At 40.7% G+C, this 72,089-nt stretch overlaps 1 protein-coding gene across 2 annotated transcripts; it reads right to left on the bottom strand.

Annotated features, from left to right (window-relative positions):
- Window positions 1–20,181: 20,181 nt before the first annotated feature.
- Window positions 20,182–37,732, bottom strand: LOC134841324 (ataxin-2-like). 2 transcript variants are annotated; one of them, XM_063857229.1, is made up of 18 exons: window positions 37,643–37,732; window positions 37,479–37,563; window positions 37,318–37,392; window positions 36,992–37,238; window positions 36,519–36,709; window positions 35,824–35,915; window positions 35,435–35,710; window positions 32,108–32,328; window positions 31,130–31,822; window positions 30,861–30,938; window positions 30,155–30,378; window positions 28,701–29,190; window positions 27,228–27,757; window positions 26,673–26,733; window positions 23,149–23,372; window positions 22,011–22,505; window positions 21,162–21,558; window positions 20,182–20,717 (listed from the first exon to the last, which is right to left on the bottom strand). In XM_063857229.1, exons 1-18 carry the CDS (start codon window positions 37,678–37,680, stop codon window positions 20,701–20,703), a joined length of 4,434 nt encoding a protein of 1,477 aa, XP_063713299.1. In that variant the 5' UTR covers window positions 37,681–37,732; the 3' UTR covers window positions 20,182–20,700. The 2 variants fall into 2 exon arrangements, with proteins under 2 accessions (XP_063713299.1, XP_063713300.1); XM_063857230.1 differs by lacking the exon at window positions 22,011–22,505.
- Window positions 37,733–72,089: the final 34,357 nt, after the last annotated feature.

Genomic DNA, 72,089 nt, shown 5'->3' with positions numbered 1-72,089 from the left:
GCGTTACTCAGAAAGATAGATATATAGCGACCTTGCGCGGCAGAATATTTCTGTGCCACAGCGCGATCAAGAAATCTCTTCGCAAGTTTGTGCAACTGTGGTACCTAGATGGAACTAGAATCAAAGAATAAAACCAAGAGTCTAATTCATCTTGCAATGTAAATAAATAAGAATGATATAGATGAATAATAATGTCATGACAATAAACAAAGAGATATCAATTTAGATCCTACATGAATTGGCTGAGAGTGAGTATGTAAATTAGCACCAACGATAGCAGATGATAGACAGGTCGTCAAAGACCTTGGAAGCCAAAATAAACACTCAGTTGACGTTTAGTTTAGAGATATAACATAAATACCAAGTGAGCACACTGCGTTGCACCACATTTTCCCTCTATAAAGTTTTCGGGAATGACAATTTATCTGAATTTAAGGCACAAAATTTACTCGAAACGAAAATTGAAGAAAATGTACTCAAGAGATTGAAATAAAGAAAATGTACTCAAATTGTATGATGCGGTAAGAGTATACCGACCCAGACTGGGAAATGATTTCTTGTATGGTGCAACAATTGGCTTTTTCAGGATGCCCAAACTGAGCACTTCTTTTCTCTGACGACAATCTGATTCAACCAGAATTCTTGTTCGTGGTCGGCGTGATCAAAAATTTGCAACAGTCGGGCATTCCTTCACTGCATTCTTTCTGCAGATGTCCTATGACTGGGAAGAGCTGCCCCTGATCTGGTCAATTGACGCGACCTGTTCCTCCCGAACAAGGGCCTAGCCAAAAGCACGAACTGGATAAGCAGCGTTTCAAAGCTGTCGTCACGGGAAGTACACTTATCCATGAACTCAACCAAAATGAATAACCTACAGCGTCCAACGATTAAACCAAAAATGATATACTCAATATCAAGCCACCGGAGTAGAAAAAATGAGAAAAGATGCGAAAAATGCGAAAATGCGAAAAGTTTTTCAGAAGAGCAAATAGATTTTGGAAACATACTCAGAAAGTGGCAAAATTGCAAAAACTAGTAACGCTGCATTCTGATTGGCTGATATCTTGCGCATAAATCAGATCGCCCTGGCTTTTTGACTTGAAATTTGCTGCAATTTGATTGATCGACTAGGACACCACGCGTTTCGTAGCCTTTTTGCGTCTGGATGTAAATCGGCGCTAAAATTTGATTGATCAGGAGTGTTGACACGAAATTCGTCGCCTCTAGTGACAGAATAACATATTTGCTCGTCTCTCGTTGGTCAATGGTAAAAGCACGGAACTTGGCGCTTTCTTGTGGCTTAATTTCTTTTCCGGGTAAAATTACATTTGGAAATTTATAAGCTGATAATAATGCACCGTGTTGTGGTTGAGAGCCAGAATTCCTATTGAATATTGATCAGAATTCGGTACACAGGAGTTAGTTTCTCCACATAGCTATGAAAAATAATTAAAGTTGCAAATGTCGGAAGAATCGACCGAGATACGGCTAGAACTAAAAAAAATTCTTGACTGGGATGTATGAATTGATTAGTCAACGGATAAATGATTGCCAATTGCTGGAACTATAACCCAAGTGTCCAGGAAAAAGCACGCGTCAAATTTTTTTTACTACAGTTGAGTAAATATTGTTCGTCGATTTTGCACGACTTTGGAGCTTCAAAAATAGGAAAACGGTACAGATATTCGATAATTCCCAATTGGCTATCCGATAAGGCACAACATTAAAATTGAACGGTAACAGCCGGTCTTCCCAACATGTCAGACGGGACGAGTGGGTCTTGTTCCCCCGGTTTGTTTGAAGTGCTGAAATTTTTGCTTTGGGGTTAGTTCGTACTTCAAAACAATTTCCAAAGAAAAAATTGCCAAAATAAGAACATAGAGACCAGTTTTGAACCTATATGTTCCAATGTAATCACAAATATGATGTTGAATTGGTAATGGCTACTAACTTGTTCACTCAACTCGATCAAGCTAATTGCGTACTTAAGATCTAATGAAATGAACCTCGCCTCTTTCATGTTTTCGAAGTGATGATGCGGGCCGCTGACTCCAATAGTTATTAAAGGTATGGCAGCTGATACTTGTTTTTGTGAATTTGATAATTCATGGGCTGAGAGTCCATAGCCAATCTTCCAGCAACAATAATGTAAGCAGTGATAATAATAGGTGCGACTAAGTGTTCACTCGCACGCTTGTTCAACTTCAGAACATGATCTTCTCCAATTTCTTCTTCCACTTAATCTTGTATATGCACCGGGACGCACCGTTTTTTCCTGAAATTAACGGGGATTTGAAGATGGAGATTTTTTGGTGGTTCTTTGCCCTGCCCAGCCTCATGAAAACGAATCCAAATTTCTCTTTGTAGCGTTTCTCCACATAGCTATGAAAAGGATTTCAAGTTGCAAATGTTGGAAGAATCGACCGAGATATAGCTAGAACTAGAAAAAGTTCTTTACTGGGATGTATGAATTGATAAGTCAACGGATAAATGATTGCCAAACGCTGGAACTTTAACCCAATCGTCCAGGAAATCGCACGCGTCAATTTTTTTTTTACTACAGTTGAGTGAATATTGTTCGTCGATTTTGCACGACTTTGGAGCTTCAAAAGTAGGAAAACGGGACAGATATTCGATAATTCCCAATTTGCTATCAGATAATGCACAACTATAAAATTGAACGGTAACAGCCGGTCTTCCCAACATGTCAGACGGGACGAGTGGGTCTTGTTCCTCCGGTTTGTTGTTTTAAATGCTGAAATTATTGCCTTGAAGTTAGTTTGTACTTCAAAACAACTTCAAAAGAAATAATTGCCAAAACATGCGCTTGAACAAACAATGACGAGTAGTTCGAGTTAATTGCTGCTATATTTTTGTTCTTGTTTATTCAAAAAACGAGAAGCGAAATCAATTGGTGCTCAGACCTCTCTTTGAATTTTTTGTTCCAGGTCGCGCCCAGACCGCTGTGACTCTCATCGTGTTTCAGCTTCGTAGAGCGAATTAGGTTATAATGATACATCTTCATAATTTCTCCAAGAAGACGCAGGATGTCTCTTAACGGCACTTGTTGGACTTTGCCCACTCGAATTTATTTTCCTGTTGCTGATTTTAAGAGGCGTGCGAAGCTGGCCGGAGTGGACGTGAAAGTTAGACATCTTTGGAGATCGTTGAGAATTCCCATGAACAACGTAAGTTATTCAGGGGTTCTGAAAGTTTCAAGTGCAAGCACTGCGTCAAATTTGATCTTTTTGGTTGTTATTTATCTGAATCAATTTCAAATCCCAGCCACAAAAATTGATTAAGAAAAAAGTCGCATTTTCACAACTTGAGGGCAAAAATCTCCTCCAATAATTTATAGAATTTTATTTTTCTGCTACCTGGTTTTGATCGGTTACTGAGCCTTTAGTAACAAAACGAATCTCTTCCAGAAAACAAAACACCTCGACAAACCTTGAAAATTGTTGGCTATTGCAATTTTGGGCATGTCTGGAGAACATAGAGACCAGTTTTGAACCTATATGTTCCAATTTACTCACAAACATGATGTTGAATTCGTAATGGCTACTAACTTGTTCACTCAACTTGATCAAGCTAATTGCGTACTTAAGATCTAATGAAAATAACCTCATCTCTTTCATGTTTTCGAAGTGATGATGTGGGCCGCTGACTCTAATAGTTATAAAAGGTATGGCAGCTGATACTTGTTTTAGTGAATTGGTTAATTCATGGGCTGAGAGTCAATAGCCAACCTTCCAGCACCAATAATGTAAGCAGTGATAATAATAGGTGCGACTAAGTGTTCACTCGCACGCTTGTTCAACTTCAGAATATGATTTTCTCCAATTTCTTCTTCCACTCATTCTTGTATATGCACCGGAATGCACCGTTGTTTCCTGAAATCAGCGGGGATTTGAACATGAGAAGTATTGGTGGTTCGTTGCCCTGCCCAGCCTCATGAAAACAAATCCAAAGTTCTCCTTGTAGTGTTCTTGCCATTGTTCTCAAACCACATTATAGACGACTTAGGCGATCACACTCGGGCCAGAATTTGGCCCGATATGTGTTGTGCAAAGACCTAGCTTGGCTGTAAACAATCCGTACGGTTCTACGAAATCAGGAACGGAGCGGACGTTAGATTCCAGCCTAGTAACGAAATATCTACGACTAACGAACCGACTATTTTCAATTTGCTCCTGTTAGAGTCCTTATAGACTGTATCTATTGGGCATTCGTAACCAGACAATATCTTAGCTGACGGTACAGACTTCACGAGCAGATCCAATGTGCGTCTGTTGACAAAGGCCTCTGGGCTGCGCGAGTCCCTCGTTGTATTGAAAAAAGTGTTGGAACATCGTAGTGCGCGTCGGGTACTTCGTACCCTGCCAGTTGCTGCATTCACCACTTCTATTTTCTTAACCGAATCTTCGGTTGATATTGTAGAGTTAGTTTTTTCTCTCGGTGTTACAATTCGACTACTTGATAGCACAGCAAACTCTGAGTCACTATCGGAAGTGATCAAAACTGCAACCTTCTTTGGTTGTCTTGTCGATACAGCGTCGACATTTGATACCAGAGTTACAATAGTTTGCAAAGTCTCAAGTTTGCAACAATTTTGGCATATTACAACCCGATCTGTGCAGTAATGTTTTTGATTTGGCGAGAATTTATTACCACAAAAATTACCACACGTATTCGAATCTCTGAAATTTCTCCGTATGGCCCCAGTTGAATTGCTTGTGCTCGGTTAAATTGTGCTGATAGTTTCCTGTTTTGTACAGAAAACGTTGGTTCCTACTTGATCAGGAAGTTTTGTGATAAGTTGAATCGGATTGCCTGAATAACCTGAATGGGTAAGATTGCCCGAATATGACAAAGAACTTAGTTGTTTCTGTGAACTAGTCGCCGATTGTGCTCCTGTTTGTTGTAACAGGGCCGATTTTATAGTGTCCTCTGGAGTTCAACCCGGACGAAAACACAAGTATTTCTGAATGTCCTTGAAACGCATCGTAGCAAGAAAGATGTACCTGACTATTTCTTTTTTTGTGCATCTGTCCAGCCGCTGAGGGCTGCTTGACCCGACAGACAAAAAAAAATGATTCTAGTCTTTATCGATTAGAGTTGTTTGCATTATAGACTTGCAGTAGGTCGATTTTAAAAAATCTTGAATAACAGTTCACAGATTTTGACAAATTTTTTTCAAAGAAATTGCCCTGACGTCGGTGTGCGGATGAAACTATAAGAATTGTTTTCTACTCCCGGCAGCTAGGGAAAAAACACTCCAGATTGAATTGTTTGGTCTGCTTCAAAAACGTGTATTGCAGGGGCTACCCTAGGGCCTTAAGTTCTCTTTTCGTCTTAACTTCTTGCGTTTAACGAACAGCAGCAGAATCACGAGCTAAACGTTTGCATTTTCAGCTGGTCTTACTGCCTCTGGTTTGGGGAGGGTCGTCATGAACCAACCCAAGAGTTTTTAACAAATTTCTCGGATCCCATCTCTCCAGCAGAGTAAATTTTAACTTTACCAGATACTAGGTCGATCCGACTTAGATTTAGGCCAAACAAAAGAGACTACCAAGGAGTCTGTTCGGCCATCCACGACCGGAACTGCTGGCTGCGCCATGTGGTCTCGATGGATTTAGAGTCAAAGACTAAAATGAAGACTCTAAATCATTTTGCATTGTAAATAAATAAGTGTGATAAACATGAATAATAATGTCATGACAAAAAAGAAGTAAAGATGTAAACTTAGGTCTTACATAAAATGAGAGAGTGAGTGTTTAAATTGGCACCAACATTAGCAGCGGATGGAAAGGTCGTCAACGATCTTGAAAACCAAGTTGAACGCGCACTTGGTCTTTAGTATAGAGATAGAACACAAATACTAAGTTTACAGACTGCGCTGCACCACATCAACAAAGAAGCTCTCCGCAAGCTTGCTTAAATGGTTGTCTAGGAACTTCTTTTTGTGGTAACGATTGTGTTGTTGCTCCAAAAATATGTGCTCATTTTTTTCATTTGGGACTTTCTTCTCGTGGCTGCCCTATATTTTCGCATAATACGTTTGAACCATTGAAGTACAAAAAAAAGTTGTTTTAAAAATACCAAAAAAATTATTTTGGGTCGTATAACGAGGGCGTTAAACAGTCGCAGAGCGCAAGTGTGCCGGCATAATTGTGTCAAAAGTGCCGAAAGGGACGCTTTACGTTTTAATTTATTTTTTGTTCTTGCTTCGAATAGTTTTTCCTCAATTTTGCTGACGACTTAGACAGTTGTTTTGAGTCAGTTTTAATAATTTTATTAATTATTGTTCAAATGAAATGTTTTGCCAGCTTTTCAGAACGCGATGTGAGTGCATCAGTTATTGTTGTTTTTTTTTCTAGTAAAAACACGCAAAATTATATCGGTTCAATACTGCCGTGGCTTCCTTTTTAAATGAGAGACCGATTGATGGAAAAAATTTCAGCCAATCACAATTAAATATTTGAAACTCTAAGTATTCGAAATTCAATTAAGTGTTCGAAATCTCAAAAATCTCAAACTATATAAATTTATAAAATCATTGATAGTAAAAATGGTGGTAAGTTGTAAAATAAGCAGACAAACAAATTTTCGAAATTGGTCAGATCTAAGGCGCATTAAAAAAAATTTACATTTTGAGTATAAAAATTATTCGATATCATCACGAACTGTCAAGCAAAAGTTAATTGTACTGCTAATTTTTATTTTTCTACTTTTGTGCAAAAAAAAAACTTTTTCGAATAGGAATGTCTAACTATTCTAATTGGTGGAAACTTTTCTATCATTCAGACCCACTTCTTGAGACCACTCCTTCCCTTTCTCCAATTGATTCTTTTTCTCGCCGGAAACTGAGTGTATATTGTTCTTCCGAAGTTCGAAGGAAATGAGGAATATTTTTGCTTAGGCAGAGCCTTTTAAAAATTAATTGGGAATATATCATCCAAATATTTTAAAGAAAAATTACTGCATTTAACTAATTTAATGAAAACTATAACTGAAATAAGAAGAAAAGTTGGTAATTGATTAAAACGTGCATTTAATTGCAATTAATTGCTGCTTTAACTTTTGAAAGACTGTGCTTGGGTGGTATTGTTTTGACGAATTTATGAAAGAAAGTTTTCGTGTGGGTATCGATCCTGGAATCTACGTGTTCTCAAGCCGATGCCTGCGTAGAAACTGGTCTTTTAAAACTTTGAAGACTATGATGCTACTAAAATTAAAATCCCGCTCATGAAATTGTTCTGAATTGAATTCCCGCAAGCTAATTGGTCATATTGTTGTAGTTTATCAAAAAAAAAATTCAAACAGCAGTGGAAAACAAAACAAGGGCAGTCAGAGACTGCAGAGCTTTTCCCTGATATATACGAGCAGTCTTGGTCGCTTTTTGTTTGTAAAAGACCTAGTAAAAATCAGTTTCTAAGTAACTTTTGGAAAAGTTTTTTTTTAAATTTTCAACACTGAACTGAAAATTTTGTACTGAACCTTTAAAACAGAAAGTTTAACCTTTTTTATCCACTGTACCTAAAGTAATTAAACCAACCAAATAGTTCTAGTGCCAAAATTCTTCGCAGATGACCAAACGAGTAGCTTTCACTCTGGTTACTTATAAAATAAGGAAAAGAAAAAGGGGGATCACTTTGTTGCAATACTTCTGGATGTCAGTTTCGGGCCCCAAGTGGTACTGGACTTGATCGATGACTGAGAAAACCCAAAATGAGCCCAACACTATCCAGAAGATGGTGAATATGTCCAGAAATGTGCCGAGAGAACTCGCACAATCGAAAGAGCAACCAAGATTTAATCTTTCAAAAACATGAATTACAGGAAAAAAAATTATTCTCATCCAAAAATATATACTTTACAGGAAAAAAATCATTCATCTCATTCAAAATCACATGAACTATAGGAAAATTAACCTCATTCAAAAACATGAACCTAAGGAAAAAATTAATTTCATTCAAAAACACCTAGTTTACAGGAAAAAAAAGCCTCAAGGGCATCGCGCGAGCGCAGGTTTTTTAAAATCATAATATTTGTATACCTTTTTTGACCGACTAAGATGATTTTCCGAGCTCTTACAAGTACCATTAATAAGCCACTATTTAATAGGCTAAATTTTTTTCTGCTTCCCAGGCAATTAGACCAAAAACATGCTAAAGTTGAAGATTTAGGCTTGCGCCCTATAATTCAGTCAACATTAGAGTGGAAGACGCCTTTGGAAATTTTTGGGTCAGTTGATCGAAAATGCAAAAATGGGTTTCTTAAAATAGGACCAAAGCATCCCCCCTTACACAAACTGAAAGACACACAAACTAAAAGTGTCGATAAAAATGAACACATAAAAAATAAATCAATTGCAAAATAAAATAATTCTTACCTGTAGAAAACTCTCTGCGTACTTGCAATTTTTTCTCTGAGATACGGATTCAAAACTATTACGTTTTTTTGATAAATTTTAATTAAAATTTTGCCGAAAATATTCGACGTTGGATGCTTTTGAATAGCGGAGCCTACCATTGTTTCTGGTGGACGAAACCATGTAAATAATGCCTCTCAGAATCAGAATACACCCTGCAATCATCAAGAACACGGGAATATTTCGCTCGATAGGGCACGAATCAACGAATACAGTGCCGATCAGTAGAGAAGCCACGGGGACGATAATCCAACATATAACCACAGCAATGCATGACATACCCTCGAACCAAGGCGGTCACGTAATTCATATTATAATAAGATTTCGCATCCAGAAAAAAAAACTTATAAAGGATAATCAATAAGCCAGTAATTGACAAGCGTTCATTACTCTTAATAACTGTCATTCAACAAATTGGCGCTTTTTCAATTGATTTTTTTTTGAAAATCGTTAAAAGCTTATCCCTTTGAAAGAAAAAAATGAAATTTTATGTTTTTTTTTGTAAATTCTTTTTTTTTGCTGATGTATTTTTGTTTTTACGTTTTCTGGTTTAAAAACTATTTCAAAAAACCATGACTGATATAAAAGCAAAAATTGGCATTCAAATTCGAAACTAAAACAATAACCTTCCGCCGGTCGTGAAAAAACCGCTAAATCTATTTCGTGGCCGCCTCGCCTTAAACAAAGAATTGCTGGCTGGCGATTCAGTCTGGCTCTGTTCGCCCTGGATAGGGTACGAGGGTCTGGGTCCGAGGGTGGGCGGGTAGTTGGGGTTGGACTGTCCTGTGGGAAAATACATTGGGATACCGTTGTAGTAGGTTAGCATCGCCGCGCCAGTCGGATCAAGGTCTGTCAAGACACAGGCGATCACAGAGGCACTTCTTAACTTGACTCATAAAGCAAATTTTTGTAGGTTTTCATATAACTTTAGTTTTGTGAAAAATCAACTGCTAAAATATATATAATAAAATTATTGATCAAAAACAAGCCAAGGTTAAGAAGTACCTCTGCTTCGTGCGTATGGTGGGGGCACCGGTGAGTTCGATGACCTGTTCGAGTGGCGTGTGATTAGATTCCGCTGCTGATTGATGAACCCATAGCAAAATGGGGGGCCACTCAAGTCAGCATAGGCGGGGGGCAAGTCAGCGTAAGGGTGGTAGCTGGGGGGACTCGAGGTGTCGTCGTTGGTCCGTCCGATAAAGGAGTCGTCGCCCGAATCAGACGAATCCGAGTTGGAGTCTACGTCGTCGGGGTTCATGAGAACACGAACAGTTGACGACTTTTGAAATGTATCCATTCAGTTTTCAGAAAATTAAATAAAATTAAACCTAATCGATGTTATCGGAACAAAATTCAGCACTGTCGTAAGCATCGAATTTCTGTATATTTTTATATCAAAAAGGCACTAAGCATAGGATAGAGAACCATAAAAAATATCATTCAAAAACATTAGCTTCCAACATCGAGCCATGACCAAAATTTTTCTTGGATTTTATACAGGGGCGGATCTAGGATTTTCTCGAGGAGGGGGGGGGGGGGCGGATTTTCAAAAAATTTTCAAAATTTTTTTGGCGACCTTTTTTTTAGGTCGATCAAATTGATTTTCCGAGCTCTCCCAAATCATTAAAACGACCCTGTTTTGGCCAAATTTTCTGCGCCGCAGGCAAAATTTTGTGAAAAAACAGACCTAAAAAGGCATTTTTAGGCACTTTTTGGAAAATGTTGACCAAAAAATAGCTTTTTTTTTCGGCGCGCGCCCTCACTCCTCAAAAATACCCCCCTAAATCCGCCCCTGATTTTGTTTCTAAAATTGGTACGTTTCAAAAATTTTGCCTGATCTTGGAAAGATTTTTCAAGTTCGAAATGCTATGAAATTGTGCAAAGAAAAATTTATTATCTTGAATAAAAAAAATTGAACCACGAATCTCTGGATTCAAGAAATGCTTCATGAATGGACAAATTGTTTGTACACTGAAGTTGTTTTCGTCCACCGTTTGGGTGGTGGTATCCGGACGGACGTCCTGGAACTGAACTGTCCTCCTTTGCTCCTGATGATTCATCGGAGACACAGACCTCACACTCTATAAAATTGGGTAGGGCGACAATTCGTAACCAACAACAATTCGTAACAATAAGGCATTGGCAAATAGAATACGCTTGCTCCGCTGCGCTTACATCCGGCACGAGAAGAAAACTGCTCGTGAATCAATGTTTTTTGCTTAATTTGCACCACAAATTATCGCTCGTTACGAGTTTTCGTCGGTTAGAAATTGTCGCCTGTTACAAATTGTTGCCTGTTACGAATTATCGCCTCAACAAAAGGTTGATTTTATTTCGAAAAATGGTCGGCGATAGAATCAAATCAAAAAGCCGGCTCTTTTCAATTCCCCTACCTTGCGCAAAAAAGAGCCAAAATAACGATTAAGCCAGTTTTTTATTTAATCCCACATACAATTTTCCATACCTCCAATCTCAGGATTTTCAGACTTAATTTCATATTAAAATCATAAGTTTAAAACACGATGAAACCCCTCACCCTAAGTAAACTGCCAGAAAAATGGTTAGCGATTTGCTTGAATGAATTCTTTGTATCTGTTCACTTGCTCATCACACTGGCACATTTGAGGATGATTTGAAAGCAAAATCAAAGTAAATTGTCTTTAAAAAACCCAATTTAGAGAAAAACAATGGAGGCTGGAATTGAGTCAATTTTGGATTACGATTTTGACCGAAACCACTTTAAAAAAGTACCTCAATATTGTTTTCCAGTGCGTTAGTACCACCCAAATTGTTTTCCAGACTTTCGTTCTCGTACTCGTGTCGTCTGATCGATTCCTCTTTCGGACTGTTCATTTGGCCGAAAACTTCAATTGGATCCAAAATTCTGGATCGGTGGTAGTCTTGGTTGACCTTTGAGATTGTAAATTTGGTTAGTTTCAGTTGGTTTCAAAAAGAGACTTTTGATCTTCAGGAAGTCAAAACTGATTGAGATTTATTTTCTAGACATAGAAGAGGGCTTTGCTGATTTTACGTTTTCTTTGGAAAGTTTGTTCAGTCGAACTAAAGCAATAATTTCAGACACAAAAGCAAAACATTTTCTCTTTGTATTATGTAACGACCATACACTTTGAATAGTACCAACCTAAAATAAACAAGAATTCAAAATAAACTTCAAAAAATTGTGAAACAGAAAATTTCCGAAGTCGGAAGAAACAGTTGTTAAATTTAAATGATAACGTAGGATTTAAGACAGGCTGTGATAAGGTTTTAAGCAAAAGAAGCGTCCAACCAAGACTGCTAGTATATCAGGGCAAAGCCCTGAATGTTCCGACTATCCCTTAATTCATCTCGAATAATTTTTGGGAAACAAAAATACTGAAAACCTTCATATTTTGAAAACTTTTGAAATGTTGAGTCGTACGAAATAAAAACGATCCGATTAGCTAGCCTCAATTCAATTTGGAACGATTTTGTTGTGCGGGACAATTCACCACGCATAAATAAATCGCGTCACGCCATCAGCAATATGAAGAAATTCTTCAAAGCGCGCATAATTTAGTCCAGAACATGGCCAATTTGGCTATTTTCAAATCCCCAGAACCGCCCAAAAAACAATCGGAGGTAAAATATTTTTTTTTACATTTGAACTCAGGAAATCGATATCTTCATTGGAGTATAAAAACTTTGTCGAAAACTATTATATCGATTGGCGAAAATGGACCGAGTAAAAAAAACCACACCGAGCATAAGTATTCCGTTTTTTTTTTTTCGAAAGTTGGAACAACAAGACTGCTCGTATATCAGGGCAAAACCCTGAACGTTTCGACTGTCCCTTTATTTATATCAAATAGTTTTTGGCAAAAAAAAATATTGAAAACCTATACATTTTGGACAATATCAAACTGTAAAATTTTGAGTCTTACAAAACTAAAACGACCAATTACCTAGCCTCAATTCATTTTGGAAAGATTTTGTTGTGCGGGAATAATTCGCGTTATGCTCTCAGCATTATAAATTAACTCTTCAAAGCGCGCATAATTTAGTCCAGAACATGACCAATTTGGCAATTTTCAAACCCCCAGAGTTTGGAGGTAAAATAATTGGAGGTAAAATATCTTTTTACATTTGAACTCAGGAAGTTGATATCTTCAATGGGGTATAAAAAACGTTTGTTGAAAAATCATTATTTAGATCGGTGAAAGTTGCCTAATTAATAAAAAAGCCACACCGAGCATAAATATTCCGTTTTCTTCGAAAGTCGGAACAACAAGACTGCTGGTATCAGTGCAAAGCCTTCAATGTTGTTCCATTTCCCATTTTAGCCGTACAACGTATTTTCTGAATTTCTGATCGAATAATTTTTCAAAACTAGATGTTGCGGCTAGTTACGCTTGATTTGGGCCAATCGTTTTCGTCCACGCAACCTGGACTGAATTCGAAGCCGAATTACTTGCTACTGAAAAATTCGGCATAATTCGGCATATATCAGGGCAAAACCCTGAACGTTTCGACTGTCCCTTTATTTATATCAAATAGTTTTTGGCAAAAAAAAATATTGAAAACCTATACATTTTGGACAATATCAAACTGTAAAATTTTGAGTCTTACAAAACTAAAACGACCAATTACCTAGCCTCAATTCATTTTGGAAAGATTTTGTTGTGCGGGAATAATTCGCGTTATGCTCTCAGCATTATAAATTAACTCTTCAAAGCGCGCATAATTGGATCATTTGAAATTACTTGCTTAAAATTAAGTTTTAGGCTGTTAAATTAGGCATAATCCAGCTGTTGTAAGCCTGCTCGCCCGCTTTTTGCTCAAATTAAGATTAAAAATCAAAAAGTTAATTTTAAACCGGACACTGGGAAGCTTTTGTGGAATTTTTTTTATTGTGGTTCAAATCTTTTGTGGAATTTTTTTTATTGTGGTTCAAAAATGGCTCAAAAGCGCGCGTTAAACGAGTGTAAATAAACAAGCCGAAATATAAGCCACTCGAAAATGCGCGAGTATATAATATACCAAACTTTAATAGATTACTAGCAAAGAACCAACCCCAAGCAACAGTTTCCTGCAAAAAACTTCAAATAGTGCAGGAAAAAATGCGAAACGAAAATTCAACAGTGTTTACCTGTTTTTGTTGAGCAATTAATCACTTAGGCGTTTCAATTAAATAAATATAGCTAAAATGGGCAAAAAATTGCTTCATTATTTACGGAAACAATTGAATAAAAGAAAACGAAAGTAAATCCTTAAAAGCTAACACCTGACACAGAACTTGCGTTTTTTACTTTATCAACTGTTTATAATTATGAACAAGGATGGCTGGTTACTGTGCAAGTAGCACAGTATGTTCCGACCATGGTCTTTAAAAACTACGGTTTAGAAAGTTTTTTCTCTAAATTAGTGTAGTTTTTCCTGATTGGCGAATAAACGGATCTGACGTACAGATATAATTTAGGCAAAATAGACTGTCTTTGTACTAAAGGCAAACTGGTCACAAATTTTCTTAGATAAATGTCAAGAAAAAAATTTTTTTCTCAAAATTTTGAATATTTTGAAGCTTTTGGTTCCAAAAAAGAAGCTAAAAAAACACCAAAATTAATTTTACTTGCTTAAAATTAAGTTTTAGGCTGTTAAATTAGGCATAATCCAGCTGTTGTAAGCCTGCTCGCCCGCTTTTTGCTCAAATTAAGATTAAAAATCAAAAAGTTAATTTTAAACCGGACACTGGGAAGCTTTTGTGGAATTTTTTTTATTGTGGTTCAAATCACGACTGAAAGGGCTTTAATATGATATATTACCCTAACCAGTCCGATGATTGTTTATGGTACCTAATCTTGCATGGAAAACACAAAGAAAAAAACGAAAACACAGCCGAATATAATGTTCCTCCCCAATTTTAAAACAAACTGGTCGGAAAAATTATGCAACAATCTAGTCACGCAGTTCAACTGAGCGCTTAACAGTTTAAAGACGCTGGACAACAAACAGCAACAAACCAATTGGCGATAGTTGAGAAACATAATGAAAAATCAAAAAGTTAATTTCAAACCGGACACTGGGAAGCTTTTATTGAGTTTCTTTTAATGTGGTTCAAATCACGACTGAAAGGACTTTAATATAATATATTACCCTACCCAGTCCGATGATTGTTTATGGTACCTAATCTTGAGAGTATTCATCCTTATATTAGAGAAGAAACGCACTTTTCCCCATCAGACACTCAGCTTAACAGTGAACTAGAGAAAAAAACTAAGACTGACCATTTTAAGGTTAAAATTAAAGCCTGAAAATTAGTGGGAAAAAAAAACATTTTTCTCAGCTAAGCAAACAAGAAAGCAAAAAAACATTTACGCTTGATTTTTAGCTCAAAAGAGATAAAATGAAACTTACAGACTGGTTTGCAAGTTACAGACTGGTTTGATGTAATTTGTAATGCAAGACAAAAAAAACGCAATTAACTACGCGAAAAAAAAGTTCCAAAAAAAACTTTTAGACTTTATATCGACAAGGTAATAATTTAATCAAAGAGTAGAAAATGAAATCAATCATCTCAATTGAAAACGAGACCTCAGTTTTTGGTTTGTGATTTCAATTTCTCTTCTCTGAGTATACTTTCACCCTCTCTATATAAATTCAAATAGCTTCTGTTAGAGTGTCAAATTGAGTCTCTTTCGTTTTGCATCGCAAATCGCATCGTTTATTGCTCTTTTTAAGTTGTGTTGATACATTTAAAAGAGCTAAAAATTTTACTAGAGCTGTATTTTACTTCTTCTCTCGCATCTACTCAGTTAGGGGCAAATCACTAGAAAAAACCAAGACTGAACTTTCATGATCAACTTAACACTCTTGGTTTCTATGCTGAGAAGAATCGTTTTTTTTTTAAATTTCAGTGTTAATTTTGATCTTAAAAATTAAGTCTTGCTTTTTTAGTGATTCGCCGCTAAACTGAGTAGATGAGAGAGAAGGGGTCCACAACTCTAATGAAAGTTTTAACGTTCTTAAATGTATCAACACAAATTTAACACAGCTCTAACGACCAGCCTTCTGCTTCTATAAATCTGAAAAAAAACTGAACGATGCGAGTGTTGCGGTGCAAGGTGAAATAAACGCAATTTGCGACGCAAAAAAATTCCAACGAAAAATTTTTGAGCTCAAAATATCCCCGGAGAGCAAAAAATGAATTCAATCACCTCAATTTCAGTTTGAAACGAGACTTCAATTTGAGATTTAGGTTTCTACTCTTCGTGCGTTTTTCGTTCGGTCTATAAAAATTCAAAAAGCTTTTCTGTGTGATATTTTTTTAAAATTAGTTCGCCAGTTGACTGCTGAAACAGATTCCATTAAGTTTGCTATAATTTCTACTTAAAAACGGTAGAAAAATCATTGCAAAAAAAGAGTAAATTAAATTGTTGTATTTAAGTTTTAATTAAATTGATTATAATTTTCGTTCTCTCTAGTAATTGTATATAATTAATAACGAAAAAAAAAGAAAAATCATTTTTTTTTTTCAATTCAACAGCCACTCCTCACAACATGTTGTTTTTTCGAAAAACTCTCATTCATGAAAATTTTTACAAAACAACAAAAGAAGTCAGTTCTTGTACAAAAACAGAGAACATGTCACCACATGAAACTTTTTAACAAAATTAATCAGAAACAAGAAAACATCGGAGTTTTTCAAAAAAAATTTTGATTTTGTTGTTAAACATGTTTCGCCAGCGAACGAACTGATGAATGATTAATAAGACTAAACAATAATGAGTAAAACTATTAAAAAGATTCCAAATGGATTAGGTTGGAATTTAAATCTGGAATGCTTTGTCTGAGAAATCATTCAGACCAGTTTTTCTCGACACAAACTAATTTTATCGATTTCTGTTGAAATCTGAATCATGGCCAAAAAAGCGTTAAAATGATAACATTTTTCAACATTTGACTTTCTACGGGCTTCCTTTGTGCTAGACAAAATTATGAAAAAAAAAACAATACAGAGCACTGAGTTCTTCTCCAAATTGTGACCGGAACACAAACTAGTGCCAGGAACAAAAACTGTTTGATAATGCAGGTTTCATCGTTTAAAGATAATAATAATTTAATGTGATGCAGCTGAGACAAACCGACACGCTTTAAAGAGACACAACTTTCGAAAAATTTAATTTGCTCCAAAAAGAGTCAGTCATTTTATGATACATTAAATAATAAATTTCATCAAAAAAAAGAATCCTGGATTGAAAGAGTTGACAACCAATGAAATCATAAAGAAAAAATCAAAAGTTCAATTGTGATCGACCTTCATAGAATTGTCAAAATGGTTTTATGTGTGTCATGGGTATTTCAAAAAAAAGTTTGCGCAAGATCGTGCTTTTTTATCGTCTTTTGGTGCTTGAAAAATCTATATTCGTTTTTCACAACAATTACAAATTCCTATTGTACAAATCATATAAAATCATAAAAACTATAATATTAAAAGTATTGTTGTAATGCCAATGGTAATTAACTTCCTCTTAAGAAATTTTTCGCAATTAATCTCCAGGTTACTATCAAGTACGAAGAATAATGTCAAATAGTGCAGATAAAACTGCTTAAAACAATATTACCAATTACCAAAAATAGCTGAGCAATTAAAACATTTACCTCATAATTTATCAAAACAAGTGGAATAAAAAAAGTACAGTCAATCTTCAACAGCTAATACAAAATCAGCGTTTTTTAATGCATCAACCATTTAAAGCGAATTAATTATTCAAAATGTTTGTGTCAGGATACGCAGTTCAACTAAGCATTTAACAGTTTAAAGACGTTGGACAAAAACAACAACAAGGAAATTAGCGAGATATGAGAAAGATCCTCAATTGACACTATTTCTCAAAATTTAAAAATGAAATGTGAAGCCAAACTTCAATTGAATTTTCAATCATTATTGCTTCGCAAATCATGTAAAAAGAAATGAATTAATTTATTACTTTAAGCAACGCTAATCATTATAGTACAAAAATAACCCACTTCTTCTCTCATACACTCAGTTTAGCAGTGAATTAGAGAAAAAAAACACTAGTCTTAAGATTAAAATTAACACTGAAAACTAAGAAAAAAAATGTTTTCAGCAAAGCTACCAAGAGAGCAAAAATCTTTTTAAGCTTGATTTTTAACTCAAAAGAGACTAATTGTAACTTTTAAACTGAATTTTCCAAGACATGAACGAAAAATTTGTGTAGTCAAACCTTTTTCAAATCTGAATATTTCATAAGCTAACGGAACTTTTGCGCAAATTAATGAGCTCAAATTTGCAATGTAAAAAGTTTTTTAAATTCAAATCTCATTTTCTAATTAAAGTTGAAAGTGAATTTCTTGGTTTTCATTTCAATAATGAAATAACTAACAAAAGTAAAAAATAATTTTTACCCCAAAAAATATCAAAGGTGAATGTGATGCCGGGACTAACCGTTATGCTAAATCAAGAGGTTGAAATGCTTGCACGTTTCAACACTCATAGAGCAATTAGTATTTATGATACTTAATACACTGATTCAGATACACACTTTTTTCCTACTGGAACAAACTATGCTCCTATCTGACAGCGATTACAAATCGATTACCTACAAATCTATAAAAATACTAAAATCATTTATAATATAACTAGTTCTGTTGCAAAGTCAATGATATTAAACTTCAGCTTAAGAGTTTTTTCCAATTACCATCTTAATAGCAAATTTTAAGACATCACTATCCGGGAACCAACTTCAGTCAACGTTTTGCTACAAGAAAAAGTAGCTAAATTAAAATTTCAAAGGATTCGACCTATTTTTGCAGAGCATTTAATCACGTACGCGTTTCCCTTAGACAAATTTAACTTAAAAAAGGTATGTAAATGTCTCATTTTTTACCGAAACAATTGAATCAAATAAAAATAAAAGTCAATCATAAAATCCTTAACCCTGACACAAAATCAGCGTTTTTTCTTTCATCAACTATTTATAAATATTTATTATGCAATAATCTTGTCGTTAATAACGCTTTTCAACTGACCGTTTAACAGTCTGAGAACCTTAAAGATACCTAATGAAAATAAATCCTTAAGAATAACTTTGAAATTAGAAGCTAAAATTAATAATTTTAGCAGCGAATCAATTATTCAATTATCTCGTGCCAAACTTTCCAATGATATGCTTAACGAAATCTTTAAATGTTTAAAAGCATTGAAAAAGGTAACAAAACAATTGACAAGAGATGAAAATGATCCTCAATTGAATCTGTCTTTAAAATTGAAAATGAAATTAGGAGCTGAAATTAATTTGAAACTTCAGTCATTTTTCTTGAGCGAATACAGTGGAAAAAAAATACCAAAGAAGCTGATATAAGTAAGAACGTTTATCATGATATTAATTTTAAAGCCCACTTCCTCCCTCTCATCAACTCAGCTTAGCGGCAAATTAGTAAGAAAAAAACGGAAACATCCTTTTAAGATTGAAAATAAGACTGAAAAATAAAACTTTTTTTTCTCAGAAAAGCAACCAAGAGAGCAAAAAACTTTTCCTACTCAAAATTTAACTTGAAAAAGACCAATTGAAACTAAAACGAGATGTTTTTAAATGACGCAAATATTGGAAAACCTGGAGACAAAACTATCACTAATCTGAATGAGTTTCTCAGTTGCTTCAAAAACTGCCCATGAAATTAATTCGCGTCTTTTTAAAACACGATTCTATCGACCAGCTTTCTGCTTTTAAAAAACTTGAAAATAAGGAACTGAACAATGCATTTTGCAATGTAAGGCAAGAAAACGCAAGTTGCTATGCGAAAAAAAGTTTGAACAATAACTTTTTGACTTTATATAGACTGGGTAATAAGTTACCCAGAGAGTAGAAATTGAATTCTATCATCTCAATTTGAATTGAAACCTCAATTTGTGATTTCCATTTTTACTCTCTGAGTATACTTTCACCTTGTCTATACAAAAACAAAAAGCTTTTGTTGTATCTTTTTTACGTCGCAATTGCGTCTTTTGCGTTTTGCATCGCAAGTCGTATCGTTCATTGACTTGCTTGAAAAAATCCCAACTTTCGAATTTCAGAGAAAAAAAAATAAAAGAGCCCCTTTAAGCGCTCTTTGAATTTCTTGAACAATTTAAATTTTTTGATATTATGACCCTATCTAGAGAAAACTGGATTAAAAGGTTAGGTTTTTATTCCGCTGGAAATCTAACAATTAAATTCCACTTTCAAAACTAGAAATCGTTCAAGTTTTTCCGCACAATTTTCACGTTCGTATTTAGAGAGTGCTATTTACGTGCTTTTCAGCAGATGAAATTGAATTTAACTCAAAAAGAGCATATATTTATCTATGTGCATTCATAAATGCATCAATATCATAATGCACATCTGTAGTTATTGAGACTTTTATACCTTTTCCTGAAAAAAAACAAGCAAAAAAAATCAGCAAGACCTATAAAAGAGTCTTCACTACAATCATACTCCTAACTAGGTGCTCAACTAAAGCTGGATGTACACATTTGATTTTTTGAACTTTTTAAATGGGTGCTAATGCAGGATGTCAGATATCGCAAACCAATACTGATCTAAATTTGAGAAACTTTGGCCCTTGTGAACAATTTCTAACATCAAGACCCGACCACTGTTGACCAAGTTAACTCTCCCCCGAGCCATGTATTAATTTTGAAAATTACTACTTGCACAGTAACCGGCTATCCTTGTAATTATTAACATCAGTGGAGAAGTAAGTAAAAGTGTGGTTTGAGAAAATTAAATTGAAGGAAGTAGATGATCAACGTGAGCAAGATAAATAATAGCATGGTAGTATTTTAGTGTTTGCACTGATTGGTGTTAGTTACATCAAGCATCGAGATTACAGCCTTTTTACAAAATGATAAGCCAGCCAACGGTCAGTCGTAACAACACAACGTCTACTTTTCCACAAAACAGATTTCAACTTTTTAAGTACAACCAGAAATCTATTCCAATCCCGATCCATTTAAACTTCAATATATCATTAAGCATTAATCATTGGAAAATAGAATTCTGGTGCAAAAAAAACTGATGATATATGATAAATTGAACAAAAATCGAAGAGAATGAAATTGAAATTAAAAGATCAACACGAAGGAATAGAATATTTTTATTGGTGTTTTTAATTTGTAATAATTTTTAAACGTATTATCTTCCTTCTCTGCTCCCTTGGCGCTGTGCTGCAGCTTCGATCTCCTGCCTTGGTTCGGATTTGAAATCAATTTCGTCAACTCAAATATACTACTTGTTTGCATGGCCTGAAACATCCGGAGCAGTTAGCTATCACATACAAGGCCCAAAAAAATTATATGAGCAAAATTTCCAAAAAATTAGTGGATGAAGTTGACCCTTGAGACAGTTAGAAGTCATAATTAACAAGGGAGCAGTCATGTTTGAATGTCCATTATTACTGATGTAATTGATCTTAAATGCGTTAAAAAGATCACCAGATCGCAACTTTAAAAACTATCTGTTCATCCTAATAACTAAGAGCACCGATTAACGGGATCACAAATGGAACATCATAGTAACACAAAAAAATCGCATTAATTTTGCACGTTTTTTTTAAAAACTCGGTGAAATGAAATTCATCAGAGGCGAAGCGGAGCTTCACATCACTTGGAGTAAGAAACAAATTGAGATTCTTTTCGTCAATAACATCAGCAAGGGGTTTCCTCGACTAAACTAGTACTCTTTCTTACCTGCTGTAACATCTTGTGAATTGCTCCTGTTGTATTCGTGGCCCTGCGGGGGTCCTGATGAGATGGAATTGCGATGTTGCTGCTGCTGGTGTTGTTGTTGTTGCTGATGCATATGCTGTTGAAGAACCCCGAAATGAGCCTGCTGTTGGGCAACCACCGCGGCCTGCTGCACGGCCATGTTAGGTTGCAAGTTAACTAAATACATCGGCTGCTGTTGACCAGGCGCATGCAGTCCGGGTCTGGGCAACTGGGGCTGCTGGACCAGGTGTTGATTAGGGGTACCTGTTACCGACATCACAGCAGCAAGCGCCTGCTGCTGTTGTTGTTGCTGACTTTGCTGTTGATTCTGCTGGGAGCTGTTCATATTTGGGTGACCCGGGTGATTAACTCCGGAGAGCTGAAACAATTAAGACATCCATCGATTGGTTTAATACTCTTAATAAAAGTGATTACGCGGATGGTTAAAGCACAGTGGTCAATGATTCTCAGTCTATTTTGGTTAGCTGGCGATTTTGATAACAAATTTATATGCCAATTCAGGCTATTTGTTAGAAACAGTTCAATTGTTTGTAGTTCCGCTAGCTTTCTCAGCTAGATGAGTAGCTGACGTTTTTAGAACCAAAGAAAATCAGCCTGTGAAAAAAAAATCAACGCAGTCTTGGTTACAACCAACTAATTAAACAGACATGATTAGGTGAAAATTGAAGACAGGAGTTGAATCGAGAAAGCTAATCACGTGATCACAATCCAGGAGATCAGCTGATGTCAAGAAAGTTCAAAGACAGACATGTAATCAGCACTCGTGAGGCCTCTTTGAGAGGTCAATTGTTATCTCCATTTACACTTTACCTCTTCCTCCTTCAACCCCGACATCATATTGACATCTCTCAGTTCGGACCCCGCAATCGAGTAGCCCAGTCGTTGATCTTGTTGTTCTTTGCTTACGTTCTGATTTTGGACGACAGAGTTCTGGTGCAAGTGCTGGTCGTTGTTGTTGGGTCTATCGCGGCCGTAACTTTCGTTTAAAGATTCATTTTCAACTTCGAGTTGGTGGTGCACGCCTGGAATGACTTGCGCGTCGCCCATGCTATGGCGATGCTGTTGGTGGTGATGTTGCAAGGCTGGGAAGTCATTATGTGAGTTCATTTGTATTCCCGGTTCCATCGAAACCTGGGCGTAATATGGCCCCGAAGGGTATTGGGAGGGAGTACCTTGATGGTTTGCAATCATTTCATTCATTTCGACGTTACTTCCAGTATCCGTCTGATTAATTTCACGCGAGCTGCTTTCACTACCATTATTCAACGAAGGCAGCGGCGGATACGAACTTGCGTAGTCTTGTAGCTAAAAATCAGTTTCTAGAACTTTAAACTTGACAAATGCATGCGAACTTCAACTAAATCATCCATTTAGACTTATCACAAAAACGAATCATGCAACCGTGCTTTTAATTTACATCATAGGCAATATCCATTCGAGATAAAAACTTAGAAGATCATGTTTACAGAAAAGAAATTAAACGCATTTAATTTTGATTTAATGAGTATTGTAATTATTGAGTAGAATGGTCTTCAATGTTTAGCAGTGCAACAAGCTTATCAAACCATTTCTTCAACATGAAATATATTTGGTGCATTAATTCAGTTCCTAATAATTATTTAGTAATGATTACATAACAAGATCTATTATCATGAGGCAGGAATAAACAAGAATAGGAGACTTGGAGACTATGCTATATGACTAACTTAACCATTATCAATCAAAATTCCTGCACCTATTCGGGTGTCTACACGAGTTATCAACGAACCGATATCTCGCAAAAACTATTGCGTATGCAAATTCAAAATAAAACTACCTTCAATTTAAAAAAAACATTCTCCTCAACTTAAAAATGGAGGCTGTGTAAAATCATGAGACTCCAAAAATGAAGGCTTTATAAAAGGATGAGAGTCGGACTTGTAGTCTATGCAATCAGAGAGATACATACCTGATTCTGCTGCTGAAAAGATGCGGCTGCATTGTTGTGGTTCGACTGTTGGTTCCCCCCATTCGCTCCTCCCCCTCCCGCCTGGGCCACTAGTCCCGGTTGCATGGTGCCCTGCATGTTGACATGGTGCTGGGTGTGGTGTGGGTGTCCCTGAGACTGGAACACTGCCCCCTGAGTTGTCATGCCTGGTCCTCCAGGTACTGTTGTGGCCAATGCGTGGCCGACTAAAACAGTTCAATTTCGAATATATCACGAAAAATTTAGACTAAGTTAAGCTTTTGTCAAAGATACCTGCTCTTACTCGGGTAAACATAGCCCATATTACAATGGTCAAAAAATAATGGCTGCAAGGAAACAAATTTTGAGCTCACTTTGATGAAATTATACCCCACCATTGATTATAATGGTAAATTTGATATGAGAGTAGCCGGTTGTTGTGTAAGTAGCAAAGTTCTGACCACATTCATGAAATTTGATCCACTTTTTGCGCATAGTGTGAAAGCACAGAAAAAACTTAGAATTATTGTAATTAATTATAATCGACTACAGTTTCTTCAAAGAGCAAATCTTCAAAGAGCACGTCTTTAAAAAAATATTTTCCTATTACAACACCTACTTGCTCGAAACTAGGCTAAAGCAAAAATTTCAAAACCGTTTTTCTCCAAACTGACTTAGAAGGCGTTCATATGATATGTCTCTCGAAGCATTTCGATGATTATTTGTCGTCCCTGAATTTTAAGTGGAAAAATGTAGAAGAAAAACTAAAACACCCAAAGACAAAATTCCTCCCCACTTTCAGTGGTCGGAATGAAAACTAGTCAGGGCGCAAGGTTTTGTCAGGGTTCTTTGCTTTTTGTACCAAGTGTTTACTCTCAATTTTATCTGCCTAATGTCAAACCTTTATACACAATTTAAGCATGGATTAGAACCGTTACCTGTTGTTGAACAGTCACTCGTGTAATCATCTGTGCCAAACACGCTTACAATGAATTAAAATGCATAACTAATGTTCCAAAGGACAGGAACGGTTGTTAATAGTATAATAAGTAAAAGGTTATTTGCAGGACTGCTTTAATTGAGCCTCAACGGGGAGGCGAAACAACCTGATACGATTATTTGAATTTGAAAGACATTACAGGCAAGTTTTTCAGATTAATTGTTTTTCGAAGCGATTCAAGTACAAAACGAGTGAAAAAAAATTCGAACTGTCTTATCTCAAGACTCGAAGAGACTCTTGTAATTTCTTGGTCGATTGCACCATCGCACTACCTTTTGCTGGTATAGACACAATTAATGGCAATGAAGAGAAGACAAAAGTGAACTTGTCACGATATGAAGTCATCCAAATGATGAATTGGACAAGCGAGCAAAAACGGAACTTCTTCAGATCATACTGACCTTCAGCATAGAAATGCGCGACAGATTCACAACACTAGATACCTTTCTGGTTACAGAAAATGGAAAACTTTGAAACATTTCATTTCTACGATATACGCGATCTGTGAGAATCAAATGTGTTTTCTGTCTCCGATTGGGAGTTAATTGTGGTACTCCAGCTTGCGGGACCAAAACAAATACGTTATGGTATTCGAAATCAAACAATCGAAAATTTTCAAAAAATTCTCTGCTCTCTTATTCCTCGCTTTTCCCGGGAAAAATTTAATTTTTTCCAGGTAATCCAGTGAAGAATGAACTTCCAATTTTGTCTAGTCTTTAGCTAGGAAAACTAGTCACAATGAAGAAAACACAAGTAGAATCTAATGTCGTTTTTGCCATTTTCCGGGCAAAATATATTACGAGAAAAGCTCTGTTGCTAGTTAATCGTACACTGAACTCGCGCGCTTGTCTGAATGAGTGGCAAAAAACCGTTTTAAAAACGCCAAGCAAAACGCCAATTTTTGAGTGCGGGATGAATTAGTGCTTCTTTTCATTACTCGGCGATCTAGAAAGTTTAAATCATGAAGCACAAAAATCCTCAGATTTAAAAAAAAAAGAAGACACATCAAGGATGACAGAGGCAAAGCTGCACTTCGCAAACAAAACTTCAAAATCAACTTAAAACCAGATACTACGGAATTCTAAATTGTTTAAATTCATTTAGATTCAAAAAAAAAAGATTTTTAGATCCATTTAAAATAATAACCTTGATTTAATGCTTTCTTATAAAACAAAAACCAAGCCAACTTTTGAATTTCGAAGAAAAAAAAGATGGCCTTAAAGCTCTTTGAATTTGTAGAACAATTTATGATGGACAGTTTTTTTGTTAAAATTAACCCAATTTGAGAAAACTGGATCAATAGGCAAAACTTTTACTTCCATTTTCGAAAATAGAAGTCGATCACGTTTTTCGAGACCTTTACACACGTTTGCTGTTTGCTAGTGGAGTTTGCCTTCCTTTTAACAATGGAAATGCACTGATCTTGAAACTTAATATCACAAGTCAAACCGCGAAAAATCAAAATTGAGCGTGAACAAATTTCCTGAAAAAAAAAACTCACTACATTCATTACTCTTAATAGAAAAGTAACTTGAAATTATTTGAGAAAACATTTTGCTTAAAACTTCGAATAACCAAATTTTTAGCGAACTAGATGAAAAATATTAACCTAAAACACTGAAAATCCTCTTTCGAGATATCGGGGAACTCCATTAGTCGAATCTAATAACAAAAAAGGAAACTGTCAAAACAAAAAAAAAATCGTTCAAAAAGTTTCCAAAATAACAAACTGCCAAGAAATTATTAATTTCAATTAACAGCGCTTTTTTCAACAAAAGGTCCTCTATATCATAAGCTTCCAATCATTTTTTTATTATCACTAAGGTAAAATCGTATTAACATCAACAGAGTAAATTTAAAAATTACAATAAAACGGTCTCAAACTCCAAAAAAATGAAATCAGCCCAATTATCAATCTCTCAATATATCTGATAATTATAAACAAAATGAAGAAAAACAACAAAAGCTCATCGATATAGGCGAACAATGCAATGCGAGTATGAATGGACTTCTTTTACAATTAGAGCACTTTTAAGACTTTTCAAAGGAACAAAAAATTATAAGGACCTATATACGAGTCTGAACTACGTTCATCGACTCTTAAGCACGGGTCCTAATGATGGGTCTTCACTTCGTGGATTGACATATAACACTATGAAAATAAGTTTCAAAAAAGCTACCGATTATGAGTCAATCGCTTTCTCTTATATCGATTTCGCCTTGCTATCGTTAGAATTGTACACCACTTGAAATAGCGAAAACCAGGCAAATATCAAGCGGGTAAAACACCACATTGAACTAAATGGCCAGCCAAATAGTGTTCGAACAAAATGAGCACACTGAAACTGAATACAAAGAGAGAACTAGTTGGCAAAGTAGTAAGCTAATAGTATAACACGTTTATAGGGTTTACTTGTTTTTATTATTATACTCAGCTTCAGAATCTCCAAAACTTAACAACTGCCTCGTAATAATGTTGCTAGGTGACATAACAATGAACTCCTTTATTATAGTAATTTCAACTCACCGAAGGGAATATTTCCGTTGCCGTTTCCATCAATCATCCCACCTGGCATAGGCATTCGCATCTGCAAACAAAACAAAATAATCAAAATAAAATTTAGCCAACAGAAAAAGGATAAATGTCAATGAACTCCAGGAAACCGAAAAAAATGATCGAATTTTATTGAAAATTTTTCAGCTTTCGAAAAATTTATAACTCAAAAACGTTAAATTCATAACGTTTAACTTCATTGTATTTTATAATTGGCAATTTCTCATAAAACTACACCGATTAGAGAAAACTTGGTCAATCGAGAAATTTCGTATTCAGCTGGCAAATCCTTTTTCGAAAATAAAAATCATTCACATTTTTTCACGCCATTTGCACTTTCTTAATTGAAGAGCATAAGTTGCCTGTCTTTTAAAAACGAATTTGAATCGCTTTGAGAAAGAAAATATAAGTGAAACCGCTAAAAATTAACATGTAGCGAGATCAAATTTCGGTGAAAAAAAAAACAAAACCCACGATCCATTGAGACTTCATAAGTGTGGAATTAGAAAAAGTAATTAAAATACAAACGTGAGCTTGATAGAGTGACGGAGGGTACATAGCACCAGCTGCGTTGGGATGAAAATAGGCAGTGTTGCCTCCAGCAGCAACTCCCATTTGGTGACTGGGTCCGTGCATATGGGCCTGATTCGGGCCACTACCAGGCCCCCCTACTGTGCCCTGAGACGTGAACGACAACAAACTTCCAGGCGGAGGACCGTTAGGTCCACCACCACCCCCTCCGACACCTTGCCCTGCTGCTCCATAAAGTCCCTGAGGAGGCCCCGCCAATAATCCTTGCTGCGGTTGGTACGGGAAAGAAGGATTGCCGACGTTCTGGATTAGTCCTGAATTTGCGTTGTTGCCATGCCCATTGCTTCCGTTAGATACCGCGCCTCCCATGACACCGTGCTGGTAATTCATCTGAGCGGGGTTGGGTCCTGAAACGGAGACCACTGGCTGCCCTTGTTGGTTTACACTCATGGATGCCGTTGCTGCCACGTTCGGAAGGGAAGTGCTCGGAAAGTACTGTGCGTTGGGATGCGGAGGTCGGAAAGGAGCTGGAACAAAAGTAACACATTTTGAAAAACAATAAATATTTTCTCTATCAGCAGCACTTTTAGAGCAAATTGAATAAGTTTCGAGGCTCTCGTTGTGTTCAAAACGAACTGAGATATGCGAAAGAATGGCTTCAACTTAATTTCGAGCAAACACATAACTAAAGAATTCTTGAAAAATCAAAACCTGTCATTCTTGTTAAAAGCGTGAAAATTTGTATACAATTAATAACGTATAATTTTCTGCCGTTTCCGCCCCCACTAGATAAACATCATTTTTAACTTCGTTGATTTTACGAAGTTGTATTATATGAGGGCCAATTTGTCTGTTGTCAGGCAATTAAGCCAAACCAATTTCCAATACTTGAATATTTTGACTGCTTGAAAGAAAAATAGCTTGAATAAAAATCAGATTAAATAAAATAGCCAACTGAAAGTTGAAAAAAGTACTAGTAATGAATGCAAGAAAACCGAAAAACTGACCTGTTTTTTTTTGTAAAAACTTCATCTTTCGAAGCTTAAAAAATATTTGCCCTTGAAGCTCATTGAATTTCAAAAGCAATTTATGATTGGTGCTTTTATGACAAAGTTAACCCAATTTAATAAAACAGGATCAATAAGTAAACTTTTTAATTCTGGGAAATTTGAACATAAACCTCTTTCGAAACTACAAGTCGATCACGTTATTCGTGACCTTTACATTTTTGATGTTCGATAGTGGAGTTTGCCTTCCTTTTAATAATGGAAATGCACTGAACTTGAAAAAAAATCACAAGTCAAATCGCGAAAAATCAAACTTCAGCGTGAAGAAATTTTAAAGAGTTTTTCCCGAAAAAAAGCACGAAAAATCACCCAGACCTACATCAAAGTCCTCACTACGTCCATTACTCTTAAAATCAGAGGCAAAGGCGAACAGTAGAGGAGCCGTAAAAATAGCAATACTAGCCTCTTGGTCTATTTCCTTTAGCAGCTTGATAGGTTGGTGACGACGTCCCGTTATATGGACTCGATTGAACGGGACTGTTTTGCGAGAACATATTCGCAGCTGAGAACTGAGCTGCCATGTTCTGTGCTGAGCCATGCAACAGTGGTGGTCGCTGGGCTGCAAATGCTGGTACTCCAGCTGAGAGATGCGGTGGACCGCCTCCGGAGACGACTGGCAATGACTGGATCGGAACCTGGATCTGCTGGGGCATCGGCTGATGAAACATTCCCGCGGCTCCATTTGGGAAATTCGCATGATGGAAGTAATGAGGTGGTAAAGTCATGAAGCTTGCAGGAGGAGCTGCTATGCCCTGGGGGAACTGGGCAGCTGCTGCCGCTGCCATCGAGTGATCCTCAGAGAGTGACATATGAGGCACCTGGGCAGCTATATTGTCCAGAGGATTTGGACCCGGCCCAGAATAATAGACATTAGACTGGTCTTCGGCCTGCTCCTAAATCATTCATACGTTCACGATAAACATTACCAACAGACAGTTGGAAAAGACTCAAGGCCGCAGAGCTTTTCGAATTTCAAAAACAAGTTATGATTGAAATTTTTGGAACAAAAGTAATATTTTTATTCTGCTGGGATATCTCAAAATTAAAATCCATTTTCGAAACTAGCAAACGATCACTGCTGGGATATCTGAAAATTAAAATCCATTTTCGAAACTAGAAAACGATCACGTTTTTCGTGAACTTTACATTTTTGCTGTTCGATAGTAAATTTAACTTCCTTTTAACTAAGGAAATGAACTAACTTGAAAAGAAATCAAAAATAAATCCGCGAAAATTAAATTTGAGCATAACCAATGTTTAAGATTTTTTATAAGAGTCTGAACTACACGTTCATCGGCTCTTAAAAGATGAAAAATTAATCCTGAAAAACAATCTTGAAAAAACACAACTTTGCTAAGTGTCGGAAACGAAATCCGACCAAGAGATTAAGAGTCTCACGTCCACGCATCTGCGCCATGTGCTCTTGAATTTCCAAAAAAACACGCGCCATAAAAAAGGCTGATGAACACATGCTACTAAATTGTCAATGCTATACAACAAAAAAACACTAAATGAACACTTTTATTTGCGAGTTGGGTTAGATAAAATCGATGTGTCATGTAGCCGTACGCACGCTAACTCGTTTGTGTAAACAAAAGTACACAATGTCAAATTTTCGATCATGAAAAACATCTTTTGTGTTCAACTAAATAATGATAGGCTTATAAAACAACTTCAGCAACGAAAAGTATAAATTGCCTCGCTTCAAAATTTGCAAGTATAAAGATCTTCATTATTCATATTTTCTCAACATGGCATTTCATGACTCGTCTTACTAAACCATGACATCGCGAAAACTCTGTTAAAATACCCATCCATCAATTTACTGTCTGTTAATTAACTCTAGTAGGTAGCTACCTGAGCAGGGGCAAATGATGGCTTGAACTCCATTGCGTTGACATTCAACTTCGAGTTCTTGACAATGTCAGCCGGATCAGTCTTCGTTTCTGCTTCTCCTTTCTTCTCGCCACCTTCAGCTCCCTTCTCATTCGTCGTCACAGCTTCCTTCCCTGGTTCTGTAGTATTGCTCACGGACTGTGATGGTTCATTTGTAGTTGTACTCATGTCTGATTCTTTCTTGTCTGTAACACAAAGACCGTTTTCAAATTCCATGTCAAGCTGAAAATCTAAACATTTGAATGTTCAAAAACTGCATGTAGCTTTTGAGCAGGCGTATAACAGTGGGCGGTTGAACAGCTACCATGTCGCTCCTTTTCATCATAGATGGATGGTCATAAAAAAGATATAATAAACATTTTTCTGATTATGTACCGACATCACCTATAAGCGCTGTGTTATCATGTTGAAGCTATGAACCTGTCACAGCCATTCAAGACGTGCCACGAGGACGGTTCAATCAAAAATATGATACTATATATATTTTTTTAAACTATCACAGGCTCTATTAACCAGAGCACTACTAACCTTATCTCTATTAATCGATAACCGAATTTTCAACTTAATCAATTAATATTTTTGGCTTATCTGAAGTTTTCATCCTGGTCGTCTCTTTATAATACACAAAAGGAGAAAATTTGGCACATTGCACATATTTTCCACTTACCAGCTGTTGTGCTCTCTGATTTGACTGGAGATGAAGATATATTCGGCGATTGGTGGGCAGCCTGTACTGATTTTTGACCTTAAATGAGCTGAAATTAGCGACCTTAAAATTTATGGACCTTCTACAAGATTGAATCAACGCCTAATAAACATTTATCTGATTCGGTTCTCTTCTCAAAAAATGATGCTAATTGTATAACTCAACTATATTGCCCGAAATGTTCTTTTAGAAAATCAACGAGTTGCTGACTGTATCAATAATAAACCAACTTTGTGGAGCAGCGTTCTGTACTTGGGTCGCCATTGGAACAACCGCCTCCTCCAACTTGCCTCCGATGCTTATTACCGGTGGTCTCTCCCATGCATTACCCTTAGTGGGTGTCGGGCTCTGTGAAGACTTGGCACTATGCGATCCACTTGTAGCACCTAGCGCAACACCAGAAGCACCTTGGGGACCTCCCGAGCTTGGGGGCATATGTTTCGGAGATGCTTTGTCATTCGATGCTGGCACTTGTGGAACTGATCCAAACTTGACGTTAGTTGAAAACATTTTGAGCTTTTGCTCTTTGATCTCCCGGGAAGACTGAGCAGTTGCCATCGCAACACTTGGTTGACCTCCCATATTGCCCCTGCTGATTGCATTGCTGTACGACGGAACGTGTCCATTTTGATGGCTAGTGTAATTCGTGCCTCCCGTCGGTTGCTGTTCCTGGACATTCCCTGCTGGATTTGGATTTTGATCATTTTGGCCAGCCAGTGGTGACGTCACCGGCGTCTGATTGGTTGATATGTTACTACTACTGCTTTGGTTGAACTGTTGTTGTTGATTAGGTGCTGTTGTTGCAGCCCCTCCTCCATAAGAAGTATTCTGTGTGTCGAAATTCGAAGTGGCTCTTTGACGACTGCTGCTTATAAATTGACGGGCACCTTGTGGCGGACCAGCTGAAAACTTTGCTTGTGGACCTGAAAAAAATCAACTTAACACTACGTTTACACAAAAAATTATTCAAATTATCGGACATTTACCATGAAATGTATTACATAAACTTAGTTACTCATAAAATTTCATGACTTTTATCTTCACCTCAGACTACTTTGTGCAATAAATAACTTCAAAAAATTCAATTTCCCATACCCCTGATTCCGAAATAGAACTTTTTCACATGGAATTTGACATTATTTATTGGAAGCAAACTCGATACTTAGAACAGTGACAAACATGCCAACAATTTGTGGCTTAAATTTTACCGGTTGGATATTTCTGTTGTGGTCGGAACGGTGCTCCGCCTCTAGGTGCAGACGCATTTTGACCCGCTCCTTGCTGCTGCTGCTGATTGTATGAATATCCGTTGTTGGGAGTTGAACTGAAGCCCGGATTCGGCTGATAAGGAGAAACATTGTTCGCAGCAGCCCCTCGTCCTCCAGCTCCTCTATTTCCGACCCTCTTTGAGTACACAGGAGTGAAATCACTAAAATTAGAGCTAAATGTGAACCAGGTTCTCACTGTTTCAAAATTGCAAATTTTATACACATAGCGATACAAAACCAGAAAGCCGCTTAGTAAAAACAAAACTAAATTTATCAAAATGAGAAAGGCTACTTTTGAAAAAAAAACATGGTTCGACAATAGAATGTGAAATTAGTATCGGAAGAAAATTCAAAAACCGAAACTACCTTTAAGCAAAAAAAAACTGCATAGGATTAAGACTTATAAACAGTTATTAAGTCCACCTCGCCCTCTAATCACACACTCACAGAAACTTTTTCTTCGCTCGACGAACGACGCAATATGATGCGATGCCACTACGTCGATATATTACGGCCGAAAACTATCAAGTCGAAAAAAAAGAAAAAACGAAAGAATGAAATTTTAACAAATCGATTTAACACACACGCAAAAGCTTTATTCGCCTATCAAATGAAACAAAATGAGGCCGCTGAGCCGATATAACACAGGCAAAAAAAGAGAAAAAAACAAAGTTGATCATCAAATTCGAAAAAAAATTTAAAGTTAATTTTGAGTACCCCTTACCCTCAAAACACACACGCAAAAAAAAATTTTCACCCGTCGAACGACGCAACATGAGGCCACTAAGCGGCTATGATATAGGCCGGAACCTATCAAGCCGAAAAAAAAATACAAACATGAAACTTAAAACAGAGGCGATGCCGTGCTTCACACCACTTGCGATACAACACGAAATGAAAGTCGAAAAAAAAATGAAATATGTTGAAAAAAATAGGTGAACCAAAAGGTTTGTATGTCTCGATAAAAGTAATTAGACGCCCAGCTACAGCTGGAGGTAGCTGTTTGATATTTTTGGAACTTGTTATAATGATGCGGGATGGAATAGGTAATTTCAAAATTGGATTTTGCCCAAAACCTTAATTGTTTCTCTACTAAAATAAGTGAAACGAGTGAGAAAAAACTAGGTGACCCTAAATGTTCGTATGTCTCGACAAAAGAAAACTATGGGGCCCAGCTAAAGCTCGAGGTAGCAAACCGATATTTTTGTAAATTGTTATACTGATCCGGATGAAATGGGTAATTTCAAAAATTGGACTTTGGTCAAAACCGTTGTTGTTTACTAATAAAAACTAGTGCCAGATAACATGAATGATAATCTAAAAATTGAAAAGAACCAACGGAAACAAGGCCGAAAATCACGAATCCGAAAAAATCAACATTGGGCAATCGCAAGGGTAAAAAAAGAAAACATACGAAGTCATACGAGTAAATGGAAACATAAAAAGCAATAACAATGAAATTCTCATACAGCAAAACATTTCAAGATGTGGCAACTAAGCCGACAAAACATAAGCAGACAAATAATAAGCCGACAATTTTTCTTGAAACGAAGTATTTCCCGTTTGAAAAAAAAAACAGGTCCTGATCAGATTCGAACCCAGGACCTTTGCCGTCCCAGGAGTAATCGCTGCCTCTTAACTAAGCGTACCGGAGAAGCTTAGAAATTTGAATTCATTATGAACCAAGTGATTCTGTTTACAAAGTTATAAACCAGAAAAAAAGTCTATAATCCCGTTTGATAACGCTTGCTAATCGCAAGTGTAAACATATCAATTTTGAAAAAGTACAACTAATATAAAAAGCAAATTTTCCAATAGGACAGAATTTCAAAAAGCTAACAAGCACGAAAATATTTGCAGCGTTAAATTTATAAAACAGTGGCGAAGCTGTGCTTCGCAAACACTAGTGAGAACAAGACAAAAAAAAAACACTTTATAAATTGAAACAAGAAAAGATAGAATTAAGCCTCGAATTAGTAAACTTCGCAAAAAATGGTCTTTGAACCAGCGACCTCGAGAATTGGAGTCTCACGTCCTGACGCTTTAGAACCAGCACACGCTATTCAAAAATATAGCAGCTAAATATGCTAACAAATTGCCAATGCCATGCAGAAAAAGAGGCACCAAATACAAATAGACTGAGTTTTACAAGTATTAGTTTCAAATGTGACAAACTGAAGGCAACCACACTAACTTTGCATGGAACATGGAATAAAAGTGAAATAAAAAAATAAAAAAGTCTCGAATTAGTAAAACATTGACAAAGCTCAAACACTAGTCACACATAAAGCAGCTAGATATGCTAATAAATTGCCAATGTCATGCGGCAAAAGTGGCACCAAACACAAATAGACACAATGTTTCAATTAATAACTTGAAATATATCAAACTGAAGGGATCCACACTACTTTGTATGTAATAACTTGGATAGCATAAAGCTACATCATGTATAAATTGAAAAAAAAATTGCGAGATAAATTGAGTAAAAAAATGTTGGAAATCGAGGTTTTACTACTGTTTTTATTTTTTTTTCGGTTCAATGAATTTAAAATGAATCAACTGTTTACTTATTATTATTTGAATGTCAAAGCACATGCTATCAAATAGTCGTAATGGTGCCACCAAAAGTGGCACCAATGTTTGCGACTCAAGTTAGAAAGCATCAAGAAAAGTCGTATTGTTACACTACGCTCACTAAAGATCGCAAGTATAAACAGATGTAAATAGAAACTTCCAAGAAATGAGTCCAGATGAGTCCCATGAACAAATACAAAAAGACACAATTTTGCATCTAATAAATTGGAAAGCATAATGCCAAATTTTGATTAAATTATGCATTTCAAAAAAAAAATTGCGAGATACATTGAGTTGGAAAATTTCTGAAATCGAGCTTTCTATCATAGTACTCCTGTTGGAAACAAATAACTTTTCCGTTTCATTTGATGAATTAAAAATGCATCAACTCTGTTAACTTTTTACTAATCAAATGTTAAAGTAAATATGACATTATACTGGTACAGCAGCCAATCGTTCAAAATGCCACCAAAAGAAGCACTTTTATTTGCGACTTAGGTTGGAAACAAGAATGTTCGTACTAATACACTCGCTTCGCAAGTGTAAATTCACTTGTCAGAGTGAATATTCAACACTGATCGACAAAAAATTTAAAAAATAGATACTCCGCCCTTTCGAGCAGGGAGATCGTTCTTGCGTTAATTGAGTCCAATAAATCTGTATACTCTAGAGAATAATAGATTGAAAGTTTACCGTGAGTTTCCTGGACTGGAGCTTAAGGGCGCCTGTTGGTATCCCGCAGCCGCGTCGTTGGGGGGAGGGGTAGATGTTAGTGTACTGGTGTTCGAAGATGAGTTGTGATGGGTTCTTCTAACAGAGGAGAATTTGGCTTCCTCGTCCTCCTCACCCGTATTCGTCTCCATGTTCGATCGCTCATCATGATCTTGGCCTCCTTCAATCTGTCTCGCCATAGAATCCGCCCACATAAATTTTTGCTTGTAATCTTCTGTCGTTTTGTCTAGAGAGGTTCTAGAAAACATAACATATTTATATCCATTAAATCCTAACCATAGAAAAAGTATTCCATCTAAAATAATGCGATGCTTATTTAAAGTCGAGGCAAAGAAAACATTCGTTCTTACGTGTAGAGGTTCTCGTCAAACGTACAAATCTGTACTCCGCAGTGCTCTCTGTTCGTCTTCAGCATGTCTTCGGCACTCCAGCCATTGCATCCCTAAATAGCATTCGCATGTCTACTTCTACTGTAGCTTTCCGCATCCACTTTAATGCTTTCGATTTACATTATTGTGGATATCATTTTGCTAACACATTTTTTCAAAAACAGGTGATATATTACAATTGGTGGTAGGTTCAGTTTGAATAGCTCGATCGCTTTTTGTTACACTTCGCACACTATTTATAATTTATTTCGAAAGCCAAATTTTTTTGGCAAAGTGTAAAATTGAAATTTTTGAATAGTATTTCATCTGGCAGAGTAAAATATTTACAAAAATTATCTTGGTAGTAGTACAAATGAAAATGAAGTGACTATATTATGCGTTATAGTTCTCAAATTTAACACATGCACTATACTCAAAACTACCACCGATTGTAACATATCACCCAAAAATCGCTCCGCACTAGTAAATCGAAACATCAGCCACGCTTTTTCTTCTTGACATCAACTGAGGAACCCTGATTTAGCTTCATCGAAGAAAATAAAAGGGAACTTTAGCATCACTGAGATAATAGTTAGGCTGGTGCCGTATTAATTCACGATTTTGAGGATCTTCCATTCGAAAAATAAAAAATTATAAGAGATCAGCTTTCAACGCACATCGGATCCATCGAGTGTCTCATACTCGTTGTTGTTCTCTTCGGGAAACCAAGGGGTCAGCTCTCTCTCCATCGTCCCATTGATTCCTCCACCTCCGTTGGTCAGATCCTCTCGGGACAGACCCAACTGCACTGCACCCAACTCACTATCGGTTATGAAAGATGTGCTGCGGCTGCTACTGTTCCCATTCACTAAAAAGAGTATGTGATTTATCATCTCTTCGGACAGTTGAACAGAAAGTGATACGTGACCTTCAGGAACCTTCATGGTTTTTTTTTCACAAAATCTAAACCTTTTTCTATGAATAACCATGAATGTCGACTCTCATTGAAATACGACCACGCATAATGTTAAAAATTGCATAACAATAAAGCTCTTTGCATGTTTCAAATTACTTTTTCTTTTATTAATTCAGATTAAGGCTTTGAATTTGGATCTTTTCGTGTCTTAAAAAATTCTTCGCTTTATTTTACCTGCACTCTGTTGATCTTCCTCCAAATCTACACACTTTGAAATCATTTCAACAATATCGTCCGACTGGAAGGCTAAAAACTCTTCTAAATTGTCCTTGGAGGGATTTAATATTTCCTTCGACTCATCCTCTTCTGGTCCACGAATGCGATGCACACACTGCAGTAGTATGTCTCCACGATGCGATAGCGAATAGAGGATTCCGTGATAGATAGCTCCGTTTTTAACTGTTATCTCAACATCTCGTCCCTAGTAGTAATTGTTTTCCACAGTTAAGAACAAAATCATAGCTAATTGCATTGATTTTTATAAACTAAAGCCAACTCACGTAAATTTTGAAGAAAGCCCTAATAAAGCAGGCATTTCTGTATGTCCCATTCAGCAAGTCCGCGGAAGATACATCCTAAAAAGAAAGACTTCAATTTAGCAAACGCAACAGGGTAGCTTCTATTTATTTCATTCTATCTGCCGCCAAATATTTTAACTAACCGATTGTGACTTCGGTAAAACCCCATCCATGAGGTTTGGAGGTTCTGGGCCTTTGACTGGTCTTCTCATCATAGCTGTATCGGACCTTTAATAAAAATATGTCATGAACTCCAGTGATTGAAATTTCATTGTCTGTCGCCATGTAAATCGCAACAATAACTTACTTGTTCTTTTTGGACGACTTCGCATTTTTGTTATTCATTTTTAATTGAAATTGAATAGATCAATTGCCTTTGTTGAACTCAAGAAACCTGAAAAGATAAGTCGATAAACATTATTCCATTACCTAACTTCACTAAGATTGAACAGATACAATAAATTATAGTACGATATTCGGCAAGTTGAGAACTTTCGCTAAACACAAATTACCGACTGTAACTGTACCTTTACCATGTGGACCAAGCTGGATTTTTAATATCGATTGGAAAAAAAAGTATTTCCTTTAACAGTTTTGAACAAATTAATGGCAGTTTTCAACAGAAGTAACGAACAAACGATTTAAAAATTTTCATCAAATCTTTTCTTCGCGTGATGAAAGCCGCAACTAAGCAAAGCTAACTGGTTTTTTCATCTTATAACATTAAAAAAGCATCGCCACACATCTGCCTACATGCATAGCTGCTGAACTAAATAAGTCATGCGCTAATTGATGTAAGCTATTATTATTTTTTATTTATTAGGTAAATCAGGTCATAAGTTATCATGTTACCCAACCGAAAAACCATTGGAAAATCATAAAGTAGGGAGATTTAAGTATAAAGCTGGGAATGACGTCTGAATCTGAACGGACTTGGTGATCACACAAACAAAAAAGCATCATCAACAAAGTTGAAGAATGCAAGCCCTGTTCCACGATTGGTACGACTCTTAAAACATTAATTACCAAAGTCGATTGGAAGCCTCGAAAAAATCTAAGTCAACCAAACGAAGAAATCCAACTGGATTTTAACGGCCCTCTATATAATGAAAATGCAAAAAAATTTTCATCTTGCTAACAAGATATAGGTTCTTGAAATTTTCGGTTGCAAAAACATTTAATTTAGCCTAATTGCTGTGATAAACTTATTAAATAGTTTCATGTTATATGATACGCTCATAATGGTACGCTTGTAAGAAGAAGGCCCGATACGGGATTTAGGATTTAAGAGACAAGCTCGTCAAGCCGCGATACTCCCCCTCTACCCTGACATCCCCGTCGGAACCTCCACCCGTGAAAAACCAGGTTGTAATCGCTTTCATTTCTTTTTTGTTATTTGTTTTTAAAATCCATTTCTCTACAATCCATTTTACAATCTATTCTTTCTCTTGTTTTGCCTCTTTTTTACCCTGCTTAGTGAATGTCCGTGCCGAAGTACAGGCCGAAGAGGCTACCCAACTAGAGCAGGAAACTGGTAACAGGAACCTCAAGGACCAAGTAATGCAGCCCCAAAAATGTCGGAGCCACCGTTCACTCGTACTGAGGTGCAAAGCTAGCCGACCTTGCTGCTACTGTCTCGCGCTACCCCTCGCAGAAACTGAACTGTGTTACTATAGTAGCCGGATTAAATGATAACTCATCTACGGTTTCAGACTTTGCTAATGATTGGAGATTTTTAATCAATTTGATAACTCATAAGCTTAACCCAAATGAGCTAATTATCCTCAAAATCATCCTCTCTGCAAAAAATCACTTCATAAACAGAAAACTTGGTGCTCTAAATAACTCTTTGTTTCGCCTTATTAATACATTTTACCACTCAAGAATCCAAATTATTTCCACCAATCTAAACGTTAATTTTAGTGCTAATATGTTTGTAAAGATGGCATCATTTTTCTTTTTATGGTAGTGAAACTTTCAGTTTATTGCTCGCTCAGATAACTTGTATATATTCACCATAAACTTACTTTCCTCGCTGCTAAATTATGGCCGATCAAACGGACTGCCATATTTGCAAACGCCACCTCCAAAAAGGAGGCTTATGGTGTGTCATTTGCAAAGCTTACATCCATGTCTCATGTAGCGGGCTACAGAGCAGCAAATTTTAGTACGATGGGTTCTCCTGCTTACAATGCACCCCCCGAGATATTTGCAAAAGGGCCCAACTCTACCAACAAGCACAGCCCACATCACAACTCAAAAAGAAACATCACCGGCAACACCTGAAAAAAACGTACTGCCCAACGCAACACAATCTTATCCATCGCCCCCAGCAATCACTACAACCCCCTTTCTGGAAACTTATCGACCAAGAACTTGAAATTAAAATAAACGCCAAATTAAAAATGTCGTTAACTGGAAACCGCGCTTCTAGTTCTAAGCAAGAACAAGCCCGGTTTCCAATTCATAAATTACTGAACCAGCAGCTGTTGTCATTACTAGAAACACCAAAATCTAACGTCGCAATGAAAGCAGCAATGATTCTCCCACATCTGCTGCTCCCCAAAACTAAATCAGAAACAAACGGATCAGATTCCAAAACATTAGCCACCGCATAATTTAATGGAAGCAAGGCCGATTAGACGGATTTTTCACTGGAGCGAATGCTCTTTAAATTAGAAAACCAACACAGACGAAGCCCGAAGTAAACGAGGAAGTTATGCAACTCGATAAACTATTGAGAACAGGCAAAATATCTGCCGCCATTGGCTGCCTTTCAAACAAGAAAATAAAAGTATTACTGGTATAAACCATATAACCGATGAAGATCGCAACCTTTTTGCACTGTCACTAGGATTGGGAGGATTAGACAGCGATCCAGAAATAGCTGAAACCGAACAAACTCTGATAAATAGAAACATCAAAACTGAGAGACCGAACATCACACTCTCAAAAAAGGCTGAAATTATGGAAAATTGCTCATCAGAAAAAAACTGACAACAAATCTAGCGTCACAGAAAGGAGCATCGAATTGGCTAAGCGTGCTACCCTTGTAAAATACAATTTATCCCTCAACAGATCAGAGTTTAAAGATGGATTAAATCTGAGATATGGATGGGAACCACCAAACACCCCACATACATGCCCATGTGGACAACCGTTCACACTGACCCACTCTCCTCACTGTCGCAAAGGTGGATACACTCACCTAAGACATAATGAAAATCGTGATACCTTTGCGACACTCCTGGACGAAGTATGCCATGATGTTGAAATAGAGCCGAAACTTCAATCGTTGGAAGGAGAGAGCTTTCACAACAAAACAACCACTACTGAAGATGACGCTCGACTTGACATCAAGGCAAATGGATTCTGGGGAGGCCGATTCAGTCGAACCTTTTTCGATGTAAAAATCTTCAACCCCCATGTTAAATCCTGTCCTAAAACTATATCTGACGCCTACAAATATCATGAGAGTGTCAGAACATTAAAATACCAACAAAGAATTCTGGATGAGGAGCACAGCAGCTTTGTTCCACTAATTTTTGCGGAGGAGCAGCACCAGGCTCTATAAAAACCATCCAGAAACTAGCAGATAAACTAAGCGAAAAACGGAACGAATAATACTCGGACATAATAAACTTCATAAGAACAAAAATAAGTTTTGCACTTCTGAGGAGTGCAATCCTCTACCTTAGGGGATGCGAAAATCTTTAAAATACATCCAACATAGACAATTCTATGTGTGCTATAATCGAGGAGGGTAGATTTTAATTGACAATTCTCTTGATGCATTAATATCGACTTGATTTATTCATAAAATTTTGCCGATTTATTTATATAGCGTTGGTACGGCCTATCCAACCTGTGCACGTACCGTCGCATGACGGAAGGGCCCATTTTAATTGACCTTTTTTAAATCAAGTCAACACCAAAAACGAGATAAAATTTTTTTCGATAATATTGAGAGTTACTCAGAACTCAATGCGTTATCCGAATACATCTCTAATAAGCAAAGCGCTTACGGAAAATTGCAAGAATAATAACATCAACTTAATTGTAGATGCGGCGAACGGTCACCGTAGTATAGGATTGGTGGAAATATTGATTACAACCGTTTAAAGCATATTTGGATGTATGAAGAAAGACAGAAGAGAAAGCCTCCACATTCAATCATTCATTTTATGAATTGTTAGCAGCACTGAGGACAACGGTTCAAAAGACTATTGCGTTGAATCAATGCAAAGCCCACTCGGGACGCAAACCAAACTCTTCGCTTTCGAATATAAGTACCAAACCGACTTGGGATAATTCAAATTGGGATAAAAATCCTAAGCCCTGTTTAGACAAAAACATTGGGACAAGCGATGATATCGTAAAACAGCGCCGAGATACTGAAACGCAGAGACATAAGGCTCCAGGAAGGAAAAAAATTGCGAAACGATCAGACGAGAAAAAGAGGAGATCAACTGCCATTTATAGTGCTCACAAGGGAGATTAACGAGCCACCCGATACTTCGAATGGCAGAATCCGCGCATACCACCTGAATCTGGCAAGAAGAACAAAGCGGGATCGGAACAAGAAACATCTCGAAGGAGATTGGAGCTGCACCAGCGGGTGCAACATCTCAACAAGCGACTGGCGATTCTAAAAAGTCCGGTAAAAAAGCAGGTGGTGGTCCGAAATTCGTACTTTGCGCCAATAATTGAACGTATCCAATTACTGAAAATGGCGGCATGGAAAGTGGCACGATGAATAACATGGCACAACCAATGATCCAAATGAGCCAAGCAACTCGAAACAAGGCACGATCGATTATGAAGAGACCTCGAAACCGCATTTTGAGGAAGATTACGTGAACAACAAAAGTCCGTCACAGAACAGAGGAAGATAAATTGCGCAAAAAGCGAATGGCCACAATCGACACTCCGTCAGGATCGAAGAGAAAACGTCTTTAAAAATACAAGAACCGACGTCATCCAAAAAGTTCGCGGCTGCCCACACAACGAATATTGTGGACCAAACAACTGAAACCGTTTCTTCACCATCCCCACATAAGGATGCAGGTTTCGCAAAAATGAGCGACGCCTTCGACACGGGAAGCTAAGACGACTTTACTGAGCTATCCCGATTTGGATCACAGAAATTGCGATTACGCAAAGAAAAAACAGAGGCACAAACAACACTTCGGTCAGGACGCATAACGAAGATCCCTTATAGGTTCATTGCAGGAAACATCAAACGAGAAGATATGGTCAACCTGATTGTCATGGGAACTGTACAATCCTAAGACAAAAAGCCGGCGTTATCGTCCAAGGAAAAGAATTAAGACATGCAATAGGACTACATGCGACACGAACAAGCTATTCGAATATTCGCCGACGAGGAACGATTAATGGATGCTCGTTCCACGTTCAACTATGACACGGCTCAAAAGGATGTCGAAGAAACCCATACCGATTATTCGAGAGTAGAGAAGGGAGCTCCTGAACGATTAGCCAACCAAGCGGAGAGCGGGCAGCTGAACCGCGTAAAAGAGAAAAAATAACCTAAATATTGTTAACAATTAAACCGTTTAAAAAATTTTTCGAAGTAGGGGGCATTGAGTACCTTACTAGCTGGATAAGGCAGCATGTTTTTTTGTTAAATTAGTCAAACCATCTGGATTGTTGGTGAAACCTGTATCAATATTACTTCACTTAAACGTTTTCGTCCCAAGACATCAGAAACCTAGAAAAAATCAGTTTGATGACAATGCAAACATAAGCGCAACATAAAGGAAGAGAATAAAATTTCCCTGGCTGCAGTCTAAATTCATTAAATTAGTTAATCGAATCTAAAGTGTCAAGGTCAAAGTAACTGGTTCTGATAAAATTGTTTTTTAACTTCGAAAGTGTTTTTTTTTGTCGTTAGAACTAGGTTGTGAATTAGATAATAAACTGTACATTTATGAATCCAAACCGCTACTTTGAATTCAATTTTGATTACTGGATCTAAATAAATTATCTCGCCAGCGAGATACTTCTAGGGATAACAACCTTAGATCCTCTAATTCCGGTATTTACGATTACCTCCTTCAATACCTAACCACAAACGTATCAAAGACGCAGTTCTGTGTCATCCAGAGTACGTGTACATAAAAAACGTAGTTCATGCCATCAAAATCAGCTGTAAGCAGTTTTTTCAAACAATATCCGAAAAACTGACCGTCTTGTGTTGGGCCCCCAAACAATTGACAAATTTTGAAATTGTTTTGAACTATATCAAACTGACTATAAAGGGCATATAGAAGGGACAACTTTTATAGAAAGGAGGCAAACTATTATACAAGCTGTATGAACAAACAAAACATGCTTTTTCATAGTCATGCAGCAACAGTCAGACGTTTGCAAACAAGGTGCGTAATCTCATGAGAGCGCAGATAGTGTACATGAAAATTATTAATACACTTTTTTTTTTACTGTTTTCGATACCCAGACAGTTCGGAAGCTTTATCTTCTTGCTAAGTGAATCAAACTTCTAACGTTGAGACTTGTTACATTGATTTCAGGATTGACTAGTCACGCCAATTCACATTTTGAAATGTCCGCTCATGTTTTGTAAATTAATAAAAAACATGCTCTCCAAAAATCTACGTTTACAAAAAAGGCTAACTAACCGATTGTTTTATTAGCGGCCATTGATTCATTGTGTCGCTAATCACTGGAGCAAAAGTAATTTCTTATTCTTTTTCTTTTTCTTTTTGAAAGGTAATCAGAAGGTCAAAAGTATCATAGTAACCGAGGTTACAGTCAAGAGTCCCTTCATCACGTATTCCAGTCAAAATCCTTAGAATTTTTTGGATATGGAAGTGATAATGATAAAAGAAGATGACAAGTTCTGATGTCCTTTTCAAAAAAATTTCTGTGCTGGGGCCGGCCGCGACTTGAATCTCAAAAGCAGGCGATTGAAAAAGATATCCATCATCTATAAGATCTTTATACTTGTCATTTTTTCGCTTTTCCGTTTCAGCGGCAGCCGTACCAGGGTTTAATCCTTCAAGGCAATAGACCCGGCATTAATCCTTCAAGGAGCTAAGGAGTATACTACCGTTACATCCCACAAGAACTGCTTACCAACAGCCCATGGAACGCGCGTCAAACCGTCTGGTCGCTTCTGATCGGTCCTGTAGAGATGTCGTGGTTCTTAAAAAGACGGAATGTAAGAAGAAGATAAACTCTGCTCTATTGTAACATTCGCCCAAATATCACACAGCGACGGAGCGTAGAAAAAGTACCTATTGACGACTGGCAGGCGTCAGTTACCTTAATTCCACTCGTTTTTCACCGTCTCGACCTTGCCAGTTGATTTTCTGGTCTGTCTAGGGCAAAGTAAAAAGTTACTATTTTTAGGCCATCAGTCAAACGACTTTTGATCAGCTTTCGTTTGCATGCGAACACAACCACATAGCTGAGTCTCGGATCCTCAGACTACGTGATTGTCATTAAAAACACGGCTCGAACCACCTATTTCTATATGTTTTTGTGTGACAGTTTTATATTAAATCCATTGGAGATGGATTGACCTTTTCCTTTCTCTATCTACTCATACTCTGAAATATCAAATAATATCGGTGTTTAATTAATATCTAGGACATTCCAGCAACTGTTATAGCTAGTTTACACAGTCCCTTCACATATAACAGTCTCTGGGGGACCAAGCCTCCGCTCCCGTGATTTTCTTGAGATAACACTCTTATCTCCTATATTTCGTGTCCCGGGAGGGTTCCGTGGTATTTCTCTTCCCCCCACTGAAGCCTCCGTCTCCACAAATATCCGTCACTAAGGTCCTTATCGTGTGTTATTGCCACGATAAGAGGCTCCGTAATTTTCTCGTCTCGGATACAACCGTTCGTCACAAAATATGGCGTCGTTCTGATTTTTCTTTATTTTATTCAAAATGGCCGTCTTTTTTCTATTTCTCAGAAATGTTCTCCTTCAAATCGAAATTTTAAAATTAAAAATTCCAGAACATTCTGACCCTCCGTCGCAACACTTTTTTGTTCGTAAGGCCTTTAGTCACTTTTATTTCCGTCGCGGGAAGGTTATGCTGTGTCATCTGGCGGAATGGCACATACTCCCCGGACAAGTCTCCATCAATGTCCCTATTGATCGCACAACACCGGGTTATCGTCAAGTAGGTATCCAGTTTTCTGTAACCAATCTTACAAATCGCATAAGAGAATGAAATTTATCTACTCCACCTCAACTCACTACGTGTTCACAAATGGCATCGTACTACACCTCACTGCCTTTCAACATTTTCACAAAATTTGCACCATGAGGAGTGTCCTAGATAAAATTTCTTTTCTGACTACTTACGTCATCTTGCCATAAAACTTCTTTTCGCTTCTGATTAAAAAGTGGGACGTGGCACGGCCACGCACCCGTTAAAATTAACTTAACTTCACTCACCAAGTATAATTAGTCATTTATGCGGTCCTTTCAATATTAAAACTAAGAAACTCTGTGGCTAGGAAAGTTCTTGAGTTACCCACCCTTCTCGAGCGAATTTACTCAAACTTACCATGTCGCCACACAGTGAATTTGTGTCTTACACAGGTTAAAAACTTCAGTCGGGAATAAATAGGTAAATATACTCACCTATGCTCCTTATATACATACATAGATAGTAGTAACTAAAATCAACAAAATCAACAATTTTAACAATTGCAACAATTTTCAAAGTTTGGTCTGACCAAACTAAATCAAAACAAAAAGTTTCACCAGTTCAATAATCAAAACTTGGTTGATTGGTTTAAGTTTTAGCACACAAATACAATCAAGTTTTTCTCTCCTTCTCTTCTCTTCTTTGGTCATCTTCACTCCATCATTTCTCCATCCTGATGTTCAGCGTCACTGTCTTCCAGAACTTTCTCTAACATGTCCAGAGAGTTGCGGGCCGTGCCCCAACCCTCCTGCTCCAACAGCCTCGGCTTGCAACAAGGTAGTAAGTCCACATTCACCTTCTGCTCCCGGTTCCTGCAAAAGCTGTTGTGAAGACACAGGCTCACGTTTCGTTCTAGGTCAGCTCTTAAGACCTCTTTCTTTTCATCTTCAGTAACACAAGGCGCTCCAGCTACTCGCTTCACCGCAGTGGTGACCGCGTTTCTATGCGTCAGGAAAGCTCTCTTATAGGCTCCTGGTCCTATGTCTAGCTGGAAAGATTGATAGGCTTCCGTGTTCCTTGACATGTGACGCTTCGCGCGTTCATACATCCAAGATGTCATCACTGCACGGAACCAAGGCATCAATCTTTGCCTTGACCATATTCTTTCAATGGCTTTAGGTATTCTCAGAACCTTGCAGGTGGTTCTGAAAAGATCCAATTCACTACTCATTTTCACGTTGCTCAGCTGTTCAGGAGTCGGCACGGCCGTCTCCTGCTCATCTGTGTCCGCATAAGCCTCCAACCATCTCACTGCTAGCATGGCGCTAACCACCACGATTGACACTGGTTGATTCTGATCGGGCAACCCCGTGGAGTACAACTCCTCCACGTCCCAAATTAGGATCAGGTTCCCTCGTTTGGGGTACCACAACGTCTGCGCTAAGCAGTGGCAAGGATACTCCCCGTGGGTTCTCACTATGTTCCTTCGGGTCCGATACCCTGAGGCTCCCAGCAACGGTTCCACTTCCATCAGGATTCTATGTAGATCGTCTTTCTCTTCTATGGTGGGGAATTCAGTGGGTAACGCTCCACTCGCTTTCTGCTTCTGGAACTCACTCACGTTGCCTTCGTTCAGCATCATGAACTCTTCACCCACAACGTCTTGCAACTCGCCTTCGGATCTCTTCGGGACTGCCCGAAAGATCTTTGCCAACAAGTCATATGACCTCTCTGACATTCTGGCCAACCTCACGCATTTTGGCACAGAGAAAAGCTGGTCAACCAACACCTGTTGCGTCCTCGCATCCATCACCACCATGTGCGTAGGATACTTGCTATTGCAGTATGGCGCAGAGCTTGAACCCACCATATATTTTGAACCAGTAGGTCTGTGATAGGCTTCACTATCCCTCAGATTCATTTCATTCTCTAGGGCTTCTCGCCAGCCTCCAATCTTTTGCTCTGTCTGTAATGCTCCAGGGAATATCTCCACGCTGAGGGACGCCACTAGCTCATGGGCACGCTCCAAGCGCTCGAGCGATTCTATCGAACTCGTCATGCTACAAAATCCCAAGGCTGTGATCAGGTTTACGTCCGTCACCCCATGGCAGTCTGCGACCAATTCCATGGCACTCTTATCTGACATGCTTAATCTTCCATACAATCGTGCCAGTTGTCGATGCTGCTCGCTCAGCGTAATCAGGCAGTGTCCCACGTTACAAACATGTCCTTCCATCCCACTGTGTTGAGCCAAGCATGTGCCTCGCTCCAACCAATCACTCGACGTACCTTCCTCGGACAGCTCCGTGGACGGGTTGCTCTTCTTCTTCATCAATCTCATGCTTAGCAGGTGATGTATCATGGCCAGATCATGTAAACTCGCATCATCATCCCTTTCCAATATGACATCCGCGGTCATGTCCCAGATTAAGCCTGCGTTAGGATGGGGACACCAGGAAGGCTTCATGAGTTCCCACATCACCACTAGACTGGTTTTCAAGGGACCGTCCCAAGAACCACAATCAAAACTCACTTGCCCTTTTAGCTCGGGAATCGAGGGTTCGACTACTCGTTCCTCCAAAATAATTCCCAGCTTGGGTTGTTCCACCATCAGCATTCCGATCTCCTTAATTCGTTCAACCCAGAAGTTGAGCACTGTGACCTGCTCGTAGTCGAAGTATGCTTCCCTGGCTTCTTCGTTCACGAAGGGATTATACGCCATCCCTGGTATGCCAGACACGTATTGGAACGACTTCAGTCTCCCTAGGGTTGCAAACTCTTTTTGTCCTCTGACCGCTTCAATCAAGTCTCGACTCACTTTCAATTCTTTGTTGGAGTATCTTCTCACTTCTTCCAACTTGCGATAGCTTTCCATATCATTCGACTCCTTGTTTGGCACGGTCAATGGCATGTCCTGATATAGCTCTAGGAGAGCCCTAAGGAAGTACCTTTCGCAATCAACTCCCTCTTGCCGAATGATCTTTACACATTCTCCCAACACAGGAGTGGGGATGCGATCCACCACAAACCTGACAAAGCAAAGGGCATCCTTCCGTTTAGCCCATGCTATCGCTGAATCGTCTTTTGAGATCAATGTCCGTAAAGCTTCCATCAATTCTAGCTCCTGTTCTCGTGATTTCGAGTCGTTGCTGGCTTCATACTCCGCCCTTTTGATGCCCATCAAGCACCAAGCCAGTCGTACTTGCAGATCAGTTCTCACGCAAGGATGAGCCAGGTATGCTGCCACAGTAGCAGGTGCATTCATCGTCTCATCGAAGTATTTCTGGAGGGCCGCCCTCCAAGAAATTTCTAGCAGTTTTTCCAATCCAATTTCGTTCGCTTCTGATGACATTACTGTGCCATACTCCCTTCGATTGAAGTTAGAGTTCTCCGTAAGCCCTTTCAAGTATTCTTGCATGGCTGGCTTCTCGTTCCAAGCCATCAGGTGCCCTCTCGCGGAGTTCCTCGCTTTCAACATTTCCACATAACCCCCTGCCGGATCCCCCATGTGGACCGATTCCGGCACGGTTATTCGACTGTACTCGACCACGTCGAGTTGTCCTTCCAGTTTCAACTTGGCCATGTTGATTCGCGAGGGCCTGTAATCTTCAAGTCCTCCAGATCCACATTGACTGATTACTTCCATTTCTAACTTGGTGTCTGCCAGGGTTCGCGCCGTCTTCTTCGACCTTGTGGCGGTCACGGTCAGACCTGCCAAGAGCATAGGGGGTATCAGATTCTCTTTTTCTCCCCCTGTCAGCGTTGTAGTATCTCCCTGCCCGCTCTCGCCTGAGCGACCTGCGCTCGCTAAAGAGGTCACCACTGCGTTGGCTCTTGACTTCACCACTTTCGGGTTCATGGCTCGACTTCCTGTCTTCCCTTTTAGTCGCTTCAGCCCTTTCCTGGCTCTTCTGACAGGTAATTTCTTTGCAACATGCTGATCATCGGCACTGTCTTCTGTTACTGACTCGGTCAGAACATCCGACTCCATGGAGCTCACTATTTTCTCCAGGACCTCACGCATGATGGGTTGGTTCAATCCCACCTTCATTATGGACTGCGTCCCATATCGCCTTATCACGTCCCAAGATTTCTCCATGAAGTTTACTCGACTCCAGATTGCTCCTGTCTTGCCTTCCAACTCCATTTGATATCTTTCCCATTCTTCTTCTGGTAATGTGCTGAGGAACGATATCTTCATAGACTCTTCGATTTTCCTCCTCCTTGGCGATTCATAAAGCAGCTTCTGTGGATCCCTGCTTCGGCACTCTCTCGCCTGGCTTATTGGGTCTATCGGAGATAGATCGGCTGACGCCTCCTTTGTAGGAGACATGAAGGATGATGGTGCCATCAACAATAGACTCCCATCGACTTCCCCATCGTCATCTTCGCTGAACCGGTACTCTAGCAAGTCCCTTTCCAACGCTCCTAGATCGGTCTCTCCCGATTTCTCCGTCTTGCTTCCGGTGCCTTCATCGTTATCGTCCTGATCCATCAATTCATCGTCGTCCGCATCAGGTTTCGGCCTAGGTCCCGAGGGTCCTTGTCGTGCGTCTGCGCCCGAATCCGGCCGAGCCGGTACGGCCATGTCTCCTGCATGATAAAACAACTCATCATCGACCAGGAACTCTACTAACTCCTCACCATGTGGGGCCAGGTCCTCTATCGTTACATATGAGCCACCTCTGCTCTCACTTGCCACCTCCAGCATCACCACCTTCGCTTCTCCTGACCACTTCAGTCTTGATAAGTCGTCCGCGGAAGAATACACTTCATTCCACGTTTCAGCCGAGACCTCTGGTCTCCTGGAGGGTAGTGCTTTGATCTTCTTCCTGCTCCAGGCATCAGGAAATGAGAAGTCGAACGTGTGCGCGGCAGCGACGTTCCAGCTGATGAAGCGCGGCTCCATCCCTCCACTCCACTTCTGCATTCTCTTCTCCGCGTCACGGGCTGCTCCGATACGAGGGGCAATGATGGGAGATGTGACTCCCAACAACATCCTCCTTATCGGTGGATACCGATGGCATTGGTCCGGCAGCGGCCTGGACCCAGGAAGCCATGTCTGTTGATTCTCTCTTGCATGGGCATAGGCTCCCGGCAATTGAGGTACTACCACAGCCTCTCCTGTATCTTTCACCACTGGTCTCAGATTCCAGAGTTTCGGGTTGAACTGGATGTGGGACAGATCCTCACGACCCATTCGGCATTTGAAGTGGTTGTTGAAATCCATCAACACCCAACCTGGCTCTGCTATTCTTCCGAACAGCCTATCATCGCTAGCCAGCTTTCTCAGTTCACTCTGCTCTACCCAATTCAGCACGGAACAATCCACTACTGAGACCAGGTTGACGTACAACACTGAATTCCTGTATGCTTTAACTTGTACATCCGGGAACGCAAAGGACATCGCCGGTCCATAAACCACTGTGACGAATTCCCTTAGTCCGTGGACCAGAGCCAACGGATCAATCCGCATCATGACAGCTAAGTCTGTTAATAAGGGCATGCCACAATACTGTTTGCATTCGCTTACGTTCGTCGCCACTTTGTCCTCTCCTGTTACGCTTCTGTTCTGTTGCAGGAGGTATTGAAGTAGGAGAGTCCTCCAGTCTTTCATCTTCCTGAGCGAGGCGGTTTCCAACTGTGCATTGAACTCACGACTGGGTCCCTGCAGTTGTTCAGGGTAACGCAATAGCACAAGCAAGTCTCCCAGCCGACCATAGGTCATGGCAATCAGGGTCAAGAGTCCATCCAACCTCAAATCGGCCAACGCTTGGGTGAAGAGGTTTGCCGGTCCTTTCACAAAGTTTTCATGACCAAATGTCACGTATAAGGCTAACACCAGGCCAATCGACAACTTCCTGATGTCTTTGACAAAACTTGCGATCAGGTTCCTAGATGCCCTCGGGTAGCACGTCGATAGGAAAGATGGCGTCCATCCCACTCCCATTCCGCCCAAGATAGCATCCGATCGTTCGTACTGTGCTTTCGTGGCCAGCACGTCCGCTTGGAACTTGTCCAGCGACATCGTATTCACGTCCTGCATCAGCTTCAACATCTTGCCTCCAGCCAACTCCCGGGCATCAAGTAGACTCTTCAAATACGCGTGTATCTCCTTAATTATTGCCGGCGCATACTCAAACGCGTCTTCACCCAAGGTGCACAGCCTCGGTGACAGATACAACCATATGTTGTTGTGTGGCTTCGTACGCAAAGCCATCGCCATGAGGTCCTCTTCTGCTGACGTCATGTTCTTCCTGATCATCCTTCCCTGCTCGTTCTCTTTATGATCCATCTGCCTGAACCAGAGATCATCAGCCACCTGTTGTACTAACAGATGATCGTCACCTACCCCTGGTCTTAGCTTCAATAATCTTGCGAAGTTGGACAGCTCCAACCCCAGAACTTCGTCTAGCACCAACCGAGTTGTGCTACAATCTCTGAGTCCCTGTATGGCATTCGAGATGTCAGACCAAACAGCGGGAAGCTCAGATCGGTGCGGATAATAATTGTCCGGGTCCACCACTCTGTTTGGGGCAGGAATTATCACGTTATATATCCCCTCCGCTATCATCGTGACCATCGTGTACACAAATTGAAGGGGTTCAGGCAACGCAGCGTAGCCTGGTGACAATACAAAGATCACCTTCACCACATTCATGGTGAACCGTTGTCTTGCTGCTGCCTCTACCTCGGCCATCGCCGAGAGCAGTGTCATGATCGCTTCCCCTATAACTTCGTTACTCGGGATCGATCCATCCGTCAGACGTGACAATAGGCCTCTGCTTTGTAGATGATCATTCGCGCCTGCAACCACTATCACCTGCGGCTCCATGCTGACCACTCTCCGTACACTTATCATCATGCCTATCGCCTGTCCCCAGTCCAGCTTAGGCGCCGTTAAGAAAATCACATCAGGCCAGAATAGAGAACGGGGTGTATAGAGATAATCGGAGCCGGCCACAACCAGATACTTGGCAGCCTTTATGTCCAAGGGATCATACGCTGCAAAAAGGCCATCACCTACTGGGGCCTTCAGATTCCCATATCTCTTGTCGTCTCCAGACACTGTTGTGGTTCGGGGATAATCCCTAGAATACTCACCCGGCGTCTGACCGGGTGGCTTAGAGAATTGTCTAAACATCTTGTGATGCTTGTTGCTGGGTTTGTTCTCCGTCTGAAACTTGCCTTTGCGCACTGGTGGTGTCCTTTCCCGGGCCCTATCTCGAACGTCGGTGAGCGACCGGGTGTTTAGAGGTCCAAAGGTGTTGTCATGAGGCAATCCATCCAAGTCCGCATGTCGGAGTGAGGTCGAGGAGCTGAATTTCTCCTGCTCTGCTAGCAGCCAGTCCACGCCCGGTATCCGATAAAGTCGCGACACTGTGGGACTTTCACCGCCAGTCATTCTCATCACATCTTCCCGACACGTCAGGGTATTCATGTTCAACTTCGCCGACATGTCCGTCTTATACTGACCCCAATGGCTAGGATCTGAACTATTCCAAAGCAACCTGCTGCCGGATTCAATTCCCTCCGCTGGCACGGTGCTTGTCGACGATCCTGCCGTCGAAGCAGGATTTGTCGTGGCAGGCGAATCATTCCTCCTAGACGCGGTCTGGGAGTTGTTTCTATTACTCTGTTCCCCCGATCTGCCGAGTCGGCTTCCAATCGATTGCGGCCTGGGAGGAGGGACAGTCCCCAGCCTGTCTCTCACATTTGAGCTCGGAGCGACGGTTACGGCTCCAACCGTCTCCGTTGCCAAGGGCCCTAGGCGGTTGGCGAGGGATTCGGGCACGGTTGCCCTTACCCTACTCCCTCCGGTCGAATTGGTCCGAGCCAAAGAACCGGTCGCCCTTAATTCTTGCTCCACTTCTCTCAACTGCGTTTGAAACACATCGTTAATCCAATGTCTCCCTCGTTGGCTATTAAAGTGCACTCCATCTCTGGTGAGCTCGATGTGATCAGTCATACGTAGCATGTTTTCAAGATCCAGGAGTCGCATCTCGCCAGGATTGTTCCTCACCAGATTGCGGGTCATTTCATTCCACCGCGTTACGTTGCCATTCATAAAATCCGCAGCTGTAGTGCCCACCAAAGGATTTGGCGGTATCGTACACAGGATCACGAGCCTGGGTCTATACTTTTCCTTCAATTCATTCAACAGACACACCAACAGAGGTTCCCACTTGTTCTCTGGGGTTACGGGGGCTCTTGAGACGTCATTAGTCCCCAGCATTATTATCAATGTATCCAGACGATCCTCGCCCTGGAACTCCATCATTTTGATCACTTGAGCCACTGAGGCTCCTCCAAAGGACAGAGTGGTAGTCTGGCCATAGACGGAGATCTCATTCAGATCTCTCACCAGACTGTCTCCAATGATCAAATGGCGACTCCCTGGGGGAATCACTTGGTCGCTCGTGGCGGGGTTCCAGCTCATGTCGTTCAAGCAGGCTCGAGGATGCTCGGCTGGCACTTGCGTGAACTGATGACGTGTCATCAGGTTCTTCCTGATATCTACCACGCGAGACTTCTTGAAGACTCCACCAGGCGCAGAGCACGCTATCGTGCGGGTTGCCCGCTCAGAGCCATCTGATGAATGATCACGACGCTGGGAAGGAACGATCCTAGCCAGTGTCCGTTCAGTGCCTCTGTTGATCTCATCCATCGCGGCTCTGGCCACTTGGTTAAATGATTCCTGAAATTGAGGAGCCAGATAGGTGTCAGAAGGGTCTGGTATCGTGAACCTCTGACTCGAAGCAGACGGTCGTGTCTGCTGAGGAGCCTCGTGCTCCTTTGATGCATGCAAATCCAGAACCTCAGGTCCTCTCGATGCGCACAGCTCCTGCGCGGTTGTCCTGGGGCGTGTGTCGTTAGATCCCTCCGAGGACCTCATGCTCGCCAGGATTTCCGGTGACACTTGGCTCACCTTCGCCATATACAGCTCCTTCAGGTGCTTTATCTCATCCTCCTTGTAGGCCACCTGCAGATCTTCGAATTTCTTTTTCCATTCGTCTCTCTCCCGAGCTATGGTCCTGTACTCCTGAAGTTTGGCACACAGCTCATTCTGGTCCCTCTCCTTCTTCTCCAGTGTTTCAATCGTTTCCGACGTCTGGATCTCTATCTCGCTCACTCTCACTCTCTTCAGGGGAGGAGCAGCTGTTGGAGAGTCGACCGAGTGTGACGGGCCTGGCCCATCACGCTGTCTCTTCGCTCCGATTAATGGCTGCGCAGGTTGGACAGGTAAGGGCATTTCACCTAGCCGGTGATCCCTTTGCTCGCCTAGTCCCGGCTCACGAGCCAGGTCGTGGCCGGACATTTCTCCGCGCCTCCATCTCATCAATCGGTTTCGGCCTCTCTCGGCGGTCCCGGACTCACCGAAGGCCAACATCAACACTACTTCCGTAGGGCGATTCCCTCGACCCTCTCTTCCCAGTGCATTGAGGAGTGCGACCACAAACATCGCCAACCCCGGGTCTTCTCGTGTGAAGTCACAATCGATCAGCCGCTGATAGATCTCGTCTAGAGTCGCTCCTAGACTCGCTGAGAGGAATTCCATGAGTTCGTTAGTATCTCCCATTTCTTTTCGTGTTGATTCTTCGTGTAATCTCTTCTGATTCAGTGTCAGTAAACAATTTCCGATCAATCAAGATCTAAAAGACAGGTCGCGACTTAGAATCATCATTTTAAGATGCAACATCAATCAATTCTCTAAAACTCTCCATTGAAATTCTCTTTTTCAATTCTGATTTAAAATTTTAGCACCAAGGTGGATCGTCCACCTTTACTTTCGTCAGAGTAGCATGAATGTACGCTGTCACCTTGATGACCTGGGGTGCCCCAGGTCTTTTATGACACTAACATAAAACATATCATAACAATAACATAACATAAACATCACATAAACACCACATAAAAACCTAATCCCTAATACTGTACCTACGACCTAACCTAATCTAAAACTTGACTCTAATTCTTATCGAGCAACTTAATAAAAACCACTTATCGCCGAGCGCAATTCTTAGCATATGCTCAGATAGTATTTTTTATGTAAGTGAACCTCTATGTCAGTCTCTGAAAATATCACATGCACAAGAGCATATAACTCTCTCGGATGTAGCTTTCCCCTATTGGGATCATAAACTGGCAACGAGAGAGAGGTCACACCTCTCTCAACCAGGAAATCCCTAAGTCGAGTCAAGGCCAATACCAAGCTCTCCGGATTCACGTGTTGCCTATCAGTAGCTTTCGTAACCAAAAACACAAATATTTCCCTGGTATCTGTGATGCAACAGGGGGCAACGCTATCATTCCTCCTACACCCGGCCTCTGTTTCCACAAAAACTCGATATTCTTGTACTCTCTTTTAAAGTCGGCCGCTAGTGCTGTTTTGAAGCTTACGTCCGCAGTTATCGCTATGGCGCACGTGCGTTCCGTGAGTATGAAATCGCTGTCCGTTATAACGATATTGTTCGAATAGTGGTTCGGGAGATCAAAATACGATTCAAAGATTCGTCCAAAAGGTGGTTTCTTAGCATTCTCGCCCTCTGTCTCTAGTTCTCCGGTTTCCCTTGCCGATTTCAATTTTTTTATTATGAGATTTTCGGTGTGGGTGAGTCCTACCCCCACTCCCCGGACAAAAATATCCATCGACGTCCCCGTCGATCGCCCAAAGTCTAGGAGACCGAGGTTGGATTGTGGAACACGTAGAGGACCATCTGGGGCGACCCAGTTGGACTCGGTATTGTCATGACTGATGTATTCGACGCTGTCTCTGTCGACGTCCTGAATCGTCAGGATCGTCTCTTTTGGATCTGTCGGCAGATCGTGGAGCCATTCGAGCACGCGCAAGTTTGTTAGTTCTTGCTCATGTGTCTGTTCCGCTTCTGGTTCGAACTCCACTTCCGGTTCTGATCGATCGTCGATCCAATCTTGATCCATATCGTTCACAAGGTCGATTTCTTCTAGCATCGCTACTTCGTCCAGCCCCACCAGCGAGTCTATGACATCACCCACTACTATCCGGTCTACAACGAAGTCCTCGCCATACGGATTGTATTTCTTCTGGTTTTTTCCCCTCTTACTTTGGCGTGTCTCCATAGTGAGCGGAAAGTCAGGCTGTATTCCTTTGTCAATTTCGGTTTGTTCCGGGCAATCCCAGTCTTCTTCGGCATAGGGTAGAGTTTCATCGTCCACCTCTACTCGCTCAGTCAACTCGAGATCCAGTGGTAGATCACAATTGTCCACCATCTCATTGCCGTCGTTCTTGTCGCGAGTACCCCTTTCATTCACTTCACAAGCAGGATCCACTATTAAATAGTCTCCCTCTTGCATGTCCGCTGGGATGCACCAATCCTCGGACGAGGCGTTGTGTGGTTTGATATTCTCGTAATGAGCCGCTCTTCCGGTGCTCAGCCGATAAAAACGACCTCCTTGATGCACCTCTGTTATTTGAAATGGACCACGCCATTTCTTTAATAGTTTCTTGGTTCCTTTTGGTGGAACCACTTCCTGGAACACCCAGACATAATCGCCAACTGAGTAGGCTTTTGCATCGGCTGTTCTTTTATCAAACCTCCTTTTTTGTCTAATTTGCGCCTGTTGCGTATTCCTCCTGCATAAGTCATTGAGGTCCTGTTGTCTTCTAATAACGTCCCGCACGTACGTTTGCGGTGCTGTCCTCTTCCCTTCATATTCAGGGTAGAAGAACGTTAACGGGAGTGCTTTTTCATGACCCGTGAGCATCATATGCGGACTTATTCCCGTGGTGGAATGCTCCGTGCTGTTGTAAGCACCCATCACTTGCGGTAAGTGCTTGTCCCAGTCATCCATGTAGCGTGAGCAGTAGACTCTCAACATGGATACCAGTGTGCGATTCTGCCTCTCGACTAGGCCATTCGTTTGCGGGTGATAAGTGGTCGAGTGGGCCTGCGCTACCTGCGACCTTTTCATTAACTCTTTCGTGAGATCACCTACGAATGCTTTGCCATTGTCAGATTGGAACGTGATGGGGCAGCCATGCCTTGCTATCCACACGTTTATCAAATGATCGCACGTTTCTTCTGCCGATGCTGTCATGCAGGGTGCCGCCTCCGCATACTTCGTAAAATGGTCGATCATTACCAGCACCTGATTATAGCCCGTTGCTGTCATGCAGATTTTCTGGTGATCAATTTGAACCACTTCGTTGAAACCTGACGATTCTATTGACTGTAGGGGGAACCTTAGTTTCCTGGGATCCTTTGCCTGTTGACAAGACAGGCATGCGGCTATCCATTTCTCACAAGCCTTCTTCAACCCCGGCCATTCGAATCGTTTTTGTATCCTGTTATACACTTTGTCCACGCCTTGATGTCCCATCTGATCATGTGAGCGAAAGAGCAACTCAGTCTGGTACAACTGTGGTAACACTATTGAGTTGTATTTATAAAGGACCTTGTCCTCCTCCTTGCGCTTACAGGCTACGATTCCGTCCTTATTCAGGTACAACAAGTCTTTTCTCTTCAGGTAAAACTGCTTCAGGATTTTGTAGCTGTCTTCTTCCAAGTCTCCCTTGTCAGGTGCTCCATTCTCGATCCATCTTTTCAGACTGCTCGTCATTCTATCATTTCGTTGAGCCCTCAGGAGATCCGACAGCCTGTACCTGGCTTTCAAATACGTCTTCACCACGTTCATTTGCCCACTCATTATCTCCGGAGCATGAGCATCGTCCATCAACTTGACACACCATATCTTTTTCAAAGGCGTCGCTTCTTGGACAGATGGTTCCAGATTGGTACGGACGACCGTACCATGTGGCAGCAATCTGGTTGGGCGTTTTGAAACTGCTATCAGTTCGAGCTCGTCTGCGGCATTGTCTACCACAGTGCCCTCTTCATCTGAGGTGTATCTGTCCCTGTCTGGATCCTGATGTATTTCCCGGTCCAGCCCACGCTGCTTCCAGTCTACCAATAAGGAGTGGATCGCAATCTCCGACATGTCGGAATTGGAAGTTGTTTCAGACGTGTTGTCCCCGGACTGGGGTCCCGACTCAACACTTGAGTCGACCGATTCTCCAACATCATATTCCAAGTTGTTTGAGATGTTTCTCGACTCCCCGGACAAAACTCTGTCCATCGGTCGCCTTGAATCCGACTCCCCGGACAAAATTCTGTCCCTAGGTAGTCTAGTCAACCTCTCCCCGGACAAGTTGTCCTGCACGGGCTCAAAGGCGTTTGACTTCTCAGACAAGTCGTCCTTGACTGGATCGAAGGTGTCATACTCCCCGGACATTGTCTCGTCCAGGGACGAACAATCTGAGCTTGGCTCGTATTCCTCTTTTGCATCCGTGAAGTGCACTCTCCTCGTGAAGCTAGATTTCGACTTGATCCTGACTTCCTCAGTAGCTTGGTTTTGATTCGATGTTCCATATTCAGTGAACGAAGTTCTCAACAATACTTCTTTCGGCATCGAGGTCACCAGCTGATTGACGATCGACCTGCAATCCCGTTCAACGCCTCGGCTGCGAATGGACACTGGCCTCTTCTCTGTTCTCTCGGTGACAGTCAACCTCTGCATGGTTTCCTTCCATTCATGATCATGCCTATCCACTTCCCTATCCAACAAGCCACGGAGTTTTCCCATGACGTCCGGCGCCACGTTCACCGTCTTATTCAATAAAGCGATGCTGTTTATACCCAGCCTGGTCAGTTCTTGCTGTACCAAGTTGGATCGGACTAGCAGATCCAACGGAACGGGTTCGCCTCTGGCTAAAAGCTTTATCTCCGCAGCCGTCTCCACTGGAAGGTCAGGGTGTCCAGGTATAGGATGTCCTGATTTGTCTAACCACCTAGTAAGTGGCAGCTCATCATAGGTTTCTTTGTCCAGAAAGGAAAACCCGTCTTTGATCTCTGATTGGCTAGCTTGCTTCTCTTCGAGGCGCTCATAAAATTCTGTCTTTTTGCTGAGGCTATCTGCGTTCTGGTGCTTGTCACGGGTACGGTGCTCTATGATCATGTGGTATCCATCCAAGCGCACGATCCAACGACCAATGTAGCTCTGGTCCATCGAATAGGTTTTCAGCCAGGCAAGGGCACGATTGTCCACACGCAACTTGAAGGGAGCACTCCCCAAGTAGGCCCTGTACTTTTCCACAAACGTGATCACAGCAAACATCTCCGCTTTTGGTGCGCCGTACTTCATCTCAGTGTCACTCAGGACTTTACTTCCATAAGCTATCGGACGAAGAACCGTTCTCCCGTTCCACTCCTGCTCTTGGTGAAGTATGCCTGATATCGCAACCACTGACGCATCCGTGTCCAGCACGAACATCCCCTTCTCCGTTGGCATGCCGAGGACCGGTGCCTCGCAAAGTTCGCGCTTGATGTTTTCAAATGAGACTTGTGCCTCATCAGTCCAGGTGAACTTTTTGCCCTTATTTCTCATCAACTTCTGCATGGGGTATATTTTGTCAGCATACCCCTTGATGAACTCGCGATAATAATTGGCGAATCCCAGAAAACTCATCAACTGTGTATCTGTTTTAGGTGCCTTCCAGGTCAGCACCGCTTCAACCGCTTCGGGGTCTGGTCTCACTCCATGTTTGTCAACCAGGCGGCCCAGATACTTTATGGAATCCTTGAGGATTTCGCACTTAGAGGGTTTGCATTTCAGACCCGCCTGCTTCATGCAAGAAAACACCTCTTCCAACCTCTCGATGTGGTCTTCCAAGGTTGGTGTCGCGATCACTACATCATCGACATAACACATGATGAGATTCCCATACTTTTTAGTAACGCTCGTGAGTGCCTGAGCCATCAGTCGCTGGAATGTGGCTGTCGCGTTGCACAATCCGAATGGCATCCTCTTCCACTGGAACAGTCCCAGCTCACAAGCGAAGCCTGTTTTCTCTCGATCTTGCTTTCTGAGCGGCACTTGCCAGAATGCTGAGCCCAAGTCCAACGTCGTGAAGAACTTGGCGTCTCCCAGCTTGGATAGGCTCTCATCGATGCGGGGAATCGGATATGCGTCCTTTATAGTCACTGCGTTCAGATAACGGAAATCGCAACAAAATCTCCTATGCAGGGTGCCTAGGAGATTTTGTTGCTCGAATGGCTCCTGCTCGAATGGCTCCACGATCTGCCGACAGATCCAAAAGAGACGATCCTGACGATTCAGGACGTCGACAGAGACAGCGTCGAATACATCAGTCATGACAATACCGAGTCCAACTGGGTCGCCCCAGATGGTCCTCTACGTGTTCCACAATCCAACCTCGGTCTCCTAGACTTTGGGCGATCGACGGGGACGTCGATGGATATTTTTGTCCGGGGAGTGGGGGTAGGACTCACCCACACCGAAAATCTCATAATAAAAAACCTATGTCGTTGCAACAACTCAGTTGTTGCAAAATCTGAGTTGTCCCCCTTTTGTCCGGGGAGTGGGGGTAGGACTCACCCACACCGAAAATCTCATAATAAAAAACCTATGTCGTTGCAACAACTCAGTTGTTGCAAAATCTGAGTTGTCCCCCTTTCTTTTTTGCCATGACCACGCCACAAGCCCATGGGGACTTCGACGGCTCGATCATGTCGTACTCCATTAACATCTCGATTTCCTTCCTACACGCTTCTGACTTGTTTGGGGTCATTCTTCTCGCCCCTTCCCTATGAGGTACCGAGCCCTCTTCTATCTCAATCTCGTGTTCTACAAAATTGCAACAACCTATGTCGGCCTTATGTTTCGAAAAAACGTCTGCGTTCCGATTTAGCACCGCCCTGAGCGAATCTAGTTCCTTGTCGGATATTTTACCCTTCAGATGCTCTATCTCAGGTAGGACAGGCCTATTCTCTGCTAACTCTGCTTCCGTCGGTCTCTCAGGAAAGTTGGAACAACTAGACAGCCCATCATCTGTTTCCGACTTCATTGAAAACAATTTCCTAGAAGATTTCAATTCAATTACTCTTTTCATTATACATTCTTGGTTCGCATGTAATGGACATTTAGTTACGTCAAACTTCTTCAAGTTTTCCACACTCAGAAAGTCTGTGTTCAGAGGCAAAGCGTAGCCAAGTTTCTTTCCCCTCTGTATTGTCACTGTTGTTGCTTCTGTGTTCAATAACACACTCACACACAGTCCGCTCTGAGTGAGTGAGAAGCTTCTTCCTAAAATAGCCGAGCTTTTACTGTTTGGATTTGGTACCAGACACACCTGTCTGTCATTGCTGAGTTCATTCAAGTTCCTCATCCTAAACGTCGCTACTACGGCTTGGTTCGGTTTTAATCTAACTTTTCGATCCAGAAAAATCGGCACCTTGGCCTGATTAATTAATATCTTATTAAGGGGTCTTTTCTCATACTTTCTTTCAGGATCCTTGATCCTAATCAATCCGTCATTGAGATCAATCGTGACGTCAAAGTTGCGAACGAAATCCCTCCCTAGGATGAACTGGTCGGATTCGTCCAAATTCTCTACTACTAGGAAGCTCATCCAAAGATGTCTCCCTCCGAGCTGCAGTGAGATGATCGGGGTTCGCCCGGTGACATAGATCGCTCCCTGATTGGCAGCTGCCAACCTGATGTTTGTCGGTATGAGATCCGACCTCTCAAAACCCATGTCGGTCCAAGTTTTGACTGGCATGACACTGACTACTGCTCCCGTGTCTAGCAGTCCCTTTACTGAAAGCTGTCTGCCTTGCACGTCCAGAACGTGTGCGGCCAGATCTGCCTCGCAACCAATATGCACAGCATCTTGCTCGAGCATCGCGTTGTGTCCGATTCGTCTGACCTTCAGCTCCTCTTGACCAATGTATATCCGGCCAACCTGATCGTTCGCATCAGTTATGTGAGCTTTCGTGTAGATATTGATGCCATCCACATTCATCAGAATCGGGTAAGGGCCATGGACATCAATATAATGTCCGTCCACTTTCATCAGCCTCGGACCTCCCGTTGTGAGCAGCGCTCGCACTGCCCTGGAGTCTAGTTTGGGATCCTTCTGTTTCAGATAGTCTGCATAGATGTCCAGGTGGACTAGTGTAATTTCGGATGGCTCGCTCAGGTTCTTGACCACCTGGTGCCCTGCGACTGAGATGATAGACATTATTTTGGTCCCTGCCTTCGTCATGCCGAAAGTCTTGCCAGATATAACGTTCAGTTTTAGTCCCTGTTTCTTGGGCTCTTTTTCGTCTTCTGCCCTTGTCGTCTTACTCAGGACATTAAGACTTTCCCGAAGATCTGTGCTCTCCAGCTCTGACCTTACCCATTGCTCCACTTCCTTCGTGGCTAGGTCTTGTTTGACATTCTGCAGAGCTGTCCTGGCCGCCAAGCCGTAATCCACCTTGAGTGGGCTAGACGACTCTGTTTCGAGGTTCGAGGCTACCCCCTCGTCAGGCCATGTCTTAACCTTTTTAGTCGTGAAAGTGCTCGGTGTCGTCTCCTTTCTCCGAGATTCAGCCTCGTTCATCAGACGTGCTCGACTGGCCTTGACACCCGAAAGCGCCTCTTCATGGCGGGGATGTTTCACGTCCGCCACTGCGTCCCAAAATTGAGTACAATCCGACTTGAAGTGTCCCTCCAAATTACAGAAGAAGCACCTCGGACCATATTTCATGATGAGCCCTCTCACATACTCTTCATGATCCTCGTCGGTCGCGTCAGCGTCCTCGAGAAAGTAGCCTATGGCCTTCATGTTCTGTTTGTATGCAGAACACGCAGAAACGTGATGGTCCATCGAACCACAATTCGCACACGACCTCCTCTTGTCCATGTCATCGCGAGGTTTGTACCAACTGGAATTCGCACCAGTGTTTGTCCCGCTATAGTTGCCATAATTGCTGTAACGGTTTTGCGCCCTCGGTTTTATCAGTAAATACTCGCGTGACTTCATACGCAAGTCATCGGGCGTGGGTACCTGGTCCAGCGACAGGGTGAAATGAGTGGCCAACATCGTCTTCAACTCCTCACTCCTTACACCATCCATGAACTTCGAAGCGATCGCCAAGTTTCGTTCGGATATTCTCTCATCCGGGTTGCTCCTCCTCCTGAGCAATTCAAGGTCGTCCAAGAATTTATCTATTGATTCTTCATCTCTCTGACGCCTCTTCTCGAACTTCACCATGGCCTGGTGCCCTTGTACTCCAGAGCCGAAACGATTCAGCAGGATGTCGAATATCTTGCGAGCGCTATCCCTCTCATTGACTCTTTTCGCCATTACACAATTTAGTGCAGTACCCTCCAAGTTGCTCGTCAGCGCGCTGCACTCTTGTTTCTTGGAGAGATTCTCTTCCTCAAAGTGTAACTTCATCACCTCTATCCAAGTATCAATGCAGCCGTCTGACTCGTCTTTATATGACTTCGGCTTTTTCAGTGTTCTTCTTGACCTCTCTCCTCTCTCGGTTGACTTCGAGAGCTTGGTGATGAATGTTTCAAGAGATCTGTTCAGAGGCTCAAACATCGAGGCATACATCGTTGTGTCTTGTGAGACTGTAGTCAGATCTGGTACTGAACTGACTTGTGGCACGGTTGGCAATCTTGTCTCCGGGGTGGCATCTGCCTCCGGTGGGACTGGATTTGTCCAGCCAGGCCTCTGCGGGGCTGCCCTTGGCCGCTCCTTGTTTCTATGTTCGTAGTTCGTTCTCGAGCCTTGCTGGGCTCTGGCACTGTTGCCCGTACCATCTCCAACATTCGCATGGCGTGAGCGCTCCCTTAAGTTGGAATGCTCCTGCCAATTATTCCCATTCAGGATCGCGTCAAGCTTCCGCATCATTAAGTCAGATTTGGCGTCCAACCTCCTTTCCAGGCTAGTCATCGTTTGGGCGTAGGTATTATCATGATCATTCAACAATCGCTCGATCTCTCTTGTCATCCTAGCCTCTCTTTCCTCTGACTCTTTGTTTGCCTGAGCCAAGCTCTCGGCCAGGCATTGATCGGTGTCACGAATCAATTGAGCCTGATCAAACCTCGCTTGCGACTTCACGTGCGTTAGCTCATCTTTCAAATTCTCTCGACCATGGTGAGCTCTCTCGTCAACTTGATCTATCCGCTTAGTCATGTCTCGCCTCAATTCATCCAGGCCATTCATCACACCAGCGAACATATCACTTATGTCACCAGCTGCCCCCAGTGGCGGGGTTAGCCCCAGAGAAGACGAGGTCAACTGTGGCTGTAGCCTAGTACTTGATGACGCACCGCCCTTTTGCTTGTGCATTGACGTCATCAGTCTGTCAAACGTTGATGATGCTCCCATCGTTATCCCATCTGACATAGGCCTGGTCGGCGAGGCAGAAGATGCCTCCCTGCTCATGTCGTTCCTTGGGCACGGTGTGAAGTTCACATCCGGATGGGTTATCTCCGGGTAGTCATCCCTGGAAGTCAAACCTACAGTTGGTAGTGACGCCATACGTTCGTCGTACAAGGACTTCCAACTCTTCTTGGCCTTCGAGAACGTCTGCTCTTCACCCGGACTCATACTCGACATCATCGCGTTGTTACTCTGTTTGGCCAAGGATGAGTGTGCACTTGTCAGATGTGAAGGTTCCTTTCTCCATTTATAGCTCTTAGTCTCTGATCTGGACATTCCCCTGTACAACACTTCCTCCCGAGGTTCGACCTCGGAACGCTCCGAGGTCTCCTCTGTCCTCTCGACTTCCTCTCGTTCGAGGACCCCGTCTGGCTCAAAGTCGGGTCGAATGAGCGTTCGCTCCCCTTCGTCAAAGGGATCCACCGGCGTTTCGCTCGCAGGCTCGGCCTCGGCGCTCCGCCCTTGATTGCCATCAAGGTTTTTCTCGCTCCTTAGTCTCATTTCGATCACTGAAAGATCAGGTTGACCTTTAGTCGATTCGTCTTCAGCAAACGCGTCGGAAGCGCTGCTAAACGAGGTTTGGCTACGCCTAGTTCTAAATTTCCGCGTGCTTCCCTTGCTTAGCCTGGGAATTTTAGTAGTCGATCCTAACGAGTCCCTGCGCTGCATAGTTTTGTACAGAATGAAAGTATTCGTAATTTGATGGCAATGCAAACGTACCACAAACAAGATTTAGTTAAATCACTTAACGCTGCCTACTCGATTCCGTCAGTATCAAAATGTCTCTTAGATCTCTCACGACTAAATTAGTGACTCAGCTAAAGTTACACACAGGGTCTACCCAGTATTGATATAATGCTAACTCAACCCGGTTGTATAGTATAACAGTATCACTAAGTTTCCACAAGATATAATCGACACACAACACACAATCGATAATCAGATAAGAATATCCTACAGGTGACAGCGACCTTTCGTCAGTATCAATTTATCGCCACACAATTTATCAAGTCACTGCTTCGTTAAAATTAAACAATCTTCGATAAAAAGCAGTGATGATTCAGAAATAGATAAATAAAACTTAGTCTTAAAGAAAAAGACTTCCCCCAATCGGAACGATCCGAAAGAACGAAGCCCAGGACACAGTCTTCTCAAGTGGGTGTGTATTTGCCTAATACACCCACCGAGGTCTTCTTTTGGGTGTCCTGCGATTGCCCGAGCTGTCCTACTAAGTAGCTCAAGGCAACCTCTTGGTCGAAAATTCGTCAAATCTATGAAAAAGCTCTCCCACACTCGGACTGCTCCAAGTGCACGAGAGTAGGGAACAATTCTTCTTCTCAAGTGGGTGTGTATTTGCTTAATACACCCACCGAGGTCTTCCTTTATTTGTTCCCGGATTGCCCGAACTTTCCTATTAAGTAGCTCAAGGCAACCACTCAACCAAAATCACAATCAAAAAAAAAAAAAAAAAAAAAATCTTGTTCGGGTACTTCTAATACACCCAATATAGAATCCAAAGTTGATCACGAATTTCCGGGTCAGAATGGGTTCTTATGACCCTGATAAGCACGCCTAATATCCTAATATGATCCTAATTAAATGGATATTTTCCGTTTCCCAAATTGCCACAGAAGGTTTACTCAAGTCTCTTACAAGGAGGGTCGCTAGAAGGTTTAGGACACTCTGGAGGGTTACCTCGGAGGGTACCTCAATCACTCAAGTTACTTAGGAGGGTATCTTAATCACCCAAGCTACTTCGGAGGGTCCCCCTAAATTTACTAAGGAGGGTCAATAAGATGCTTAATACGCTCCGGAGGGTCACTTCGGAGGGTACCTCCAAAATTTTCAAATTTTCTGATCTCACTTGGAAGGTTCTCCTACTAGCTTCAAAAAGCGTCGAAATAAGCTAAGGGTTCTAGGGGGAGCTGTTTCAACTTCTTAGGGTGATCTCGTGGAAATTTTCCACTAAGGAGGGTTGCTAAAGGGCTTAGCTGACTCCGGAGGGTCACTTCGGAGGGTTCCCCCAAAATCAAGAAAAAGGGTTAAATCACCGCAGTAAAGCCTCTGAAAGCGGTCTACCTGACTTAAAACTAGGTTGGCTGACACGGTCAACCTTCCCAGTTGAATAAAAAGATGTTTTGATAAAATTTTCTGCCGCTCGGAGGGTTGCCCGTTATTTGGACCCTCCGAACCAACAAATTCTAAAAAATTTTTCTTTTCCGAAATAATCAACCCAAAAACGGTTGCGATTCGGAAAAGTGGTCAAAAACGTCGACTTATGGTACCAAAATTATCCCGATCGGATAACTAGTCTTTGAGAAATCGCCAAAAACGCGTTCGTCAAAATGGCCTTTTTCACCACCTGTATAGGATCTGAAAGACTTTTTTCGCAATTCCGGTCGAAAGTGCCTAAAAATACTTGAAATGAGCGTAGTAGCCCTGTACGGCACTGGAATAATGCAAAAAACCGGACCAAAATTGGTTTAGAAACAAAAATTTGGCCAAAAACTATCAAATTTGGACCCTCCGATTCCTTCTTTTTCCAAACCTTAAGTCGTTAGCTCTATCCACGGAGCTACTCGGAGGGTTGCCCGTTAATTTCTCTAGTAACCGAGCACGTTATGCTAGCACGCTCCTAACGCAAAAAATTTTATTGCTCTAACTCTAAAAACTCAAAAACTCGATCCCCAAAACAGATTGACAAAATGCAGAAAATTATCAAAATTTTGGTCGAAAAATTCTGGATTTTTCCAACTTCTACTGAGTCTTTTCTCACGCAGTTTCTTTAGTTAGGGGGATCGAACTACGTAGCTACTCCCTATATGAAAGCTTTTTGTTGTTCGGAAAAGCTCGGATATCCAAAAATTTGGGGGTCTACAGTTTGATCGAAAATCGATGATTTTCGACAAAATTGGGTGCTTTTTGGATCTAATTGAGGAGATAAGTAATATATAATAAGGATAATAATCTATTAATAGTCGTTAATGAATAGTACTATACCCTACTTTGCACCAAAATATCCGAATTAAGACCCTTAACTCGGAAATTTGTAATCGATGGAGGGTACAATCGGACCGCGCCAATCGAGCCCCCCACCACTTAAGTTTTAAGGAAATAGTACCCGAACGATACTAAAATTGCTTCAACGATACCCAACAGTCGTTGCGGATGTTTTCCTTGGTGTCCCTGTTGAGTGTGGAACACGTTGATCAGCCTGCCACTCTACCCTCCGGTCACCGGCAAAATCACCATTAACGTGCTTAAACACTCAAATTACACTCGAGGGAGGGTATCCAACCCTTCACCAAAACACACAATCTTTCTATCAGAAAGATATAAGTCAATCTGAAACAACAACAAATAGGAAGATCAGATCACATCTCGTCCGGAAATAACATATAAACTGTCACTTTTTTGGATTTTTTACTGTTTTTGGTCTTTTTTGGATTTTTTACTGTTTTTTGTACTTTTTTTGTTTTTAAATAAATTTATTTTTGGCTTTTTCTTGGTTATACGCTATTTTTGTTTGGTTTTACGTTTTCTCTTTAATTGTTTTTGGTCCCGGGACCTCGGGATAAGCGGGTTCATGACTTCCCACCTAACCCTCCGGCCCCCGGAATTTTCGGTGTTAACTAAGTTAAAAAGCTAAATCGTACTAGACGGAGGGGTACGCACCTTCCCCCTAGTACAAAAACGGTCATTAAGGCCTCTAACTCGGGCATACGCCCGGAGCGGAGGGTACGTCGCTGAAACGCTTGCTGATCATGATGGTTTCATGCCTTTAACAGGCCCACCCAGGAGCGCCATAAAAACGTCTATGTAACATTCGCCCAAATATCACACAGCGACGGAGCGTAGAAAAAGTACCTATTGACGACTGGCAGGCGTCAGTTACCTTAATTCCACTCGTTTTTCACCGTCTCGACCTTGCCAGTTGATTTTCTGGTCTGTCTAGGGCAAAGTAAAAAGTTACTATTTTTAGGCCATCAGTCAAACGACTTTTGATCAGCTTTCGTTTGCATGCGAACACAACCACATAGCTGAGTCTCGGATCCTCAGACTACGTGATTGTCATTAAAAACACGGCTCGAACCACCTATTTCTATATGTTTTTGTGTGACAGTTTTATATTAAATCCATTGGAGATGGATTGACCTTTTCCTTTCTCTATCTACTCATACTCTGAAATATCAAATAATATCGGTGTTTAATTAATATCTAGGACATTCCAGCAACTGTTATAGCTAGTTTACACAGTCCCTTCACATATAACAGTCTCTGGGGGACCAAGCCTCCGCTCCCGTGATTTTCTTGAGATAACACTCTTATCTCCTATATTTCGTGTCCCGGGAGGGTTCCGTGGTATTTCTCTTCCCCCCACTGAAGCCTCCGTCTCCACAAATATCCGTCACTAAGGTCCTTATCGTGTGTTATTGCCACGATAAGAGGCTCCGTAATTTTCTCGTCTCGGATACAACCGTTCGTCACAAAATATGGCGTCGTTCTGATTTTTCTTTATTTTATTCAAAATGGCCGTCTTTTTTCTATTTCTCAGAAATGTTCTCCTTCAAATCGAAATTTTAAAATTAAAAATTCCAGAACATTCTGACCCTCCGTCGCAACACTTTTTTGTTCGTAAGGCCTTTAGTCACTTTTATTTCCGTCGCGGGAAGGTTATGCTGTGTCATCTGGCGGAATGGCACATATAAAGGCATTCAGGTTTGAATGCCTAAAGAATCTCCCTGCACTTTTGAGGCAAGAAAGACAATGCCAACCATCCTCGATAACGTCTTTTCCGCACACGCATTTATGCCGTTCGCAGATTTTTGAGCCTAACCGAAGTCCTATCGCAATTGTGAGTTGCTGGTTCGACAGTTTCAACCTTAATATTTTTCCTAGTTCAAACAACCGTTTAAGCGCATCATCATAGGTTTCATCCACACGCTCCAAAACAAAGATTTCGTTCATAGCATTTTTTGCTTCTACTGCTGAGGCTAAGAAAGCGGGGAGAGCGAGTAGACAAGCGGAAGAAACGCCCAAGCCACTTTTAAGCATGTAGTCAAAGCATGAAAATAGTAACCGTGTAAAACTAATATTAATAACAAATTTAGATTATTTACTCATGACTGATTAAAACGAGATGAAAATTTAACATCAATATAATCATCAATTTAAGAAAAAAAAATGTGAAGACAAATAAAAATTTGTGATTCCGTAAAAAATGTGAAAATGTTAAGTTATTAAAACATTGCTATAAAGAACATATAACTGGAAATCAACTATTGAAAATGGAATTCACGCCGTGTATTTGTATGCTTACATCGAGGATTAGATGCCATTCCAGTAGTGTAGAACTCTTTTTGGGAACGTTGAAGTAGAGAAACAGTTGAACAGTGGTTAGCAAACATTATTTGCTTTGAGCGTTAAATTTATTCTATTTATGCCAGTCGGTCATACTTGGAAGTTTGACCTTGAGCACAGGGATGTCGAATACTCGGATTTTTTGATGTTCGTTATTCGCCGCGGCCCAACTATTCGATATTCGACTTCGGCCGAATAGTGCCCTTACTATTCGGATTCGGCTTCGGCCAAATGTTACTACTCGAACAACTATTCGGATATTTGGTTATTTTCCCAAAAAACTTAGCATAAAAATTTGATACAACAAATTCTATAAAAAGTATTGAACATAGCATTTTTCAAGTAGAATTGGCTGGGACTTGCGTAATAATGTAAAAATCGCGGGAGTGAGTAAATGTTAAAAATCAGTCACAACTCACAACCCAGTTTTTCGAGCTACTTTTCATGCCATTTTGCCACTCCTTTTTCTTTTCTATACTCGCACTCGGCAGCGACATCAGACTCTTCTACATTAGCCATCTTAAAAAAAAACAGAAAAATATTGTGAAACAAAACAGTAAACCAATATTCGGAATATTCGGGTTTTTTAGCAGTGGACCCTGGATTATTCGGTATTCGACAAAAAAAAAAAAATATTCGGATTCGATATTCGGATTTCAAAATTTTAATATTCGGATTCGGCTTCGAAGTGCCGAATACTCGGTATTCGGGTCGAATACTCGGATTCGAATCGATATCCCTGCTTGAGCAACGCTTAGTCTTGATTTTGGGTTGAAAAGCAATTTTCAAAAACTCAAATTGAGCATGTCATGCTCACGTTTCTCGCGACAACTGAAAATAAAAGAAAATTAGATCAGAAGAATCGAACTACAATCGCAGAAAAGTAATACAAAAAATAGGAGCGTGAAATTGCTATTCGCAATTTTGCCGTATAAATTGAACGAGAGTAGAGCTGTCTCATTCCTAGAGAAAGAACAAGTTGTGAAGAGAAGAGATAAAGAAGATTGAGTGGACCAGAGTGAACCTTCGGTGGAAAGGTGGACAGCTGAAGCTGCCCAAGGGTCAAAACAGAAAATTTGTGTCTTGAGTTAAAATTTATTCACTTCAAACTTCTTGAGTTAAACTTGATTACTGGACTAATTCTAGAGTTGCTAATTAATTTAGTCACTCGATTGTAGAAGTCGTGTCGGTATGTAAGTACCCAATTTAAATTTCTTGATTGTGTTTCACATTATTATGCTGAGTTAGGGAGAGTTTTAGTTTGATCCATCTGATATGGATCAAAGATCCACTGTCTAATAAAACGTAACTGTATACGTAAGGTTCCGATCCTCTTTTTAACGGCGTTCGTCTGTTTTGGGTATTTTGAGACCTAAGCATGGTGGCGTTCTTATTTCTAGAGTGGGGGTATTGTTTTTGGTAGCCTTTAAGCTATAACGCCGTTTTTGGTCTCATTTCGCCAGTGAACCAAATTGGCTCCGATTGTTTGAGGTAGAAAAACACAAGAGATAGTGTCACTGACTCTTGAGCCAATGGTTATAAGGCCTATTCTTCTTTAACCTCATATGTGACTTAAGTAGGCGACTGTTACATAGTGATTTAATGGCTCACCTGGGTGTTTTTACAACATCATGACTACGGTATTGAACCCACTTGACGCAGCTCCGGGCCACATGCCCATTCTAGAGTACCGGTGGTACGAATCAACGGGAACGTGACCACCTTCTGGTTGTACCGCGATAGTTTTTTAAGAAAACTCGAGAAAACTTCCTGGTACGCTCTCCGAACGAGGCCTAGCTAACCGTGTAATGGGGGCCACTAAGGGGACAAAAAACGAGCAAAAGACAAAAAGCGAAATAAAAAACCGAAAAAGATTAAAAACAGAAACAGAAAACGATATAAAATACAAAAAATACTGTGGTTTTGACTTTCAGATTAGGTGGATCAAAACTTAATGTTAATCAA

The sequence above is a fragment of the Symsagittifera roscoffensis genome, chromosome 3 (assembly GCF_963678635.1).
Source record: "Symsagittifera roscoffensis chromosome 3, txSymRosc1.1, whole genome shotgun sequence".
Classification (NCBI taxonomy): Eukaryota; Metazoa; Xenacoelomorpha; order Acoela; family Convolutidae; genus Symsagittifera; species Symsagittifera roscoffensis.
The sequence above is the reverse complement of the archived record's forward strand: the minus strand, read 5'-3'. Positions and strand labels throughout refer to the sequence as shown.

Coding starts and splice junctions, on each gene's coding strand:
- LOC134841324 (XM_063857229.1), bottom strand. CDS start 37,680: ATGAATAACAAAAATGCGAAGTCGTCCAAAAAGAACAA. Junction 35,916..36,518: donor AGACACTCGATGGATCCGAT/GTGCGTTGAAAG, acceptor AATGCTATTTAG/GGATGCAATGGCTGGAGTGC. Junction 32,329..35,434: donor TCCAGTCCAGGAAACTCACG/GTAAACTTTCAA, acceptor CTCTAATTTTAG/TGATTTCACTCCTGTGTACT.